The sequence below is a fragment of the Coregonus lavaretus genome (assembly GCF_964263955.1).
Source record: "Coregonus lavaretus genome assembly, contig: SUPER_35_unloc_2, whole genome shotgun sequence".
Classification (NCBI taxonomy): domain Eukaryota; kingdom Metazoa; phylum Chordata; class Actinopteri; order Salmoniformes; family Salmonidae; genus Coregonus; species Coregonus lavaretus.
Window position 1 is genome coordinate 2,049,944 of NW_028167180.1, and position 72,089 is coordinate 2,122,032.

At 42.5% G+C, this 72,089-nt stretch overlaps 1 protein-coding gene across 1 annotated transcript; it reads left to right on the top strand.

Annotated features, from left to right (window-relative positions):
- Window positions 1-940: 940 nt before the first annotated feature.
- LOC311110164 (C-type lectin domain family 4 member E-like) lies at window positions 941-57,397 on the top strand (the record flags this gene model as incomplete). Its single annotated transcript, XM_084188719.1, has 6 exons — window positions 941-1,043; window positions 26,948-27,043; window positions 55,692-55,829; window positions 55,942-56,084; window positions 56,214-56,317; window positions 57,238-57,397. The coding sequence occupies 6 exons, from the start codon at window positions 941-943 to the stop codon at window positions 57,395-57,397; spliced, it is 744 nt and encodes a 247-aa protein (XP_084044845.1).
- Between the last annotated feature and the right edge of the window lie 14,692 nt (window positions 57,398-72,089).

Genomic DNA, 72,089 nt, shown 5'->3' on the forward strand with positions numbered 1-72,089 from the left:
TGTTTACAATTCCATTGTTTATAATTCCATCCGAAAACAAGCTTATATTTTCGGTTCTGATGTGGTTAGATAGTTAAACTTATTTTTTCAAGAATCAATAGGTAAATATCACTAATTTAAATTGATGTAAAAAAAAAATGGATATAGCAATTGCAGATTGCCCCTTTAAATCATGCTACAGCTATATTGTGTATCTTTGGTCCTTTTTTCTTCATTTAGTAGCTTCCTATTTATCAGACTTGCCATGACTACGCTCTTGAGCAAACTGTTGCTGCCAACCCACAATTGGGAGAAAACCAATGACACATTGGAAATGTTAGGTTCTCAGAATTAGTTAAGGATTTGTGGGATGATGTGTGTTCTGTTTTAATCTAAATCATTAGTGATGATGGTGTGTGTGTGTTTGTGTGTGTTTGTGTGTGTGTGTGTGTGTGTGTGTGTGTGTGTTCCTCTGCAGATGGAAAACCAAGACTCTACAGCCTGGTTGCCGTGTGTTTTGGAGTGCAGTGTGTTCTACAAGTCACTCTCAACATCTCCCTGAGGCTGGCTTTCTGTGAGTGAGATTGGGAAAAAGGCCCCTATTTGGCCATCGATGGGCAGTCACAAGTACAAGGCATTACGTCACTTCCTTATGAAAAATGCCACAGACAGGCCTTGCCAAATATTACGTCCTGCTTGAAAGTGATTGGACACTTAAAACATTCTATCAACTGCAGTGCACCACAGACAGACATCAGAGAGGAACCAATAGAGACGCATATCAGAGCAGCTACTCAACTACTGGTCATTGAAGTTAGATTCATACAGTAGATATTACCATTACGAGTCAGTTAGAAAGGTAATCATAAGTAAGTTAACACTATAAGAGGTCAGACAGACTGAATTAGTTGATTTATTGATTGATTGGGGTAATCATTGATATTCGGTACAGTTAGTAAAGATGGCCAACTACGTCAACAAACAGGTGATTGAATTAAACAAAGTTACTGAAGAAAACCGGAACAGAGCAACAAGGAGCGTGAAGACTGAGACCCATCGCTCAGGTACAAAGAATGATCTCTATCTTTCACTCTCTCACACGGGGATGCAGGCAGGTATGAATGCACGCACGCACGCACACACACACACGCACACACACACACACATTATAGTAAAACACATGTTTTTGGTTCTGTCTTCTGTGTGGTTCAGTTGGTACGGAGCGTGGGGTTCAAAACCTGCTGGGGTCACGTACACTAAAATATATGCATTCAAATTTATTTATTTTACTTCTATTTTTGAAACTATTTGGAACTATTTAAAGATGACCAATTGAAAATAACCTTTTTAAACAACAACACAGTGGACACCCCGCCACTGTTTTTGGTAAACAGCTGAGGGACGGGGCTGGAAAAATGTAAAGACTCTCAAATTCATAGAGTGAGATATGTATGCAAGGACTGACCATCCACAAGATCAAAATGATAGTTTTAACCATCTGAGGCTATATGGTGTTTGTTTACAATTCCATCGTGAAACAAGCTGACATTTTGGTTCGTGATGGGGTTAGACGGTTCAACTAAGCTCATGAGGCATTTACAGTAAAAGTTACATTTTCAAGTATCAATGGGGAAATATCATTAATTTAGAAATCACAGATTGCACATTTTAAGTCATGCTGCAGCTATATTGTGTAACTTTGGCAATTTAATCATACATTAGCTTCCTGTTTATCATATTTGAGATGACTGCAAGCTTGAGCAAACATTTGCTTCCAACCCTCAATCTCAATATAGTCCCAAATGCTTCCCTGTTAGCACAGTTGCCTTTACCAGGGCCCATAGGGCTCTGTTCAAACGTAGTGCACCATATATGGAATAGGGGGCCATTTGGGACTACCCCTTTTCTAATGCACTACTTTTGCCTAGGGCCCATGGAGCCGATATACTGTATATCTTTTATTATTTACATTTTAGTCATTTAGCAGACGCTCTTATCCAGAGCGACTTACAGTTAGTGAGTGCATACATTTTTTATTTTATTTTTTCATACTGGCCCCTCGTGGGAAATGAACCCACAACCCTGGCGTTGCAAACACCATGCTCTACCAACTGAGCTACACGGGACTATTATTATCACAATGTAGTTAAGTGATGACAAAGCAAGTATCACAATTCCAGAAATGTTTCAATATTTCTCAACACACAAAAACACACCCATTGTAATTATGTAGTACAAAGAAATGTGCACCCTGTTCACAACGGTCTATTATTTTGTGGCGCGTGAGTTTCAAGTTTGGGGAAGTTTACCCTAGCATTTCTACTGATCTGTGAGCCAGTTATGATTTTCATGTTTATTTTCGTGGAAGAGTTTAATTTCAATAACGTTTTGGTTTCTCAATATCAACCAGCCTCTGCCATATGGACACATTGATACACCTTGATTGGCTTAATAAATCAGCGCATGGAACTAAGCAAAATAGCCTATAGGCCAATGTAGCAGTAGGCCTATTGACAACTAAGTAAAAATGCATAAACCCCACAAATAAAAACAGAAAACATCCTGTTGAAAATGCAGGTTCTTTCAATCTCATTCATCTCTCTACTCAGCCTGCCTGCCTCCCTTTCGGTCTTGACTTGCGCTATCACAAATGAAGTGCAATGTTGTATCAAATCAATCAGTTAGTGAAGGGCAACAATGTATCAAATCAATCAGTTAGTGAAGTGCAACATTGTATCAAATCAATCAGTTAGTGAAGTGCAACATTGTATCAAATCAATCAGTTAGTGAAGAGCAACGTTATATCAAATCAATCAGTTAGTGAAGGGCAACATTGTATCAAATCAATCAACTGGGTCCGGCCCAATGACTGTAAATATGAAGGTCCGCCCGGAAGCTGACGCTAGCGAACTTGCAACATTTAATCAACTAGCCTATTCCGGGCCCTCAGAGTTTTTGTGCCAGTGAGCTCGGGACAGACACAGCTGTTTTCACGCAAAGGGAGATCAGGTATTTTATGACATTTCCACTGGATATATGCTGACTTCAGAACATGACATTTTGCTGTTTCACACCGTGGACTGGTGTTTATCAAAAGGGAGAGTGTTGTAAAGGTCTCTGACCTACTCGCTGTAAGCCGTCTCATCGTCGTTGGTGATCAGGCCTACCACCGTCGTGTCATCGGCAAACTTAATGATGGTGTTGGAGTTGTTCGCGGCCACACAGTCATGGGTGAACAAAGAGTACAGGAAGGGACTAGGCATGCACCCCTGAGGGACCCCATGTTGAGGGTCAGTGTGGCGGATATGTTGTTGCCTACCCTCACCACCTGGGGGCGGCCCATCAGGAAGTCCAGGATCCAGCTGCAGAGGGAGTTGTTTAATCCCAGGGTCCTTAGTTTAGTGATGAGCTTGGACGGCACTATGGTGTTGAACGCTGAGCTGTAGTCAATGAACAGTATGGAGATTGCATCATCTGTGGATCTGTGGGGAGGTATGCGAATTGGAGTGGGTCCAGGGTGTCTGTGATGATGGTGTTGATATGAGCCATGACCAGCCTTTCAAAGCATGTCATGGCTACAGGTGTGAGTGCTACGGGGCGATAGTCATTTAGACAGGTTAACTTGGCATTCTTGGGCACAGGGACTATGGTGGTCTGCTTGAAACATGTAGGTATTACAGACTGGGTCAGGGAGAGGTTGAAAATGTTGTTGAAGACACTTGCCAGTTGCTCATCGCATGCTCTGAGTATGCGTCCTGGTAATTTGTCTGTGAATGCTAACCTGTTTAAAGGTCTTAGTCACGGAGAGCGTGATCACACAGTCGTTCGGAACAGCTGGTGCTCTCCTGCATGGTTCAGTGTTGCTAGCCTCAAAGCAAGCATAGAAGGTACACTACATGACCAATTGTATGTGGACACCTGCTCGTCGAACATCTCATTCCAAAATCATGGGCATTAATATGGAGTTGGTCCCCCCTTTGCTGCTAGAACAGCCTCCACTCTTCTGGGAAGACTTTCCACTAGATGTTGGAACATTGCTGCGGGGACTTGCTTCCATTCAGCCACAAGAGCATTAGTGAGGTGAGGCACTGATGTTAGGCGATTAGGCCTGGCTCGCAATCGGCGTTCCAATTCATCCCAAAGGTTTTCAATAGGGTTGAGGTCAAGGCTCTGTGCAGGCCAGTCAAGTTCTTCCACACCGATCTCGACAAACCATTTCTGTATGGACCTCGCTTTGTGCACAGGGGCAATGTTATGCTAAAACAGCAAAAGGCCTTCCCCAAACTTTTGCCACAAAGTTGGAAGCACAGAATCATGAAGATTTCCCTTCACTGGAACTAAGGGGCCTAGCCCGAACCATAAAAAACCGTCCCAGACCATTATTCCTCCTCCACCCAACTTTACAGTTGGCACTATGCATTCGGGCAGGTAGCGTTCTCCTGTTATCCGACAAACCCAGATTCGTCAGTCAGACTGCTAGATGGTGAAGCGTGATTCATCACTCCAGAGAACACGTTTCCACTGCTCCTGAGTCCAATGACGGCGAGCTTTACACCACTCTAGCCGACGCTTGGCATTGCACATGGTGATCTTAGGCTTCTGTGCGGCTGCTCGGCCATGGAAACCCATTTCATGAAGCTCCCAAAGAACAGTTATTGTACTGATGTTGCTTCCAAAGGCAGTTTGGAACTCAGCAGACGATTTGTACACGCTTCAGCACTTGGCGGACCCGTTCTGTGAGCTTGTGTGGCCTACCACTTCACAGCTGAGCTGTTGTTGCTCCTATACATTTTCACTTCAAAATAACAGCTCTCACAGTTGACCGGGTCAGCTCTAGCAGGGCAGAAATTTGACAGAATCCACTCATTTGAAGGGGTGTCCACATACTTTTGTACATAAAGTGTAACTAGCTTGTCTGGTATGCTCGCGTCACTGGACAGATCGCTGCTGGGTTTCCCTTTGTAATAGTTTTCAAGCCCTGCAACAACGAGTGTCAGAACCTGTGTAGTAGGATTCGATTTTGGTCCTGTATTGAAGCTTTGCCTGTTTGATGTTTCATTGGAGGAGGTAGCGGGATTTCTTATAAGGGTCTGGATTAGTGTCCCGCTCCTTAAAAGTGGCAGCTCTAGCCTTTAGCTCACTGCCGATGTTCCCTGTAATCCATGGCTTCTGGTTGGGATATGTACGTATGGTCACTGTGGGGAAGATGTTGGCGATGCACTCATTAATGAAGCCGGTGACTGATAAGGTAAATTCTTCAATGCCATTGGATGAATCCCAGAACATATTCCAGTCCGTTGTAGAGAAACAGTCCTGTAGCTTAACATTCACTTCATTGCACCACTTCTGTATTGAGCGCGTCATTGGTACTTCCTGTTTTAGTTTTTGCTTGTAGGCAAGAATCAGGAGGATATAATTATGGTCAGATTTGCCAAATGGAGGGCAAGGGAGAGCTTTGTATGTGTCTCTGTGTGTGGAGTAAAGGTTATTTAGAGTTTTTTTCACTTCCAGTTGCACAGGTGACGTGCTGGTAGAAATGAGGTAAAACAGATTTCAGTTTTCCGCCACCACCGTTCTGTCCAACCGGTGTATAGAAAAAACAGCTAGATTCATATTTACCATGTCCTTGTTCAGCCACGACTCGGGGCATACTTCTATTTCACTGTACAGCCTTACCTATGGATTGTGGATCAATGAAAGGGGGTGTCAGTCTACTCAGTTACACACACGGAACACAACTGTGAAGAGTTTACACAAATATTAGGATTGTGGGTTAGTTAGATCACAAACATGTCTAAACTACAGTTATTGAGTGAAAACAGAAAAAAGACAAAGAGATCTGTCAGAAGATGGGAACAACAAGCAGGATCATGTGGATCAACACTGTTAGGAAATCAAAGCATCTCTGAATCATCCATGCTGTGGGTTTCAGATAAATAGAAGCATGATTTACTTTTTTTAAATGTTCACTGTAGGAGGAAATGGACTTGTGGAAGTGACTCAATTCTGTGGAAGAGCCACAACTAATGTTTACTCATAGTGACGCAAGAAAACACACCGATTTCCTTTCCTCACCAAGTTAAAGTGTGCAGAGGGGGTCTTCATAAGGTGATCATGTAAAGGTTGTGATGTTGCAGTTTCTGTGTATGTGTGTATAATTTTATTTCCACTTCAGAGCAAGATGCCCCTTGACACTGATCCTAGCTTGAAAATTACAAAGGTTAAGACAACAGCGTCACAATAATGCAGGTTTGCTAAACACAGAAGCACAACATCGCAAGACTTCCTTGAACACTTGCGAAACAGACCAAACAGACAAGGCCGGCGTTTGTGGAAGTCAATGAGAGATGTGAAAAATTCTTCCTTAGTTGTTAATTTTCTCAAAATCTAAAGGCACAACCTAGATTCAAGCCATGTCTTAAATAGTTCTACATGTTATTACTCCAACCTCATAAATTTGACAAAAACAACTTTATTTGGCCTGTACATGCGCACGTCGCCGCAAGATGACCGTTAGACCCAATGACCTGTTTTTGCTCATGAGCTTCTCTAGCCAATGTCGCCATGACATCGCCTACAAATGTGATCAGGGATTTCTATTGGAGTAGCAGTTTTAGCATCTCTTCATACTGCACTGTCTTCGCAACCGCTCTGAATCAAGCATTGTAGCAATGCTGCCTAGGCAGAAGGGAAGCGGTCCGAGCAATTTTGACAAAAACAATGGATATATTTTTGTTGTGCAAAATTGGTAGAATCTTAATTCGAATGATTCACAGCTGTAATTGCAGCAAAAGGTGCTTCCACCAAGTATTAACTCAGGGGGGTAGAGACTTATCCAATTATGATATTTCAGTTTTCTTTGTTCTATAACTTTGTTTCACTTTGAAAATGTGGAGTACGTTGTGTAGATCTGTAGAAAATAAATAAAATTAAACCCTTTTAAGATCAAGGGGGTGTAGACTTTCTATAAGCACTGTAATGTAGCATAGTAGGTCTGTAAAAACCTACCACGACACCGACGTCTCGCTTCCAGACAAGCTAAACACCTTCTTCGCCCGCTTTGAGGATAACACAGTGCCACTGACGAGGCCCACTAACAAGGACTGTGGCCTCTCCTTCTCCGTGGCCGACGTGATTAAGACATTTAAGCTGTTAACCCCCACAAGGCTGCCGGCCCAGACGGCATCCCTAGCCGCGTCCTCAGAGCATGTGCAGACCAGCTGCCTGGTGTGTTTACGGACATATTCAATCTCTCCCTTTCCCAGTCTGCTGTTCCCACATGCTTCAAGATGGCCACCATTGTTCCTGTACCCGAGAAAGCAAAGGTAACTGAACTAAATGACTATCGCCCTGTAGCACTCACCTCTGTCATCATGAAGTGCTTTGAGAGACTAGTCAAGGATCATATCACCTCTACCTTACCTGTCACCCGAGACCTACTCCAATTTGCTTACCGCCCCAATAGATCCACAGACGATGCAATCGCCATCACACTGCACACTGCCCTATCCCATCTGGACAAGAGGAATACCTATGTAAGAATGCTGTTCATTGACTATAGCTCAGCATTCAACACCATAGTACCCTCCAAGCTCATCATTAAGCTCGAGGCCCTGGGTCTGAACCCTGCCCTGTGCAACTGGGTCCTGGACTTCCTGACGGGCCGCCCCCAGGTGGTGAAGGTAGGAAACAACATCTCCACTTCGCTGATCCTCAACACTGGGGCCCCACAAGGGTGCGTGCTCAGCCCCCTCCTGTACTCCCTGTTCACCCATGACTGCGTGGCCAAGCACGCCTCCAACTCAATCATCAAGTTTGCAAACGACACAACAGTAGTAGGCTTGATTACCAACAATGACGAGACCGCCTACAGGGAGGAGGTGAGGTCTCTGGGAGTGTGGTGCCAGGAAAATAACCTCTCACTCAACATTAACAAAACAAAGGAGATAATAATATAATAATAATCATATGCCATTTAGCAGACGCTTTTATCCAAAGCGACTTACAGTCATATGATTGTGGACTTCAGGAAACAGCAGAGGGTGCACCCCCCTATCCTCATCGACGGGACCGCAGTGGAGAGGGTGGAAAGCTTCAAGTTCCTTGGCGTACACATCACTGACAAACTTAAATGGTCCACCCACGCAGACAGTGTGGTGAAGAAGGAGAAACAGAGCCTCTTCAACCTCAGGAGGCTGAAGAAATTCGGCTTAGCACCTAAAACCCTAACAAACTTTTACAGATGCAAAATTGAGAGCATCCTGTCAGGCTGTATCACCGCCTGGTACGGCAACTGCACCGCCCACAACCGCAGGGCTGTCTAGAGGGTGGTGCGGTCTGCCGAACGCATTACCGGGGGCAAACTACCCGCCCTCCAAGACACATACAGCACCCGATGTCACAGGAAGGCCAAAAAGATAATCAAGGACATCAACCACCCGAGCCACTGCCTGTTCACCACGCTATCATCCAGAAGGCGAGGTCAGTACAGGTGCATCAAAGCTGGGACCGAGAGAATGAAAAACAGCTTCTATCTCAAGTCCATCAGACTACCTCTTTAAGGAATTCCTGGAATAGTATAAAGTAATCCTTCTTCCCCCACCCCTCATTAAAATAAAATATTTTAAAATATATTTTTAAAAAGGAGGTTGTCCTACTGGCTATCATAAGTTGAATGCACCAATTTGTAAGACGCTCTGGATAAGAGCGTCTGCTAAATGATGTAAATGTAAATGTTAAATAGCCATCGCTAGCACATTAGGGGCTACTGCTGCCTATTGAAATCACTGGCCACTTTAAGAAATTGAACACTAGTCACTTTAATAATGTTTACATATCTTGCACTACTCATCTCATATGTATATACTGTATTCTATTCTATAATATTCTACAGTATCTTAGTCTGTCATTGCTTGTCCATATATGTATATATTCTTAAATCCCATTCCTTACTAGTTTTGTGTGTTTTAGGTATATGTTGTGAAATTGTTAGATATTACTTATTAGATATTACTGCACTGTCGGAGCTAGAAGCACAAGCATTTCACTACACCCGCTTTAACATCTGCTAAACACGTTTATGTGACGAATACAATTTGATTTGATTTGATTTGATTTAATATGTTACACCAAAAACACCTCCTCAGTCATTTCTTATCTGAAGAACTCAACAGCACTGTAGGCAGGATATATGCTTTGATTGAAACAAAATAGGCCTACAAGAAAGGCTAATAGTTATGTTAACACCATCTGGGTTGATTACCTCACAAAACAGTAATTCAAGAAGATCTAAATGCATATTCCCATGAAAATGATTGAGATGATTGGCATGACGTTTGGACATTTCACCAGTAAAATGTGAAGAATTATCATTCAAGATTGACAGTGATGTTTGCCTATTTTGAAATTAGGTATGCCTTACTTGGTGTTTTGAGGTTATTAAAACATACGTTTTTCTTGAGACAAACTTTGAGAAATTATGACATCATTCTTTTTTTTTTGCGCTCCATCACCTAAACAAAATATCACTACACCACTAGTTACAGTGGCTCCTAAAGACATGATTGACATCAGGAAAAGAGGGTAGACTATCAGCTAATCATTGATTTTGAAGATTGATGTTAATCTGCTAGTTAGCTAGCATTTTATTATTTACTGATTGTGATTAGTCTTCAATGCTCTTAAATAATAACTTCATAATATAGCCTAATGTTCATAATCTTCTAACTCATGATATATGGCTGGCTTGTGGCTTGTGTGGATATTTTAGTGGGCTATATAGTGGTTAGCTAGAGTCTAGACTACCTGTGTTCTTAATATGTAAAATCGGGATTTTGCCGCAACAAAAAGTGAGCATGAGAGGGGGGTGACCCGGGGAGAGAGGGGAGCTCCCCCCTCCTGGTCAATACCTTTTAGTTTTAAAGTTAATTTCCTGAAATGTTACACATTTTGCCATAAGGAGTAGAGAAAATGTTGCCGTGTAAAGCAAGCTTTCTGCTACTCTAACCATTTTACCATGGACTAGAGAGACATTTTTGCATTTTTAAAGCACATTTCCTGCAATTCTACACATTTTGTCAAGACTTATGACATGTTAATGATATATGAGTGAGAGTGACAAAATAAGTAAATGGGGAACCACGGGAAGCCAGGGCCCCTGGGCAGATATCCTATGTGACCGATTGGTATTCGGCCAAGATTACAAAGAGTTTAGATAGCTGGCTAGACTAACTGACAATCTAAAAATTGTTAGCTGACAAGGAGTGACTGACAAGGAGGGACTGACATAACAAGAGAAAAACTGCTGCCAAATTGCCCATTGTGTATTCCCATTGTGTATTCCCATTGTGTATTCACATTGTGTATTCTCTACTAAGTTGAGAACTCGACTGAGTGGTTGCTTTCTCCGATCTGTATTCAAACAGTTTTAAAGAGTTGTCATTTTTGGGATCTGTATTCAAAAAGTTGTAGTGACCTCCAAAGAAACTATTTCTTCCCCCGGAAAAATAGTTACTTTCCACAAAGTATAAGTAGTAAATCTAAAGATACAGTGGGGGAAAAAAGTATTTAGTCAGCCACCAATTGTGCAAGTTCTCCCACTTAAAAAGAAGAGAGAGGCCTGTAATTTTCATCATAGGTACACGTCAACTATGACAGACAAATTGAGAGAAAAAAATTCCAGAAAATCACATTGTAGGAATTTTTATGATTTTACTTGCAAATTATGGTGGAAAATAAGTATTTGGTCACCTACAAACAAGCAAGATTTCTGGCTCTCACAGACCTCTAACTTCTTATTTAAGAGGCTCCTCTGTCCTCCACTCGTTACCTGTATTAATGGCACCTGTTAGAAGTTGTTATCAGTATAAAAGACACCTGTCCAGAACCTCAAATAGTCACACTCTAAACTCCACTATGGCCAAGACCAAAGAGCTGTCAAAGGACACCAGAAACAAAATTGTAGACCTGCACCAGGCTGGGAAGACTGAATCTGCAATAGGTAAGCAGCTTGGTTTGAAGAAATCAACTGTGGGAGCAATTATTAGGAAATGGAAGACATACAAGACCACTGATAATCTCCCTCGATCTGGGGCTCCACGCAAGATCTCACCCCGTGGGGTCAAAATGATCACAAGAACGGTGAGCAAAAATCCCAGAACCACACGGGGGGACCTAGTGAATGACCTGCAGAGAGCTGGGACCAAAGTAACAAAGCCTACCATCAGTAACACACTACGCCGCCAGGGACTCAAATCCTGCAGTGCCAGACGTGTCCCCCTGCTTAAGCCAGTACATGTCCAGGCCCGTCTGAAGTTTGCTAGAGTGCATTTGGATGATACAGAAGAGGATTGGGAGAACGTCATATGGTCAGATGAAACCAAAATAGAACATTTTGGTAAAAACTCAACTCGTCGTGTTTGGAGGACAAAGAATTTTGAGTTTCATCCAAAGAACACCATACCTACTGTGAAGCATGGGGGTTTTTCTGGAAAGGGACCAGGACGACTGATCCGTGTAAAGGAAATAATTAATGGGGCCATGTATCGTGAGATTTTGAGTGAAAACCTCCTTCCATCAGCAAGGGCATTGAAGATGAAACGTGGCTGGGTCTTTCAGCATAACAATGATCCCAAACACACTGCCCGGGCAACGAAGGAGTGGCTTCGTAAGAAGCATTTCAAGGTCCTGGAGTGGCCTAGCCAGTCTCCAGATCTCAACCCCATAGAAAATCTTTGGAGGGAGTTGAAAGTCCGTGTTGCCCAGCGACAGCCCCAAAACATCACTGCTCTAGAGGAGATCTGCATAGAGGAATGGGCCAAAATACCAGCAACAGTGTGTGAAAACCTTGTAAAGACTTACAGAAAACGTTTGACCTGTGTCATTGCCAACAAAGGGTATATAACAAAGTATTGAGAAACTTTTGTTATTGACCAAATACTTATTTTCCACCATAATTTGCAAATAAATTCATTAAAAATCATACAATGTGATTTTCTGGATTTTTTTTCCTCATTTTGTCTGTCATAGTTGACGTGTACCTATGATGACAAATACAGGCCTCTCTCATCTTTTTAAGTGGGAGAACTTGCACAATTGGTGGCTGACTCAATACTTTTTTTCTCCACTGTATCTCAGGTCTGACACGCACACAGACACACACAAAGACAAATACTTACACATGACACAAAAGCACTGAAAAATGCTAATTAATAGTAAGTCCCAGTGGAAGTTTTTTATAATGATTTTACCTTGAATGTAAATATGCAAATAGGTGTATGTTTTCAGTGTATTTAGATGTATGAATGTAATTTTGTGCTTCTAACATGTTATACTGATATGGTAACCTCCTCTAAAACAGAATGGAGAAACAGTCCTCTTGTATATGGTCATGTACCAACCCCACCCCCTTCTTCGTGTGTTTGTGTGTTTTTGTGTGAGTGTGCGTGTGTGGGTATGTGTGCATGGTTACGTTGTGTATGTGTGTTCTCACATCAGAGTGTATCTCCTCAGGACCTGAGGATTCAGGGAGAAGACTCTACAGGATGGTTGCTGTGAGCTTTGGGATGCTGTGTGTTCTACAAGTCACTCTCAACATCTCCCTGAGACCAGTCTGTGAGTGTATTGTTATCTAATCCTTACACTATATCAGACTTTCACAAGGTCCCAAATTCAGATGAATGTTGTTATCTCAAATCAAATCAAATTTTAATTGGCCACATGCGCCGAATACAACAGGAGCAGACATCACAGTGAAATGCTTACTTACAGCCCTTAACCAACAGTGAATTTATTTGTAATAAAAAAAGTAAAATAAAACAACAACAAACAAGTGTTGAGAAAAAAAGAGCAGAAGTAAAATAAAATAACAGTAGGGAGGCTATATATACAGTGGGGTACATTTACATTACATTTTAGTCATTTAGCAGACGCTCTTATCCAGAGCGACTTACAGTTAGTGAATACATATATATATATATATATATATATATTTTTTTTTTTATACTGGCCCCCCGTGGGAATCGAACCCACAACCCTGGCGTTGCAAACGCCATGCTCTATCAACTGAGCTACATCCCTGCCGGCCATTCCCTCCCCTACCCTGGACAACGCTGGGCCAATTGTGCGCCGCCCATGAGTCTCCCGGTCGCGGCCGGCTGCGACAGAGCCTGGATTCGAACCAGGATCTCTAGTGGCACAGTTAGCACTGCGATGCAATGCCTTAGACCACTGCGCCACTCAGGTACCGGTGCAGAGTCAATGTGCGGGGGCACCGGCTAGTTGAGGTAGTTGAAGTAATATGTACATGTGGGTAGAGTTAAAGTGACTATGAATAAATAATTAACAGAGTAGCAGCAGCGTAAACAGATGGGGCGGGGTTTGGGGGTGCAAATAGTCCGGGTAGCCATGATTAGCTGTTCAGGAGTCTTATGGCTTGGGGGTAGAAGTTGTTGTGAAGTCTTTTGGACCTAGACTTGGCACTCCGGTACCGCATCCCGTGCGGTAGCAGAGAAAACAGTCTATGAGTAGGGTGGCAGGAGTCTTTGACAATTTTGAGGGCCTTCCTCTGACACCGCCTGGTATAGAGGTCCTGGATGGCAGGAAGCTTGGCCCCAGTGATGTACTGGGCTGTACGCACTACCCTCTGTAGTGCCTTGCGGTCGGAGGCCAAGCAGTTGCCATACTAGGCGGTGACGCAACCAGTCAGGATGCTCTCGATGGTGCAGCTGTATAATTTTTTGAGGATCTGAGGATCCATGCCAAATCTTTTCAGTCTCCTGAGGGGGAATAGGCTTTGTCGTGCCCTCTTCACGACTGTCTTGGCGTGTTTGGACCATGATAGTTCATTGGTGATGTGAACACCAAGGAACTTGAAGCTCTCAACCTGTTCCACTACAGCCCTGTCGATGAGAATGGGGGCGTGCTCAGTCCTCTTTTTATCCCTGTAGTCCACAATCATCTCCTTTGTCTTGGTCACGTTGAGGGAGAGGTTGTATTTCTGGCACCACACAGCCAGGTCTCTGACCTCCTCCCTATAGGCTATTTCATCATTGTCGGTGATCAGGCCTACCACTGTTGTGTCATCGGCAAACTTAATGATGGTGTTGGAGTCGTGCCTGGCCATGCAGTCATGGGTGAACAGGGAGAACAGGAGGGGACTGAGCACGCACCCCTGAGGGCCCCCCGTGTTGAGGATCAGTGTGGCAGATGTGTTGTTACCTACCCTTACCACCAGGGGGTGGCCCATCAGGAAGTCCAGGAACCAGATGCTGAGGGAGGTGTTTAGTCCCAGGATCCTTAACTTAGTGATGAGCTTTGAGGGCACTATGGTGTTGAATGCTGAGCTGTAGTCAATGAATAGCATTCTCACGTAGGTGTTCCTTTTGTCCAGGTGGGAAAGGGCAGTGTGGAGTGCAATAGAGATTGCATCATCTGTGGATGTGTTGGGGCGGTATGCAAATTGATGTGGGTCTAGGGTTTCTGGGATAATGGTGTTGATGTGAGCCATGACCACCCTTTCAAAGCACTTCATGGCTACAGACGTCAGTGCTACGGGTCCTTGGGCATGGGGACTATGGTGGTCTGCTTGAAATATGTTGGTATTACAGACTCAGTCAGGGACATGTTGAAAATGTCAGTGAAGACACATGCCAGTTGGTCAGCACATGCTCGGAGTACACGTCCTGGTAATCCGTCTGGCCCTGCGGCCTTGTGAATGTTGACCTGCTTAAAAGTCTTACTCACATCGGCTACGGAGAGCGTGATCACATAGTCATCCGGAACAGCTGGTGCTCTCATGCATGCTTCAGTGTTGCTTGCACAGTCCCTGTGTAACTAAATTCCTCCTCTGTTAGACATGTTCAAGGAACTAGCAAACCACATCCAAGATATTCTGTCCACTTTTAGCAGACTGTGTAGACCTTCAGTTTTTAACGCCTGTCACTTACAGTAGCAGTAAGAAATGACCTTTTCAACAGTAGCTATATGTATCAATCCTTTCTAGATAACAGAGGCATAGAAGATAAAACCAATGTGACTGCAGAGAGAGACCAGCTACAAACCAGTTACAGCACACTGACTAAAGAGAGAGACCAGCTACAGACCAGTTACAACACACTGAATAAAGAGAGAGACCAGCTACAGACGGGGTTACAACACACTGACTAAAGAGAGAGACCAGCTACAGAAGGAGAGAGATGATCTCATGAGAAAGTTCTCTATTCTGAGCATGGACGGCTTGTTCAATAGGGCGATATGGGCGACGCACTGCCAAACGGGAAAAGGAAGGGATTTTTTTTCTAATCAATTATATCACGGCAACAGCAGTTATCAGTGTTCACGTCTGATCTGCCAGCCACTAAATGTCAAATCAGGCTAAAGTCGTGCTTCAAATGGCCCCGCCCGTTTTTTGGGCGATTTCAGTCAGGTTGAAAATCGCCCAGAAGTCTCTCATAGCCTGTCATGTAAAATCTATTTTTTTCACATTTCAAAGCTTTCAATACATTCTCTATGGGTGTCTGTGTGCATGCACTTACGCGCTTTCGTCATACGTGACGTAACGTTGAACGTAACTAAGACAATGGCGGCTACCAGCGTCTATGTTGCGACCTGCAGTGTGGCGTTATTTTATGTTTTTAATTTGTAGACTTAGTTTACAAACATTCTGCAAACATTCTGCTTTGGACTGATCTTCGGTTTTGGACTGATCTTGTTGATCGTGTACATACCCGCTACGAACGGACTAAATAATGAAAACGCTGCTGGCAGCAATATCCCAATACAGCTGGGAGACTTGACTGGATGACAGAGTCCCGGACAGAGAGGTGGAGCCGGCCACCTTCACCCTGGTCAGAGCGGACCGCGATCCTGGTAAGAGAGCGACTCTGTACCCCGACATTGAACTGCTTTCTGTGTCATTGAACCTTACTATTGTTGATAAAACAAGTTTACTGGAGAACGGAGAAAAAGTAGAGACTTTTGGACAAGGTGGATAATTGTATAATATAAGGCAGTTTATTCAGAGGTAAAGATATCTGGAATCGCGTTCACGGACCCGTTCGTCAAACTCGTAGGGAGTTTATCAGAAGAGCCCCTAAACATTGTGTGCTGACATTTTATACAATAAAATGAAGTAGGTTGAATCTAGTAGTTCTGATCTTCTGATTGGTCCTGATGAGTTGGGCGATGTCACCTCCAGGCTAGTGTCACTGTTGCATTGGCTCTGAGTCGGGTTCTCTGTCTTCAGATGTTCAGCCTAAGAGAAGAGGATTTGTGTGTGTGTGTGTGTGTTTGTTATCAGTGTGTGTGTGTGTGTGTGTGTGTGTGTGTGTTTGTTATCAGTGATGATGTGTGTGTGTGTGTGTGTGTGTGTTTATCAGTGATGATGTGTGTGTGTGTGTGTGTGTGTGTGTGTGTGTGTGTGTGTGTGTGGGTGTGTGTGTGTGTGTCCTCAGGGCAAGAACTCGTGAGTTGGAAGAACTGAGAGACCTATGGCGTGGGTGTTATCCTTAGCCACCTGCTGACAAGGCTGACAAGATAGGACTCTTGTTCATTGTATTGAATACAAAGGCCCAACACAAAATGGGTCATGCACAAGATTTTAGTCAGACCAAGCTATAACATTATATATTTACTACGACAGTACATTCAACCAAAAGCTAATATAACAAAGGCATCAGAGATTATTTATAATCTGTCACAGAAACTGGAATCCATCTCCCCAGATCAGTCAATAAATGCTTCTGGTATTGACTTATATGCTGCCCCTGTCTTCATGTTGTTGCTGGACATATCTTTTTTTAAATGTGTGTAGGTCACCTAAATCATCAGAAAAATTGCCCCTCCTGAGAATTTTTTCAGGAGCCGCCACTGATTCTGAGTGAATTCAGCTAATCAATGATCATAACATCACATGCCTAATATGCAGTCAACTTGTGTTTGTATTCTTCAATAATAGGTGCAGATCATGAAGATCATACCTGTCCTGAAGGCTGGCAGAAGTTTGAATCCAGTTGTTACTTCATATCTACTGAGAAGAAATGCTGGAGGGAGAGCAGACAGGACTGTCTGGAGAGAGGAGCAGACCTGTTCATCGTAAACAGTGATAAGGAACAGGTGAGTGAATGAGTGAGTGAGTGAGTGAGTGTGTGAGAGCGAGAGAGAGAGAGAGAGAGAGAGAGAGAGAGAGAGAGAGAGAGAGAGAGAGAGAGAGAGAGAGAGAGAGAGAGAGAGAGAGAGAGAGAGAGAGAGAGAGAGAGAGAGAGACTGTATTAATAATGTTGTTTTCTGTCACAACAACAGACATTCATCAATAGGCTTCAAACAGTCAGTTATGTCTGGATTGGTCTGACTGACTCTGTTACTGAGGGGACCTGGAAATGGGTGGACGGCACACCACTGACCATCCCAAGGTAAGAGACTACTGCTCTATAATAACACTGACCACCCCAAGGTAAGAGACTACTGCTCTAATTACACTGACCAGAGTGTAAGGAGTAGGACTGATTCTCTGTGTTGTTCATACTCTAGGTTCTGAGAGAGTGGCCAGTCTAACTCTGTTGTTTCTACTGCAGCTATTGGGGGAGTGGAGAGCCTAATGGTGGTGTACGGGAGAATTGTGTGCTGTCCGCTCACAGGTCATCAGGCCAAGGAACATGGATGGACTATCCATGTTTATCTAACAGATACTGGATCTGTGAGATATAGTTATCTCTCGCTCTCTCGTAGTTATCATGTTGATGGTCGTGCTGAACGTCATGATGTCACCTACAGTGCCTTCAGAATGTATTCATACCCCTTGACTTTTTCCACATTTTGTTGTTTTACAGCATGAATTTAAAATGGATTAAATAGAGATTTTATTGTCACTGGCCTACACACAATAACCCATAATGTCAAAGTGGAAATATGTTTTTCTTTTTTTTATTACAAATTAATAAAAGATTTCAAGCTGAAATGTATTGAGTCAGTAAGTATTCAACCCCTTTGTTATGGCAAGCCTAAATAAGTTCAGGAGAAAACATTTGCTTAACCTTGACACATAATAAGTTGCATAGACTAACTCTGTGTTAAAAACTAGTGTTTAATTAACATGAACATCTTTGAATGAATACCTCATCTCTGTACCCCACATGTACGATTATCTGTAAGGTCCCTCTGTCGAGCAGTGAATTTCAAACACATATTCAACCACAAAGACCAGGGAGGTTATCCAATGCCTCACAAAGAAGGGCATTGATTGGTAGATGGGTAAGAAAATAAAATAAAGCAGGTATTAAATATCCCTTTGAGCATGGTGAAGTTATTAATTACACTTTGGGTGGTGTATCAATACCCACAGTCACTACAAAGATATAGGTGTCCTTCCTAACTCAGTTGCCGGAGAGAAAGAAAACCATGAGGCCAATGGTGACATTAAAACAGTTACAGAGTTGAATGTCTGTGAAAGGAGAAAACTGAGGATGAATCAACAACATTGTAGTTACTAAACTGATTGACAGAGTGAAAAGAAGGAAGCCTGTAGTGGCTAATAACAAATATTTCAAAACATGCATCCTGTTTGTAACACTAAAGTAATACTGCAAAAACTGTGGCAAAGCAATTAACTTTTGGTCCTGAATACAAAGTGTTATGTTTGTTATGTTTGGGGCAAATCCAATACAACACATTACAGAGTACCACTCTCCATATTTTCAAGCATAGTGGTGGCTGCATCATGTTATGGGTATGCTTGTAATCGTTAAGGAGTGGGGAGTTTTTCAGGATAAAAAAGAAACGGAATAGAGCTAAGCACAGGAAAAATCCTAGAGGAAAACCTCGTTCAGTCTGCGTTCCACAAGACACTGGGAGATGAATTCACCTATCAGCAAGACAATAACCTAAAACACAAGGCCAAATCTACACTGGAGTTGCTTACCAAGAAGACAGTCCATGAGTGGCCGAGTTACAGTTTTGACTTAAATCTACTTGAACATCTATGGCAAGACCTGAAAATGGTTGTCTAGCAATGATCAACCACCGATTTGACAGAGCTTGAAGAATTTTTAAAAGAATAATGGACAAATGTTGCACAATCCAGGTGGGGAAAGACTAACAGCTGTAATCACTGCCAAAAGTCCTTCTACAAAGTATTAACTCAGGGGTGTGAAAACTTATGTAAATTAGATATACGTATATTTCATTTTCAAAAAATTTGCTCAAATTTCTAAAAACATGATTTCACTTAGTCACTGTGGGGTACTGTGGGTAGAAGGGTGAGAGAAAAAAAATCTATTTATTCAATTTTAAATTCAGACTGTAACACAACAGCATTTTTTAGAAGTCAAGGTGTATGAATATTTTCAGAAGTCAGTGTTGTGGTTAAAGTGAGCTATGAACTCACCATAGTGGTTAAATAGGGTTATTAAAGACTCGCCAATGGTCTCTTTCTCAATTCATCTTTCCTCAATTCCTCCTCGCATCCTCTCTCTCTCTTCGCCTCCTTCTCAAAATACATTGGAGAATACAAGCCTTGAATACCCCTTTCCATAGTGGGGTCATAATAGTTTGTCGGTCAAACCGTTCGGACCCTACAGACGTTTTCGTGGGAAGACCGATTTTCGGGATGTCTCATGGTCTGACAAACACCGCTGTAGCTCTGCCACCTTCCACCGCAGATGCGGAAGGCTAACATAAGCGGATGCGGTGGATTGAGCCGCAGCCAATCTCTAAGTTAAACTGATGGATTTTGATGGGGATTTTTGTATTACGTTACTTAGATTGACGCACGGGTGCATAAGACTCTCAAGCTTTCTCTCTGTCACCCAGCATAAGTTGGAGGTAGCTGGAGTTGGATACATGGAATATCTAGTCCAGCCGAATGGGCCAGACAGCTCTCCCTCAGACACTTGCCTGGAAGCCACCAGCTCCATCACACTTCAGTAGCTTCTCTTTGTATGTTTGACATGGAGATTGGAGGAAACATTCCAGAGTGTACTAAGAAGCCAACATTAGAACTGAATATAGCAGGTCTGTTAGTGACCTCTACTGGTCAGGTCCTAACTTCCCAATAATGCTGGGCTCAACAGGCTTTCTGTCGGTCACCCACAGTGGTATAAAGTACTTAAGAAAAAATACTTTAAAATACTACTTAAGTAGATTTGGGGGGGGGGTTTGTACTTTACTATTTATATTTTTGACAACTTTTACTTCACTACATTCCTAAAGAAAATCATGTAATTTTTGCTCCATACATTTTCCCTGACTCCCAAAAGTACTTGTTTGGTTCAGGTCCATACTTCCCCATAATGCTGCCATTAACAGGCTTTCTGTCTGTCACCCAGCATAAGTTGGAGGTAGCTGGATTTGGATACATGGCATTTCTACGGCAGAATCACATCAGTATGCAAATACACCCAAACTCTGGATAGATTGGCTAGACCAATGAGGCCACACCTCTGAACTCACCTTAACACAGCTCACCTTTGCTACCATATCAACTGTGCAGAGTGACATGTCCTAAAATAATTATAAAATCATCATGAAAATTAATATTTATTTTCCATTATGTGATTGATCACTTCAATACCAGCAATAACTTGAACCAGATTGTTCTGGACCAGCTACAGACCAGTTAAAACACCCTGACTAAAGAGAGAGACCAGCTACAGACAGAGAGATTTTCTTAGTGGGAGTCTTACAAATCTCAGTGAGTAAAGCTACAGGAATAAATGATAATGTCATTAATCACACACACCTGATCATAAATCTGTATTCTTTCTTTAAGTGTACAGTGTGATAAGTTGAAGGCAATTAATGTGTTCATCTTGCAGAACAACCTTGTCCTAACAGCTGGCAGAACTTTACTGCAGCTGTTACTTCCCCACTACTGAGACTAAAACCTGGGAGGAGAGCAGACAGACTACTAAGCTATATGGAATTTCTTAAAGAAGGTCATACCAAAAATCATTTTGCTATTTGATTTTGAATTTTAAGACCCCTTGAAGTATAAAAAAAATATATGTAAAAAATATTTAATAAAAAATGTGTTTTGGCCTTACTGCTATTAGCCTATACAGTGGGGGGGGGGGAGTATTTAGTCAGGCACCAATTGTGCAACTTCTCCCACTTAAAAAGATGAGAGAGGCCTGTAATTTTCATCATAGGTACACAGACAAATTGAGAATTTTTTTTCCAGAAAATCACATTGTAGGATTTTTAATGAATTTATTTGCAAATTATGGTGGAAAATAAGTATATGGTCACCTACAAACAAGCAAGATTTCCGTCTCTCACAGACCTGTAACCTCTTCTTTAAGAGGCTCCTCTGTCCTCCACTCGTTACCTGTATTAATGACAACTGTTTGAACTTTTTATCAGTATAAAAGACACCTGTCCACAACCTCAAACAGTCACACTCCAAACTCCACTATGGCCAAGACCAAAGAGCTGTCAAAGGACACCAGAAACAAAATTGTAGACCTGCACCAGGCTGGGGAGACTGAATCTGCAATAGATAAGCAGCTTGGTTTGAAGAAATCAACTGTGGGAGCAATTATTAGGAAATGGAAGACATACAAGACCACTGATAATCTCCCTCGATCTGGGGCTCCATGCAAGATCTCACCCTGTGGGGTCAAAATGATCACAAGAACGTTGAGCAAAAATCCCAGAACCACACGGGGGACCTAGTGAATGACCTGCAGAGAGCTGGGACCAAAGTAACAAAGTCTACCATCAGTAACACACTACGCCGCCAGGGACTCAAATCCTGCAGTGCCAGACATGTCCCCCTGCTTAAGCCAGTACATGTCCAGGCCCGTCTGAAGTTTGCTAGAGTGCATTTGGATGATCCAGAAGACGATTGGGAGAATGTCATATGGTCAGATGAAACCAAAATAGCACTTTTTGGTAAAAACTCAACTCGTCGTGTTTGGATGACAAAGAATGCTGAGTTGCATCCAAAGAACACCATACCTACTGTGAAGCATGGGGGTGGAAACATCATGCTTTGGGGCTGTTTTTCTTTAAAGGGACCAGGACGACTGATCCGTGTAAAGGAAATAATTAATGGGGCCATGTATCGTGAGATTTTGAGTGAAAACCTCCTTCCATCAGCAAGGGCATTGAAGATGAAACGTGGCTGGGTCTTTCAGCATGACAATGATCCCAAACACACCGCCCGGGCAACGAAGGAGTGGCTTCGTAAGAAGCATTTGAAGGTCCTGGAGTGGGCTAGCCAGTCTCCAGATCTCAACCCCATAGAAAATCTTGGAGGGAGTTGAAAGTCTGTGTTGCCCAGCGACAGCCCCAAAACATCACTAATCTAGAGAAGATCTGCATGGAGGAATGGGCCAAAATACCAGCAACAGTGTGTGAAAACCTTGGGAAGACTTACAGAAAACGTTTGACCTTTGTCATTGCCAACAAAGGGTATATAACAAAGTATTGAGAAACTTTTGTTATTGACCGAATACTTATTTTCCACCATAATTTGCAAATAAATTCATTAAAAATCCTACAATGTGATTTTCTGAATTTTTTTCCCTCATTTTGTCTGTCATAGTTGACGTGTACCTATGATGAAAATTACAGGCCTCTCACATCTTTTTAAGTGGGAGAACTTGCACAATTGGTGGCTGACTAAATATTTATTTTCCCCCACTGTACATTGAATAACAGATTCACTACATGGAACAATACATAGTCCCCAAATCTAAAGTTTTTTCTGAAGTGTCTGAGAGATATCAGAAAGATCAGGAGTTATATTGTTGATGTATTTTTTGTACAGTCTAAGCCCTGTCTAAGCCGGTGGGAGGAGCTATAGGAGGACAGGATCATTGTAATGGCTGGAATGGTATTAAAGGCACGGAGTCAAACATGTGGTTTCCATATGTTTGATGCGTTTGATACTATACCATTAATTCCATTGCAGCCATTACAATGAGCCCAACCTCCTATCGCTCTTCCCACCAGCCCCCACTGGTGATGTTGTACTAAAAGATAGGGTGGAAATATGAACTTGTTGTCATAATACATGTGAAGGGTTTTAATTCTTCTTTCTATTCTCTTAAATCTGTCAAACTGAAACTATGGCGATCTTGTCACAACTTCTGCTTTTGGTGAAATTCCCCTGTAAACCAAGTTTAAATACAGCATAAATACAAAAAAAAAAACTGTGGTCATCGGTGGCCGGTCACACTGTGTGGTGACGTTTCCCCTAGGTACAGATCTAGGATCAGCTTTCCCTCCCCCAATCTTAACCTTAACTATTTGTGGTGGAAATGCAAAATTGACCCAAGACAAAGAAAAATTGTGTCACTACAGTAAGTCACATAGACGCAAGGCTGGGGGTGCTGTAAACTCAGTAAGGATATATGTAGTTTATATGTCAATTAACAGGATCCCAATTTATGTTAGCAGATCTAAAATTGGGACCCTGTGAATTCAGATATACATCATATAGCATGTTATAGAGTCATATCATGTATTATATTATCAAACTAAGGCTGGTGGGAGTCACGTGGTGGCCAGTGTTTCCAATCCACTGTGGTTGACTGATAAATAGTTTCACTACCATAAGTCACACAGAGGCAGTACAGTCCAGGGAGAAAACAGGTACAGACGTACATTAGAGCTGAGGTTAGAAGTAGAAGTTACTGTATTTGACCACAAGTGTGTTAAGATGTCAGAGGGAGTCTATGAAATCCCAGATGGATTTGAAGACAACAAACCTAATGCAATGAAGAACACGGACATTGCTGGCCAATTATATGGCAACGTAAGAGCCTTCAAGCCCAGTCCAAGAGATAGCGTTGTTGCTCAACATTCAGATAAGATTGCACACTCACACAGACACACTGTGCGAGCTCCGACACAATTTTGCTGTTTTGTGATTCTTTATTTTCATTAAATGTATCCACTATCATTTCTTATGATAGACAACTTTTGAACATCAGATCGGGAGTTAGTACCCTCAATTCCAGCTTCAACGTTGACTCATCTGCCCTGGGCTCTTTATGGAATTCCGACCCAATTTTCAGGGAATCCAAGAGGAAACGCCGGTGATACAGAGGCAAGAGAGGGGGAGTCCTGGAGGGATTAAGGCAAAGGGAAAACCGGCCACCTCTTCCCTCCATTCAGTCACTTTATAATAAGATGGATGACCACCAATGGCGGATTTGCTCCCAACGGGTCTCAGGTAACTGCAATATTCTCTGCTTTTTCTGAAACATGGCTTTCAGACAAGATACCCCTCTTAAGGAGTTTTCAGCCGTTGTCGTAACTGTTGTATACATTCAAGATTGACAGAGGTGAAGCTGAGGAGAGGATTGTGGATATCTACATAAGTGCAGACACCCTGAGAGACGGTGAGACCATCACCAAGACACACACACACAAGCACATAGACTCACGTAAACGTATATTTGATGTGTCCACAGAGCCTGATAGCTCAGGGTAGAAATGTCCTTTAGGGAAGAGATCCTCCAGAGTTGCTGCAGTGTGTCTGGTGCTGCTCTGTGTTCTCCTACTGGCTGGGATCATAAGCCTGTCTGTCTACTGTGAGTTTCTGTCCAGGTTCATGGCTTATCACCTAGTTGTGAGAAGTGCTGGTTACTAGGCCTATTTACCTGGTGTTTTAGCTAGTAACTATGTGTAGAGAATCAGCTATTAAAGACTACCAGAACCCACTCGATTCTCCAATTACATTGAATGAACTACAGGACAAAATACAAACCCTCCAACCCAAAAAGGCCTGTGGTCTTGATGGTATCCTAAATAAAATGATAAAATATACAGACAACAAATTCCAATTGGCTATACTTAAACTCTTAAACATCATTCTCAGCTCTGGCATCTTTCCCAATATTTGGAGCAAAGGACTGATCACCCCAATCCACAAAAGTGGAGACAAATTTGACCCCAATAAATACCGTGGGATATGTGACAACAGCAACCTTGGGAAAATCCTCTCCATTATCATTAACAACAGACTCGTACATTTCCTCAGTGAAAACAATGTACTGAGTAAATGTCAAATTGGCTTTTTACCAAATTGCCGTACGACAGACCACAACTCAGAGAATCCGTCCTACTCCTTACACTGTGGTCAGTGTTATTAGAGCAGTAGTCTCTTACCTTGGGGTGGTCAGTGGGGTGCCGTCCACCCATTTCCAGGTCCCCTCAGTAACAAAGTCAATCAGATCAATCCAGACATAACTGACTGATTCAATCCCATTGATAAATGTCTGTTTTGACAGAAAACGACATTGTTAATATAGTCTCCACTTCTATTCTCTCTCTCTATCTCTCTCTCTAACCAATAGGTGACAACATCACTTAACAACTCAGCAGAGAGAGAGAGAGAGAGATAATATATAATATTTATTGTTCATTTCACTTGTGTTTACTATCTGCTTCACTTGCTTTGGCAATGTTAACATACGTTTCCCATGAGAGATGCAATGCTACATTATGAATTATAAATCTTAACATAAAAAAAAAAAAAATAACTTTATAAAGAGGAAAAAATAAACCACAGAACAGAATGAACAAGGGGGATGAACAGGGTGTTACCAAAAACTGTCTGGTCTAAAATATGTGTCCCAAATGGTACCCTATTTCCCTATGTAGTGCACTGTATAGAGATTAGGGTGCCATTTGAGACACATCTCAAGAGTCTCCTTCTTATTGGTGGAAGAGCCTTGAAACATCCTGACACCTACAGCCTTCTTATTGGTGGATAGAGCCTTGAAACATCCAGCTGTTGGACACAGACAGAGAACAGAGAAGTACAGAGTTTAGACACATCAGACTAACTACTGCTCAGTCAGTTAGAAAGGTAATCATACAGTAAGTTAATACTATAAGTAAAAGTATGTTAGAATCATAGATATTACAATAAGAGGTCAGACATACTGAATTAGTTGTTTAATTGATTGATTGGGGTAATCATTGATATATTCGGTACAGTTAGTTAAGGTGGCCAACTATGTCAACAAACAAGTTATTGAATTAAACAAGAGGAATGAAGAAAACCGGAACAGAGCAATGAGGAGCTTGAAGACTGAGACCCTTCGCTCAGGTATGAACTAAGAATTATCTATCGTGTAAGCACTCTCAAATTCATAGACAGAGCTATGTATGCTCAGTGTAAGCTTGTTTTACTCTGGAATTGTAAATAATGGAATTGTACAAACTTTATATTGCCTTAAAGCTACAGTACATTTTTTGGGCGACCCAACCAAATTCACATACATGTTATATAGATCTTTCATCCCCATCCAAAGCAAGTCTAAGAAGTGGTAGATCTGTTCTATGTGTGCTATTTCTATGCTTCCCTTTATGAAGTTTCATTTTTGCGTCTTTTACTTTAGGTTTTGTACAGCAACTTCAAACAGCTGAATATACAATATTTATTTTACACAATGACTGCTTGTTTTTTCACATAACATATTAGAATTTTAGCAACCAGGAAATGGCGGAGCAATTTCTGCATAGAGCATCTTTAAATGGTTAAAACAATCATTTTGAGCTCATGGATGGGCAGTCCTTGCATACATAGCTCTGTCTATGAATTTGAGAGTGATGACTTTTCTCCACTCAGTGTGTATTTTGGGTCCTGATGGGGTTATTTATAAGTTACATACTTCAAGAATGAATGGGTAAATATCATACATTTCAAAATCCTAAAAATGTATGCAGCAATCGCAGATAGCCTCTTTAAATCATGAGACAGCTATATTGTGTAATTTTGGTAATGTCATCATACAGTAGCTTCCTGTTTATCAGATTTGAGATGACCACACTCTTGAGCAAACTGGTGCTGCCAACCCACATTTGGGGTAAAACCAATGAGACATTGGAAATGTTAGGTTATCAGAATTAGTTAAGGTTTTGTGGGATGATGTGTGTTCTGTTTTAATCTAAATCATTATTGATGATGGTGTGTGTGTGTGTGTGTGTGTGTGTGTGTGTGTGTGTTCCTCTGCAGATGGAAAACCAAGACTCTACAACCTGGCTGCCGTGTGTTTTGGAGTCCTGTGTGTTCTACAAGTCACTCTCAACATCTCCCTGAGGCTGGCTTTCTGTGAGTGAGTCTGAGTCCCAAATGAGACCCTATTAGCGCAGTACTTTTGACAGTGCACTATATAGGGAATAGGGTGCCATTTGGGACCCTATTCCATTTGGGACCTTATTCCATTTGGGACCCTGTTACGTGTGACGTATTTTTCTTTCTCCCCATTTTTCCTTTGTAGTGTGTTTGTGTGTTCTGGGCATTACAGGTGTGCTGAGTTGCGGCTGACGATGGTGGGCATGGCTTCGGTCCGGAGTCCTGGCAGCTGTCGCTGATTGACGAGAGTATACCTGTTTGCCATGTGAGCTCGAAGAAAAGAGGGGAGAGGACACTTGTTGTTTGGCTGTTTGGTGGTGTTAATTTATCTTTGTTTGTGTTCCAGCCTGTCCTCCTGATGTACTCCACCCTACCTGGGTCCTGGAGAAGGGAAAGGTAGATCTGCCCATGGGTGTACATTCCCACGTAGATAACCCATTGTTTTATACACTAGGTTAGCCGGGCGGGTGTCACCCTTGTATTTTTTTGGTAAACAGTTTAAATTATACAGTACAAAGAAATGTGCGCTCTGTTTACAATGGTCTATTCCTAGACTGTGCATGAGTTTCAGTAAAAATACTTTACAGTATTACTTAAGTTGTTTTTTTGCGTATCTGTACTTTACTGTTTATATTTTTTACAAATAACTTTTTCTTCACTACATTCCTAAAGAACATAATGTACTCGTTACATTTTGAATGCTTTGCAGGACAGAAAAATGGTCCAATTCACGCACTTATCAAGAGAACTTCCATTCCTGGTCATCCCTACTGCCTCTGATCTGGCAGTAGTGTTGGAGTGTGCCCATGGCTATCCATAAATATATTTTATAAACAAGAAAATGGTGCCGTCTTGTTTGCTTAATATAAGATATTTGAAATGATTTATAATTTTGATACTTATATACAGTACCAGTCAAAGTTTGGACACACCTACTAATTCCAGGGTCTTTCTCTATTTTTACTATTTTCTACATTGTAGAATAATAGTGAAGACATCAAAACTATGAAATAACACATATAGAATCATGTAGTAACCAAAAAAGTGTTAAACAAATGAAAATATATTTTATATTTGAGATTCTTCAAAGTAGCCACCCTTTGCCTTGATGACAGCTTTGCACTGTGCACCAAGTCAGAACCGTAGGATAAATAAAGGGGGCATATACAGAGGGGAAAAAAAGTATTTAGTCAGCCACCAATTGTGCAAGTTCTCCCACTTAAAAAGATGAGAGAGGCCTGTAATTTTCATCATAGGTACACGTCAACTATGAAAGACAAATTGAGAAAAAAATTTCCAGAAAATCACATTGTAGGATTTTTTATGAATTTATTTGCAAATTATGGTGGAAAATAAGTATTTGGTCACCTACAAACAAGCAAGTTTTCTGGCTCTCACAGACCTGTAACTTCTTATTTAAAAGGCTCCTCTGTCCTCCACTTGTTACCTGCATTAATGGCACCTGTTTCAACTTGTTATCAGTATAAAAGACACCTGTCCACAACCTCAAACAGTCAAACTCCAAACTCCACTATGGCCAAGACCAAAGAGCTGTCAAAGGACACCAGAAACAAAATTGTAGAGCTGCACCAGGCTGGGAAGACTGAATCTGCAATAGGTAAGCAGCTTGGTTTGAAGAAATCAACTGTGGGAGCAATTATTAGGAAATGGAAGACATACAAGACCACTGATAATCTCCCTCGATCTGGGGCTCCACGCAAGATCTCACCCCGTAGGGTCAAAATGATCACAAGAACGGTGAGCAAAAATCCCAGAACCACACGGGGGGACCTAGTGAATGACCTGCAGAGAGCTGGGACCAAAGTAACAAAGCCTACCATCAGTAACACACTACGCCGCCAGGGACTCAAATCCTGCAGTGCCAGACGTGTCCCCCTGCTTAAGCCAGTACATGTCCAGGCCTGTCTGAAGTTTGCTAGAGTGCATTTGGATGATCCAGAAGAGGATTGGGAGAATGTCATATGGTCAGATGAAACCAAAATATAACTTTTTGGTAAAAACTCAACTCGTCGTGTTTGGAGGACAAAGAATGCTGAGTTGCATCCAAAGAACACCATACCTACTGTGAAGCAAGGGGGTGGAAACATCATGCTTTGGGGCTGTTTTTCTGCAAAGGGACCAGGACGACTGATCCGTGTAAAGGAAAGAATGAATGGGGCCATGTATCGTGAGATTTTGAGTGAAACCCTCCTTCCATCAGCAAGGGCATTGAAGATGAAACATGGCTGGGTCTTTCAGCATGACAATGATCCCAAACACACCGCCCGGGCAACAAAGGAGTGGCTTCGTAAGAAGCATTTCAAGGTCCTGGAGTGGCCTAGCCAGTCTCCAGATCTCAACCCCATAGAAAATCTTTGGAGGGAGTTGAAAGTCCGTGTTTCCCAGCGACAGCCCCAAAACATCACTGCTCTAGAGGAGATATGCATGGAGGAATGGGCCAAAATACCAGCAACAGTGTGTGAAAACCTTGTGAAGACTTACAGAAAACGTTTGACCTGTGTCATTGCCAACAAAGGGTATATAACAAAGTATTGAGAAACTTTTGTTATTGACCAAATACTTATTTTCCACCATAATTTGCAAATAAATTCATTAAAAATCCTACAATGTGATTTTCTGAATTTTTTTCCCTCATTTTGTCTGTCATAGTTGACGTGTACCTATGATGAAAATTACAGGCCTCTCTCATCTTTTTAAGTGGGAGAACTTGCACAATTGGTGGCTGACTAAATACTTTTTTTCCCCACTGTAAGCAGACAATGACAGCTCTTACAATATTTGATGATGACATTTCTCTAAAACAGGCTATAGGCTACATGTGCACCACCAAGTCAGAACATTTGCCTAAGTTCTGAGAGGGAAAGGGACCAAATTATTAGGGTGAAGCATATGGGTTACAAACAGCTTACTACACAACATATACTTAGTATTACTTTTTTAGCTACGGTATACATATCTCCCTGGCATATTACATCATTTATGCAGCAGCATAGAATACATTTTTGGACTCACCTTGTTGTGCTGTGTTCACTTGAACAGGAAGGTGGCGTGGAGGTCCTTCTTGTGGGCAAATTTTGTCATCAAACTTTGTCATCAAAGTCTTGCATTCTCTGGAGTTATAATAATAATAATATGCCATTTAGCAGACGCTTTTATCCAAAGCGACTTACAGTCATGCATGCATACATTTTTTTTGTGTATGGGTGGTCCCGGGGATCGAACCCACTACCTTGGCGTTACAAGCGCCGTGCTCTACCAGCTGAGCTACAGAGGACCATTATGGTTATGTTGGTTTCCAGACAACTGGGAACTTTGAAAAAAACAAGGTCGAATCATGACGTCAGTGATCTTCAGGTCGGAGCTCTAGAAAGAGGCCAGACTTCCCGACTTGGAATTCTGAGTTGGATGACCATTCAAAATGTATTTTTCCAGTCGGAGCTAGTTTATTTCAGTTCCCAGTTCTCTTGAACTCACTGAAGTCTGAGATTTCCCAGTTCAGAGTTTCCAGTTGTTTTGAACGCGGAAGAAGTCATGCTGGATTTACAGCATGGCCAATGTATTCAACCCTTTCTTGCCCATGGTGTTGCATGGGAATGTTTATCCTTTTAAGCTTGGAAAAAAGAGACCCTTAACCCCAGACTTGGACCACATACCGTCTCCACTGAATAGCAGGCTAGTATTGCTTTGCAACGCTTGCAGTTAGCCACTGATTCCTTCCAAACCACTCATTGTTGAATTTGCGATTTCCAACTTGTTGTGTAATGTTTATGTCCAATGGCCGATGAGCACCGATATGTTTTATCTGTAATTTCTCTTCATATGACAAGGATTGAAAAGGATTTGCCAGTAGATTGTCGACTTGATTGATGATGACTGCTTGTCTAGCTTGCTAGCTAAGATTTTGAAAGTATGATGTTGACATGATCAGTCCAATCAATGCTATGGTAGATTTAACGTGATTTGACTTTATTTTATCTGTTAGCTCCCCTTGTAGATTTTGCAGGGACGTAGTGTCCCCATGAGTGACAGAACACTGAGCCAATCACAGCACAACTAGAGAACATTACCAACCCCTACGCGCTGTGTTTTGTCTGGCTGTCCCACCACCACACAAAGCACTAAGCTAGGCTGAAACACCTGCATGTTGGAGCTGCCTTAGTCAATAAAGCAAAAAAGAGACCATGTTTGTATGCGGATTTATTAAGTCAAAGAGTATTTTTTTTACATTGTTTGCAAACTGATATGTGACACGTATTAATGCCAAAATAACATACTAAACAGGTGGGGCTTTAAACAGGTGGGGCTTTACCCAACCTGCCCTGAATGATGGGTCTCCACTGAACACAGTTAGTGTAGACTCTAGCTAACCACCATATAGCCTACTAAAATATCCACACAAGCCACTAGCCAGCCAGCCATATATCAAGAGTTAGAAGATTATAAATATGGTCCTGCTTTAAATGACGTGCAGCTTATAAAGCCTTTATAAAGCCTTCATAAACACTACATAAATGTGTGACAAATCATCTAGAACCATACATCCTGCTTTATAAAGGGTTCATAAATGTGGCATTACCATGTGACATAACCACCAATGTCAAAAGTGACCTAACCCTAAAATATGACACAAACCTGTGCTTTATAAAGTGTGTTATAAGCATTGTTTAATAAAGGCTTTATAAATCATATTAAATTGAGGCGTCACAAAGCATGTACATTTTATATATTGTTTTACTCTAAAACATATCTAGGATGGCCCAACTTCTTTCCCTCTTGTGTGCATAGTCAATATTGGACCTGACTTCAACTTCCCCCAAAATGCTCTGCTGCAGGATGGCACACTCTCTAAAGTGCAGTCATGCACCCAAAATTCAGTTTCCTCTGTTTTGTTTTTCCAGGTTTCAGATTTCTCCAAAATTGTTTCAGATTTTCCCCCAGTTTTCACACTTATTTAATAGAAAAACAACAACATTTGATTTTCTGTGTTAACAATTATGCTTAAACAACGTCAGGGGACGACTTTTGAGTTCTGGGAAAAATCGAAGAAACTTAGATCTTTGACTGTTGTTTTCCATTAATTCAGTGCACATGCCCTGCACTGTTGTTTGGTTAGCAGTGATTCTTTAGTGCTGTAAGCGCACATGTGATGAGTTTGCAAATCAAACGCCCACTTGTGGTGCCACTGGAGAGTGAGAAAACTAGTAAGTTAACCTTAAATTAATTTGTAGTAGTTTAGTGTGAAGTTAGATTACATAGCTACATCAATCGTTATTTCAAATAATTTTGGTGACTTCACAGCAATTGCTAGCAAGCAGACTCAGCTATATAAAAATCCCCCTAGATACAGCCACGTCTTATAGTCACGTCATGAGATTTGTAATTGAAAGAGGAATATAATAATACGGATCTAATGGAGTTTCCCATGTCCCCATTTAGAGTATTTCTGGCGCAGCACAGAAATGACCTTATCCAGATGGTGTGACAAAGGCATTTCCTAACAGACCTGCTAACTTTCTTTGTTGTTACTTTGAAGGTTGGAACCAACATGCAGTACCTCCAGCAGCCAGAGAGGCAAGAACCATTCATCCGCCAGCTCAGGAACAAGCTACCCTATTCACAGCCATGTGTAATGTTCAATGTAACTGCATTGCTGGACTTTTTGAAACTTAATGTATTGATAATGTTTTATAAATGTACAAATAAAATAAAATGTATGGTTTAATCATTTCTTTAATGTTTATTTGTTTTAGCTGTGGTGCTTGCCTACGGAGCTGTGAGGGGAACGGCACCTCCGTACCTTCAGGCTCTGATCAGTCCCTACACCAAAACGAGGGCATTGCGTTCATCCACCTCTGGCCTGCTGGCTCCCCTACCTCTGCTGAAGCACAGTTCCCGCTCAGCCCAGTCAAAACTGTTCGCTGCTCTGGCACCCCAATGGTGGAACAAGCTCCCTCACGACGGCAGGACAGCAGAGTCACTCACCACCTTCCGGAGACATTTGAAACCCCACCTCTTTAAGGAACACATGGGATAGGATAAAGTTATCCTTCTACCCCCCTCCCCCCTTACCCCAACCCACCCCCCCAAATAAATAAATAATAATAATAATAATAATTGTAAAGTGGTTATCCCACTGGCTATAAGGTGAATGCACCAATTTGTAAGTCGCTCTGGATAAGAGCATCTGCTAAATGACGTAAATGTAATGTAAAATTTGATAATTCTTTAAGTATTAATACATTTGTGTTCACATCATTCAGCCTTTATGTATGTGTTATGAATGACAAATGGGGTCTGACTTGATAATAAGTACAGCGTCATATGATACATGGCATTTGCGTATGTTATAAATGACCTAAGGGGTTTGACTTTAAATTAAGTACAGCATCATGCGATATAGAGACTTTATGGATGTGTTATGAATGACCGAAGGTGTCTCACTCCAAACTAAGTATTGGAGCGAAAACCTACAGGAGGGTAGCTCTCCAGGAACAGGCTTGGGCAACCCTGCAGTAGGGTGTGAGAGGTATTTAAATGGCTTGATGGACCTGCAAAGCTTGTGTTTGTGTGTTTGTGTTTGTGTTTGTGTTTGTGTGTGTGTGTGTGTGTGTGTGTGTGTGTGTGTGTGTGTGTGTGTGTGTGTGTGTGTGTGTGTGTGTGTGTGTGTGTGTGTGTGTGTGTGTGTGTGTGTGTGTGTGTGTGTGTGTGTGTGAGAACCAAACTGATTTGGAGTAGGGCTGAGCTCCTGTGTAGCTCAGTTGGTAGAGCATGGCGTTTGCAACGCCAGGGTTTTGGGTTTGATTCCCACGGGGGGCCAGTATGAAAATGTATGCATTAACTTACTGAAAGTCGCTCTGGATAAGAGCGTCTGCTAAATGACTAAAATGTAAACAAAATGTAATAGTGGTAACATTTCAGCGGGGGAGTGGATGAATGTGTCAAAGAGCTGAATGGGCCCAGCACTGCGTGGTATGGCTTGTTGTATTGTTAAAATGTGATTTTAAAATGAACACTAACTAATGTGTCACGATCGTCTAGAACAGGAGACCAAGGCGCAGCGTTGCGAGTGAACATAGTATATTTATTAAATGCTCACACGAGCAAAACAAATAGACAACGAATCCGTGACGTCTGTGGTACAACACGCACACACACGAACAAAATCCCACAACCCGAAAGGAAAACAGATAGATTAAATATGGCTCCCAATCAGAGACAAACAGCCGACAGCTGACACTCGTTTGCCTCTGATTGGGAGTCACACCGGCAAACATAGAAAATAAACCACCTAGAACACCCACCAGAGAAACAGAAAACATAGAATGCACACACCCTGGTTCAACATAATGAGTCCCCGAACCAGGGTGTGACATAATGAAGCCAAGTTTCATGCGTTGGTCCACCAAAACTGTCAAGCATTTGGGCGGAAGTGTCTGGGAACGAGATTAGATGTAATGTGAAAACATATCACCCTTTATAAAGCACATATTTATATCATATTTGACAGTGGGTTATGTCACATTTGACTTGGGTGATTATGTCACACAGTTATGCCACGTTTATGAACCCTTTGTAAAGCATGACATATGCTTATAGATGCTTATAACACATTTATGTAGTGCTTATGAAGGCACTATGAAGGGTTTATGAAGCCTTTATAAGCTGAACGTTTATGAAAGCAAGGTCAGGCTATATTATGAAGTTATTATTTAAGAGCGTTGAAGATTAATCACAATCAGTGAAAACAATATTGTTTTAGCTGACTAGCATATTTACTTCATCAACATTAATGATCAACTGATAGTCCATCCTCTTTTGCCAATGTCAATCATGTATTTTGGAGGCACTGTAACCAGTGGTGTAGTGATATTTGTTTAGGCAAGGGAGCACACTTTTTTTTTTTATGGACGTCATCATTTCTCAATCAAAGTTTGTACTGGCAGATGTCACCTATTGAATATCATTATAGAATATGCACAAATTGCATCCTCCGATTGCAAAATCTGCCTCTATCCATATTGTCTCAAGAAAGTGTTCTGTTTTTTATACCTTCCTACACCGAGTTAGGCATACCTAATTTAAATATAGGCAAACATCAATGGCAATCTTGAATGATAATTCTTCACGTTTTACTGGTGAAATGTCCAAACATCATGCCAATCATCTCAATCATTTTCATGGGAATAGGCATTTAGATCTTGTCAAATAGTTTTTCTGTTTATAAGACCAACACAACTGCAGAGCTAGACCAGCTACAGACCAGCTATAACAACCTGACTAAAGAGAGAGGCCAGCTCAAACCAGTTACAACACCCTGACTAAAGAGAGAAACCAGCCACAGACCAGATATAACACCCTGACAAGGGGCGGTGTGTTCATTAGGGCGATATGGGCGACGCACTGCCAAACGGGAAAAGGAAGGCATTTTTTTTCTAATCAATTATATCAAGGCAACAGTAGTTATCAGTGTTCTAATCTAGACGTCTGATCTGCCACTAAATGTCCAATCAGGCTAAAGTCGTGCTTCAAATGGCCCCGCACCTTTTGGGGCGATTTCAGTCAGGTTGAAAATCGCCCCAGAAGTCTCTCATAGACTCTCATGTAAAATATTTTTTTTTCAAATATCAGAGCTTTCCATACAATCTCTATGGGTTCCGGGAGGGCTTGCACTTACGCGCTTTCGTCATACGTAACATAACCATGAACGTAACTAAGAAAAGAGCGGGTAGCAGCGTCAATCAATTCACGTACTACTGTCAAGATGGCTAGCGTTCAGTGCAACTCGATTGTCTCTTTGAAATAAGTTCCTTTTTGTCGGCGAACAAATCAAGATAAATTGGCAACGAAACAATTAGGACCTCCCAGACCAAATTTAATAATTCAACAGGTTTCTACTAAAGGGGGAAAGTCCTACACCCGAAGATTTTCCAAAAATTGGTACGAACGAAAAACCTGGCTTGCAGGCTGCGATGTAGCTAATGCAGTCTTCTGCTACCCCTGCTTACTCTTTCACCCTGAAGGCGGCACGGCAGACAGCACCGCTTGGACAGCGACTGGTGTAACGGACATGCACCATCTTTCAGAAAAGATTAAGAAACATGAGCTGTCAAAGACCCACATGGATAGCTGTTTGAGATTGTCTGCTTTGGGGAGAGTGAACATTGCCACTCAACTGGATGAGGGATACAGGCTAGCTGTCCGCCGCCACAACGATGAGGTTAGCAAGAACCGCCACATCCTCAGCCGGCTAATCCAGTGTGTGAAGTTTTGCGGAGTGTTTGAGTTAGCTTTGCGAGGTAAAGATGAAACTGAGGGCTCCACCAACCCTGGTATTTTTCTTGGACTTGTCAACTTTGTGGCACAATTAGATGAGGTGTTTTATGGAAATGCATATTGTTTATGCAGTGTTGAGGAATGTGAAAGAACACCCTTGATTATTTTTACTGTGATAACTTATTTTGCTTTTGTAAGCCAACACTTTTGAGATCAGTCAATAAATGCTTCTGGTATTGACTTATATGATGCCCCTGTCTTCATGTTGTTGCTGGACATATCTTTTTTTAAATGTGTGTAGGTCACCTAAATCATCAGAAAAATTGTACCCCCCTGAGAATTTTTTCAGGAGCCGCCACTGACCCTGACTAAAAAGAGAGACCAGATACAGACCAGATATAACACCCTGACTGAAGAGAGAGACCAGCTACAGAATGAGAGAGATGATCTCAAGAGAAAGTTCTCTAATCTGAGTGAGTTCACCTAATAAATTATGAACATCACATGCCTAATATGCAGTCAACTTGTGTTTGTATTCTTCAATAATAGGTGCAGTATAATAATTCATGTTTTTGTCTTGTAGAACAAACCTGTCCTAAAGGCTGGCAGAAGTTTGAATCCAGTTGGTACTTCCTGTCTACTGAGACTAAAACCTGCAGGGAGAGCAGACAGGACTGTCTGGAGAGAGGAGCAGACCTGGTCATCGTAAACAGTGATAAGGAACAGGTGAGAGAGAGAGAGAGAGAAGTGGAGACTGTATTAATAACGTTGTTTTCTGTCACAACAACAGACATTTATCAATGGGCATAAAACAGTCAGTCCTGTCTGGATTGGTCTGACTGTTACTGAGGGGACCTGGAAATGGGTGGACAGCACCACACTGACCACCACAAGGTAATATACTACTGCTTTAATAACACTGACCACAGTGTAAGGAGTAGGACTGATTCTCTGCCTTGTTCATGCTCTAGGTTCTGAGAGAGTGGCCAGTCTAACTGTCGTTTCTACTGCAGGTATTGGAGGAGTGGAGAGCCTAATGGTGGTGGAGTGGAGAACTGTGTGGTGGTACATTTTGTGAGTTCATCAGGCGATAGATATTGGTGGGACAATGGGAGATCATCAGGATATTCGTGGGTCTATGGGTGTTCCACTCCACAGTACTGGATCTGTGAAAAATACTCTTTGTAGTCACTGCTGTTTAAGGAACTCTGAAGACTGATGATATATTTTGGTAGAATGGCACTCTGAACTAGACGTAGGAGAGAAAGGCTCACACACACACACACACGGAAGAATGCACTTACACATGCACGCACACAAATCAAATTAGGTATATATCACTCAATAGCTGTTGTCAATGTTAAGATGTACAGTTCATTATGTAACATTGCATGTAGGCTCTACAAAAATATCTCTCTCTACCTCACTCTCTCCCTCTACCTCTTTTAATTAGCAACATGTCATGTGATTTGCCATGTGGGTTTCTGATAAGTTGATTCATTATTTTCATAAATCACTTTTATAATAAGAAGAACAAAAGCACAGATTAATAAATAAAGGAACAATGTCCTTTAAAACCTCTGACAAAGATGCAGACAGATTTCTTACACACACTTCTGAATATTTCCTCACACTGACGTCACACACAGACAGCACAGATAGAAAAGAAGCCCCCTATTTGGCCATCGATGGCCAGTCACGGAGTGCAAGACATAACGTGACTTCCTTATGAACAATGCCACAGACAGGCCTTGCGAAATATGACATCCTGCTTGAAAGTGATTGGATACTTAAAACATTCTATCAACTGCAGTGCACCACAGACAGACATCAGAGAGGAACCAATAGAGACTCATATCAGAATAGCTACTCAACTACTGCTCATTGAAGTTAGAATCATTCAGTAGATATTACCATTACGAGTCAATTAGAAAGGTAATCATAAGTAAGTTAACACTATAAGAGGTCAGACAGACTGAATTAGTTGATTAATTGATTGATTGGGGTAATCATTGATATTCGGTACAGTTCTTTAAGATGGCCAGCTACATCAACAAACAGGTGATTGAATTAAACAAAGTTACTGAAGAAAACCGGAACAGAGCAACAAGGAGCGTGAAGACTGAGACCCATCTCTCAGGTACAAAGAATGATCTCTATCTTTCTCTCTCTCACACGCGGAGGCAGGCAGTTATGAACGCACTAACTGAACGCATGCACGCACGCACACACACACACACACACACACACACACACACACACACACACACACACACACACACACACACTCACTCACTCACTAACACCACGTAATAGAAAAAACACATTTTTTTGGTTCTGTCTTCTGTGTGGTTCAGTTGATACAGAGCGTGTGGTTCAAAACCAGCTGGGGTCACGTACACTAAGATGTATCAATTCAATGTATTTTTTTACTTCACTTATCCAAACTATTTGGAACTATTTAAAGACGATCAATTGAAAATAACCTTTTTAAACAACAACACAGGGGACACCCCGCCACTGTATTTGGTAAACAGCTGAGGGACGGGGCTGGAAAAATGTAACCACTCTCAAATTCATAGAGAGATATATGTATGCAAGGACTGGCCATCCACGAGATCAAAATGATAGTTTTAACCATCTGAAGCTATATGGTGTTTGTTTACAATTTCATCGTGAAACAAGCTTATATTTTGGGTCGTGATGGGGTTAGACGGTTAAATTAAGCTCATGAGGTATTTACAGTAAAAGTTACATTTTCAAGTATCAATGGGGAAATATCATTAATTTAGAAATCACAGATTGCACATTTTAAGTCATGCTGCAGCTATATTGTGTAATTTGGGCAATTTAATCATACAGTAGCTTCCTGTTTACCATATTTGAGATGACTGCAAGCTTGAGCAAACATTTGCTGCCAACCCTCAATCTCAATATAGTCCCAAATGCTACCCTATTAGCACAGTTGCTTTGACCAGGGCCCATAGTGCTCTGTTCAAACGTAGTGCACCATATATGGAATAGGGGGCCATTTGGGACTTCACCTTTTCTAATGCACAATTTTTTACCAGGGCCCATGGAGCAGATATACAGTATAGATTTTATTATCACAATGTAGTTAAGTAATGACAAAGCAAGTATCACAATTCCAGAAATGTTTAAATATTTTTGACACAAAAAAACACACCCGTTGTAATTATGTAGTACAAAGAAATGTGCACCCTGTTCACAATGGTCTATTCTTTTGTGGCGCGTGAGTTTCAAGTTTAAGGAAGTTTACCCTAGCATTTCTACTGATCTGCGTGCCAGTTCTGATTTTCATGTGTATTTTAGTGGAACAGTTTAATTTCAATAACGTTTTTGTTTCTCAAAATCAACCAGCCTCTGCCATATGGACACATTGATACACCTTGATTGGCTTAATAAATTAGCGTATGGAACTAAGCAATATAGCCTATAGGCCAATGTAGCAGTAGTATAACTTCCATTGTCAACTAAGTAAAAATGCATAAACCACACAAATAAAAACAGAAAATATCCTGATGAAAATGCAGGTTCTTTCAATCTCATTCATCTCTTTACTCTGCCTGTCTGCCTCCCTTTCAGTCTTGACTTGCGCTGTCACTAGTGAAGTGCAACGTTGTATCAAATCAATCAGTTAGTGAAGGGCAACATTGTATCAAATCAATCAACTGGGTCCGGCCCAATGACTGTATATATGGAGGTCCGGCCGGAAGCGAACTTGCAACATTTAATCAACTAGCCTATTCCGGGCCCTCATAGTTTTTTGTGCCAGTAAGCTCGGGAGAGACGCAGCTGTTTTCACGCAAAGGGAGATGTGTTCAGGTATTTTATGACATTTCTACTGGATATATGCTATCTTCAGAACATGACATTTTGCTGTTTCACAAGGTGGACTGGTGTTTATCGAAAGGGAGAGTGTTGGAAAGATTTTTTAAATACTTTGAGGAACTAACATTCACAACTGAAATTCAATAATACTGACTTCTTTGACTTACTGTGTGCGGAGAGAAACAAAAATACTGAGAAGCTCAGCTTATTAGTGATGGTGAGTTAAAGCAATCAGAAATCAGACATCCCCAAATGGCACTTACCTACACTTGCACGCAGCAGGCCAGTTAGCCTACATCTATGCATGCTCTGGCACAAACTCTCCGTCAATGTTAAGAGGACAGAGAAACCAGAAACATGCTCATTGCTGACACGGAGCACTCTAAACAAAACACAATGAAAACATTTACAAAACTCGTAACTGATCGTATGAAATAAAACAAAACTAATCTTGGCACCACACTGCCAGGTCTCTGACCTCCTCGCTGTAGGCCGTCTCATCGTCATAGGTGATCAGGCCTACCACCGTTGTGTCGTCGGCAAACTTAATGATGGTGTTGGAGTTGGTCGCGGCCACCCAGTCATGGGTGAACAAAGAGTACAGAAAGGGACTAAGCATGCACCCCTGAGGGACCCCATGTTGAGGGTCAGTGTGGCGGATATGTTGTTGCCTACCCTCACCACCTGGGGGCAGCCCGTCAGGAAGTCTAGGATCCAGTTGCAGAGGGAGTTGTTTAATCCCAGGGTCCTTAGTTTAGTGTTGAGCTTGGAGAGCACTATGGTGTTGAACTCTGAGCTGAAGTCAATGATGAGCATAGAGATTGTATCATCTTTGGATCTGTGGGGAGGTATGCGAATTGGAGTGGGTCCAAGGTGTTTAGGATGATGGTGTTGAACTGAGCCATGACCAGCCTTTCACAGCATTTCATGGCTACAGGTGTGAGTGCTACAGGGCGATAGTCATTTAGACAGTTTAATTAGGCATTCTTGGGCGCAGGGACTATGGTGGTCTGCTTGAAACATGTAGGTATTACAGACTGGGTCAGGGAGAGGTTGAAAATGTCATTGAAACATTTTCCAGTTGCTCAGCGCATGCTCTGACTATGCGTCCTTGTAATTTGTCTGTGAATGCTAAGCTGTTTAAAGGTCTTTTTCATGGAGAGCGTGATCACACAGTAGTCCGGAACAGCTGGTGCTCTCCTGCATGGTTTAGTGTTGCTAGCCTCAAAGCAAGCATAGAAGGTATACTACATTACCAAAACTATGTTGACACCTGCTTGTCGAACATCTCATTCTAAAATCATGGGCATTAATATGGAGTTTGTCCCACCTTTGCTGATATAACAGCCTCCACTCTTCTGGGAAGGCTTTCCACTAGATGTTGGAACATTGCTGCGGGGACTTGCTTCCATTCAGCCACAAGAGCATTAGTGAGATCAGGCACGGATGTTAGGCGATTAGGCCTGGATTGCAGTCGGCATTCCAATTCATCCCAAAGGTGTTCATTTGGGTTGAGTTCAGGACTCTGTGCAGGTCAGTCAAGTTCTTCCACACCGATCTCGACAAACCATTTCTGTATGGACATCGCTTTGTGCACAGGGTCATTGTCATGCTAAAACAGCAAAGGGCCTTCCCCAAACTTTTGCCCCAAAGTTGGAAGCACAGAATCGTCTAGAATGTCATAGTATGCTGTGGCGTTAAGATTTCCCTTCACTGGAACTAATGGGCCTAGCCCGAACCATAAAAAAACGTCCCAGACCATTATTCTTCCTCCACCCAACTTTACAGTTGGCACTTTGTATTCGGGCAGGTAGCGTTCTCTTGTTATCCGCCAAACCCAGATTTGTCCGTCGGACTGCCAGATGGTGAAGCGTGATTCATCACTCCAGAGAACACGTTTCCACTGCTCCATAGTCCAATGACGGCGAGCTTTACAGCACTTTAGCCGACACTTGGCATTACACATGGTGATCCTAGGCTTCTGTGCGGCTTCTATTGTACTGATGTTGCTTCCAGAGGCAGTTTGGACCGAGGATAGACAATTTTTACGCACTTCAGCACTCGGCAGTCCCGTTCTGTGAGCTTGTGTGGCCTACCACTTCACAGCTGAGACGTTGTTGCTCCTATACATTTCCACTTTACAATAATAGCACTCACAGTTGACCGGGGCAGCTCTAGCCGGGCAGAAATTTGACTGACTTGTTGGAAAGGTGGCATCCTATGATGGTGCCACATTGAAAGTCACTGAGCTCTTCGGTAAGGCCTTTCTACTGCCAGTGTTTTTCTATGGAGATTGCATGGCTGTGTGCTCAATTTTATACACCTGTCAGCAACGGGTGTGTCTGAAATAGCCAAATCTACTGATTTGAAGGGGAATTCACATACTTTTGTATATATAGTGTAACTAGCTTGTCTGGTAGGCTCGCGTCACTGGACAAATCACTGCTGGGTTTCCCTTTGTAATAGTTTGCAAGTCCTGCCTCATCCAACGAGCGTCAGAACCTGTGTAGTAGGATTCGATTTTGGTCCTGTATTGAAGCTTTGCCTGTTTGATGGTTCATCGTAGGAGGTAGCGGGATTTCTTATAAGGGTCTGGATTAGTGTCCCACTCCTTGAAAGTGGCAGCTCTAGCCTTTAGCCCAATGCCGATATTGCCTGTAATCCATAGCTTCTGGTTGGGATATGTACGTCTGGTCAATGTGGGGAAGATGTCATCGATGCACTTACTAATGAAGCTGGTCACTGATGTGGTAAATTCTTCAATGCCATAGGATGAATCCCAGAACATATTCCAGTCTGTCGTAGAGAAACAGTCCTGTAGCTTAACATTCGCTTCATTGCACCACTTCTGTATTGAGCGTGTGATTGGTACTTCCTGTTTTAGTTATTGCTTGTAGGCAAGAATCAGGAGGATAGAGTTATGGTCAGATTTGCCAAATGGAGGGCAAGGGAGAGCTTTGTATGTGTCTCGGTGTGTGGAGTAAAGGTGATTTAGAGATTTTTCAGTTCCAGTTGCACAGGTGACGTGCAAGTAGAAATTAGGTAAAACAGATTAAGTTTTCCTGCATTAAAGTCAACGGCCACTAGGAGTGCCACCTCTGGGTGAGCATTTTCTTGTTTGCTAATGGCCATATACAGCTCCTTGAGTGAGGTCTTAGTGCCAGCATCGGTTTGTGGTGGTAAATACACAGCTACAAAAAAATATAGATGAAAACTCTCTTGGTAAATATTATGGTCTACAGATTATCATGAGGTATTCTAACTCAGGTGAGCAGAATCTTGAGACTTCCTTGATAACACCAGATGTTGTTAACAAAGAGACACACACCACCTCCCTGCCACCACCGTTCTGTCCTGCCGGTTTACAGAAAAAACAGCTAGATTAATATTTACCATGTCCTTGTTCAGCCACGACTCTGGGCATACTTGTATTTCACTGTACAGCCTTACCTATGGATTGTGGATCAATGAAAGGGGGTATCAGTCTACTCAGTTACACACACAGAACACAACTGTGAAGAGTTTACACAAATATTAGGATTGTGGGTTAGTTAGATCACAAACATGTCTAAACTACAGTTGTTGAGTGAAAATGTGATCGAGATGTACAGTGGGGGAAAAAAGTATTTAGTCAGCCACCAATTGTGCAAGTTCTCCCACTTAAAAGATGAGAGAGGCCTGTAATTTTCATCATAGGTACACGTCAACTATGGCAGACAAATTGAGAATGGTGGAAAATAAGTATTTGGTCACCTACAAACAAGCAAGATTTCTGGCTCTCACAGACCTGTAACTTCTTCTTTAAGAGGCTCCTCTGTCCTCCACTCGTTACCTGTATTAATGGCACCTGTTTGAACTTGTTATCAGTATAAAAGACACCTGTCCACAACCTCAAACAGTAACACTCCAAACTCCACTATGGCCAAGACCAAAGAGCTGTCAAAGGACACCAGAAACAAAATTGTAGACCTGCACCAGGCTGGGAAGACTGATTCTGCAATAGGTAAGCAGCTTGGTTTGAAGAAATCAACTGTGGGAGCAATTATTAGAAAATGGAAGACATACAAGACCACTGATAATCTCCCTCGATCTGGGGCTCCACGCAAGATCTCACCCCGTGGGGTCAAAATGATCACAAGAACGGTGAGCAAAAATCCCAGAACCACACGGGGGGACCTAGCGAATGACCTGCAGAGAGCTGGGACCAAAGTAAAAAAGCCTACCATCAGTAACACACTACGCCGCCAGGGACTCAAATCCTGCAGTGCAAGACGTGTCCCCCTGCTTAAGCCAGTACATGTCCAGGCCCGTCTGAAGTTTGCTAGAGTGCATTTGGATGATCCAGAAGAGGATTGGGAGAATGTCATATGGTCAGATGAAACCAAAATATAACTTTTTGGAAAAATCTCAATTTGTCGTGTTTGGAGGACAAAGAATGCTGAGTTGCATCCAAAGAACACCATACCTACTGTGAAGCATGGGGGTGGAAACATCATGCTTTGGGGCTGTTTTTCTGCAAAGGGACCAGGACGACTGATCCGTGTAAAGGAAAGAATGAATGGGGCCATGTATTTCGAGATTTTGAGTGAAAGCCTCCTTCCATCAGCAAGGGCATTGAAGATGAAACGTGGCTGGGTCTTTCAGCAAGACAATGATCCCAAACACACCGCCCGGGCAACGAAGGAGTGGCTTCGTAAGAAGCATTTCAAGGTCCTGGAGTGGGCTAGCCAGTCTCCAGATCTCAACCCCATAGAAAATCTTTGGAGGGAGTTGAAAGTCCATGTTGCCCAGCGACAGCCCCAAAACATCACTGCTCTAGAGGAGATCTGCATGGAGGAATGGGCCAAAATACCAGCAACAGTGTGTGAAAACCTTGTGAAGACTTACAGAAAACGTTTGACCTGTGGCATTGCCAACAAAGGGTATATAACAAAGTATTGAGAAACTTTTGTTATTGACCAAATACTTATATTCCACCATAATTTGCAAATAAATTCATAAAAAATCCTACAATGTGATTTTCTGAATTTTTTTTCTTCTCATTTTGTCTGTCATAGTTGACGTGTACCTATGATGAAAATTACAGGTCTCTCTCATCTTTTTAAGTGGGAGAACTTGCACAATTGGTGGCTGACTAAATACCTTTTTTCCCCCACTGTAGTTGTTCCTTATTGCACTGACTTTGCTCACAGCTGCTTGTTTGAAGAAGTGTACTTACTGTGATCAAGATGTAGTTGTCCCACTGGCTATCCTAAGTTGAACGCACCAATTTGTAAGTCGCTCTGGATAAGAGTGTCTGATAAATGACTTCAATGTAAGATGTAAATGTAAAACTGGAAGAAGACAAAGGACAAAGAGATCTGTCAGAAGATGGGAACCACAAGCAGGATCATGTGGATCAACACTGTTAGGAAATCAAAGCATCTCTGAATCATTCAGGCTGTGGGTTTCAGATAAATAGAACCATGATTTCCTTTTTTTAAATGTTCAGTGGAGGAGGAAATGGACTTGTGGAAGTGAATCAATACTGTGGAAGAGCCACAACTGTTTCCTCATAGTGACGCAAGAAAACATACCGATTTCCTCTCCTCACCAAGTTCAATTGCGCAGAGGGGGTCTTCATAAGGTGATGCTGTAAAGGTTGTGATGTTGCATTTTCTGTGTATGTATGTGTAACTTTATTTCCACTTGAGAGCAAGATGCTGTCGTATCGAGTAAATGCTGGCAATTATTGCTGATAAACAAAGGAGTCTGCTCATACTGAACTTGGATCATAAGGTTTATTCATATCACAAGCTTCAGCATAAGTGACAGATGTCATGACATCCGGAGAGCGACGGCCCGGATTGCAATGGTCGCTCTGCCCTCTCTTTGTCTAGCCCCTACTTATAAACAATGCAAAAAGATGGGTGGCTCCCTCTGCTGTCCAATCACCCGTCTCCCCTGGGGCATCACCCCACAAACGCCACATTTGACCTAACATAAACAACATTCCATTTCTTCATGAAAAACATTTAACAAAGGCATAATCCTAATACACGACATTTCCCCACTTCGAGACTAACTAAAAGTCTCGAAAACAAAACAGAATAGGATTATGACCAGTAACAATTTATCTTATTGAGTATCTTTAACATTAAACCAAAAACATTCTCCTCTAGAGTGTAAATACCTTTCTATGAAATATGAATAACTGTTTATGAAGTGTGAATACATTACTATGAAATATGAACAAATCTTTATGGAGTGTGAGAGCGAAAAACTGTCCGGCAACCTTCGTTCCAAATCCATCCATCAATCCAGACAGTAAAATTCTCTCACGGTCCCTCTGCCCCAGGCAACCACCTAGGTACTCCCGATAAACTCATAAACAATGTAAATGCATTTGAAACTATGATGCAAATAAATACACATGTAAGCCCCTGCAAACAAAATCCTATCCAAAAAATGTCCACTCTCAGGCTGGTCAACCCATTGGACCCTACAGTGGACCTCTCCCTGCCTAGACTCCCTGTCCCTAAGCATCAATGAAATAAACAAAAACATCTAAGATCCCCACATGTATCCAATAACATCAAATATCATTCTACAAAAATTAATACGTAAGAGTATGACACAAATTATGTATTACACATGAAATATGTCTATATTTCATTGCAGACACTGGAATGTAGTCCACTACACTTCATCTCCCCGTAGTCTCGACTTCCAATGGATTGTTGATGATGGAATCGGAATCTTTCCACACCCTCTTTGTTTCATCTCCTCCAGTCATTGTCCTTTCACATTGTCCCTTCATATTGTCCTTGTTTGAGTATTTCAATCTCCACATATTCCCCCAAATGCTTCTGGAAGAAAAGAAAAGACCAAACAGTATATTTTGCAAAACAACACTTTCAAATTAAACATCAATATCAACTAAGAATATAAAAATGATATAAGGATTACTATTTTGTACTATATCAACCGGTGTAATCACCTTCATAGCCTTGTTGTCCTTTCTCCCCCATTGTAACAACCCTTTTATATTCCTTTATTGTGAATTATTTTATTTTAGACTATATAGCCTATGGCTTCCCCCCTTTAATTATTAATATAAACTAAACAACCCCCCCAAAAAAAAAATCAACCAATAAAAATATGAATATGAAAAAATTCAATTAACATTTTTATTCAAAAACCATTTCTAATTAAAATAAAAAATCAATTAAAAAATCAATTAAAAATTATGAATAATTAAAACCAATTTTTATTTCTATATCCTATCTTACCCATTTATCAATTAGTGGCTATCTTACCACAACCCATCAGGAAAGTAAATGTAAGTTAGTCAACTTCAAAGCAATCCCAAAAACAAAGCCTTCTAACCTTACAACACTACAATTCCCATAAACCCCCTTGCTCTATAAGCACCTAATTATTAAAATTTTACAGAATAATGTCAGTCCTTGATTCCCAACACAACTGTAATTAAACCCAGTGATGCACAGAGCCTCCCAAATGCAAATTTTATTCAAATGATCAGTCTGTTGCCAAGCCTCTGTGAAATTGTCATTACTTCAGATATCCTGTAGGGGAAGATTTTGTAACCAGACCAGTACCAAACCCTTTTTGACTTGATCCTCTGTCGCGTCACGTGACGTGTACGTCAGCACCCCCTCTCTTTCTCTCTCCATTGTTCCTCTCATATGACAAAAACAAAGACACAGGAAAAGATTTTAGTAGTTAATGCAATACTGAGTTACTTCAACCATATTCAATATTCCCCCACTCACATTCGCTTTAAGACTTAATTCAGGACTAAATAGATCGCTCAAAAACATTTTTATTTTATTTTAATCCGTCATTTAATTTAATTAATTATACTCCGTCAATATATATTTAATTTATAAATTCACTACATCTCAACAAATAGTTTCATTTTCGAACAACAGTCACTTTAACGATTAGAAGATTCGTGTCCAAATCTCTCCTCTTTGTGGCTATTTCTCTGTCTCCCCCTGAGCACGCAACCCCACAGAAATATGACCCTTTACCCACAATCCCGTGTTGTAGTTTAACCAATCTCCTCGTGTTGTAGTTTTAGCGGCATAAAATCAAGCGCATGCGCAAATCCCTTTAACCATATGATTGCCACACAATAGAACGCCAGCATTCCACTACAACCTCACTATTTTATACCTTATAATCAAACAATTACACATAACAGAGCTCACATTTGCGTAGAACTCTGAATTCCACACACACCGACATATTTTAAGAGGCTTAGTCCATCGCAATGACACCTCTAAGGACACCCGTTAGCATGTAGCACGCAACACAATTAGCATTTAGCCTTAGCATTTAGCATTAGCCTTTAGCTAACTGTGGCCTACCACGCCCTAAGTAACCTTGCATTGTGCCTAAATCATTGTCCATTTATCCCCGTCTAACTTTATGCTGCCGTAAGTTATGGATATTATATGAGTGGCTACCCCATGCAAATACTCCGTCGACTACAAGATGAGAATAATTTACAATATAACCGTCCACCTCATAGTTCCTAGAACTAACCTGACAACACCTAGCGCGTTGCAAGGATTTATGGCCCACTCCTAAGGAGTGGCCCCATTTCGAGGTCTTCCACAGTTTCACAATGCCCTAATGTATACGTATCTTGGCCCCGATTGTTCTTGACTTACTATTCAAGCAACACATCTCTATAAACAATCCACTTTTGCGCTGTTTAAAATTTCTTGTAATGATTAGCCAGACCCCCGTTCTCAGCAATAATGCCACACGAGGCACATTTCGGTCCTAATGGTACATCCCTCCAGTGTACAATCACATAGCATCCAAACTAACAACTTCCAAAGCTGTGAGGAAAACTCACCCTTGTCTGGCTGACTTCAGATCGAGTTAGCTTGGCGGCAACGATTGCAACAAAGAAGATTTGCAGACCAGCCCCACGTTGGGCGCCATTTGTCGTATCGAGTAAATGCTGGCAATTATTGCTGATAAACAAAGGAGTCTGCTCATACTGAACTTGGATCATAAGGTTTATTCATATCACAAGCTTCAGCATAAGTGACAGATGTCATGACATCCGGAGAGCGACGGCCCGGATTGCAATGGTCGCTCTGCCCTCTCTTTGTCTAGCCCCTACTTATAAACAATGCAAAAAGATGGGTGGCTCCCTCTGCTGTCCAATCACCCGTCTCCCCTGGGGCGTCACCCCACAAACGCCACATTTGACCTAAAATAAACAACATTCCATTTCTTCATGAAAAACATTTAACAAAGGCATAATCCTAATACACGACAATGCCCCTTGACACTGATCCTAGCTTGAAAATTACAAAGGTTAAGACAACAGCGTCACAATAATGCAGGGTTGCTAAACCCAGAAGCACAACATTGCAAGACTTCCTGGAACACTTGCAAAACAGACCAAACACACCAGGCCGGCGTTTGGGGAAGTCAATGAGAGATGTGAAAAATTCTTCCTTAGTTGTTAATTTTCTCAAAATCTAAAGGCACAACCTAGATTCAAGCCAATGTCTTAATTAGTTCTACATGTTATTACTCCATCCTCATGAATGTGACAAAAGCAACTTTATATGTCCTGTACATGGGCACGTCGGCGCAAGATGACTATTAGACCCAATGACGTGTTTCTGCGCATGAGCTTCTCTAGCCAACGTCGCCATGACATCGCCTACAAATGTGATCAGGGATTTCTATTGGAGTAGCAGTTATAGCATATCTTCATACTGCACTGTCTTTGCTACCGCTCTGAATCAACCATGGGACCAGCTCAAGCATTGTAGCAATGCTGCCTAGGCAGAAGGCAAGCGATCCAAGCAATTTTGACAAAAACAATGGATATATTTTTGTTGTGCAAAATTTGGTAGAATCTTAATTCAAATGATTCACAGCTGTAATTGCAGCAAAAAGGTGCTTCCACCAAGTATTAACTCAGGGGGGTGGAGACGTATCCAATTATGATATTTCAGTTTTCTTTGTTCTATAACTGTCTTTCACTTTGAAAATGGGGAGTAGGTTGTGTAGATCTGTAGAAAATATATCGAATTAAACCCATTTAAGATGTAATTTTAAGGCAGCAAAATGTGATAAAAGATCAAGGGGGTGTAGACTTTCTATAAGCACTGTCCTGTAGCATAGTAGGTCTATAATATTTTACACCAGAAACACCTCCTCAGTCATTTCTTATCTGAAGAACTCAACAGCACTGTAGGCAGGATATATGCTTTGATTGAAACAAAATAGGCCTACAAGAAAGGCTAATAGTTATGTTAACACCATCTGGGTTGATTACCTCACAAAACAGTAATTCAAGAAGATCTAAATGCATATTCCCATGAAAATGATTGAAATGATTGGAATGCAGTTTGGACATTTCATCAGTAAAACGTGAGGAATTATCATTCAAGATTGACAGTGATGTTTGCCTATTTTGAAATTAGGTATGCCTAACTTGATGTTTTGAGGTTATTAAAACAAAAGTTTTTCTAGAGACAAACGATGACATCATTCTTTTTTTATGCGCTCCCTCACCTAAACAAATATCACTACACCACTAGTTACAGTGGCTCCTAAAGACATGATTGACATCAGGAAAGGAGGGTAGGCTATCAGCTAATCATTGATTTTGATTATTGATGTTAATCTGCATTATTTTATTTACTGATTGTGATTAGTCTTCAATGCTCTTAAATAATAACTTCATAATATAACCTAATGTTCATAATCTTCTAACTCATGATATATGGCTGGCTAGTGGCTTCAAATCAAATCAAATCAAATGTTATTGTCCTCATGCGCCGAATACAACAGGTGCAGACATTACAATGAAATGTTTACTTACAGCCCCTAACCAACAGTGCATTTATTTTAATAAAAAAGTAAAATAAAACAACATAAAAAAAGTGTTGAGAAAAAAAGAGCAGAAGTAAAATAAAATAACAGTAGGGAGGCTATATATACAGGGGGGTACCGGTGCAGAGTCAATGTGCGGGGGCACCGGCTAGTTGAGGTAGTTGAAGTAATATGTACATGTGGGTAGAGTTAAAGTGACTATGCATAAATAATTACCAGAGTAGCAGCAGCGTAAAAAGGTGGAGTGGGGGTGGGAGGGAAGTGCAAATAGTCCGGGTAGCCATGATTAGCTGTTCAGGAGTCTTATGGCTTGGGGGTAGAAGCTGTTGAGAAGTCTTTTGGACCTAGACTTGGCACTCCTGTACCGCTTGCCGTGCGGTAGCAGAGAGAACAGTCTATGACTAGGGTGGCTGGAGTCTTTGACAATTTTGAGGGCCTTCCTCTGACATCGCCTGGTATAGAGGTCCTGGATGGCAGGAAGCTTGGCCCCAGTGATGTACTGGGAAGTACACACTACCCTCTGTAGTGCCTTGCGGTCGGAGGCCAAGCAGTTGCCATACCAGGTGGTGATGCAACCAGTCAGGATGCTCTCGATGGTGCAGCTGTAGAATGTTTTGAGGATCTGAGGACCCATGCCAAATCTTTTCAGTCTCCTGAGGGGGAATAGGCTTTGTCGTGCCCTCTTCACGACTGTCTTGGTGTGTTTGGACCATGATAGTTCGTTGGTGATGTGGACACCAAGGAACTTGAAGCTCTCAACCTGTTCCACTACAGCCCCGTCGATGAGAATGGGGGCGTGCTCAGTCCTCTTTGTTTTCCTGTAGTCCACAATCATCTCCTTTGTCTTGGTCATGTTGAGGGAGAGAGGTTGTTATCCTGGCACCACACGGCCAGGTCTCTGACCTCCTCTCTATAGGCTGTCTCATCGTTGTCGGTGATCAGGCCTACCACTGTTGTGTCGTCTGCAAACTTAATGACGGTTTTGGAGTAATGCCTGGCCATGCAGTCATGGGTGAACAGGGAGTACACGAGGGGACCCCTGAAGGGCCCCCGTGTTGAGGATCAGTGTGGCAGATGTGTTGTTACCTACCCTTACCACCTGGGGGCGGCCCGTCAGGAAGTCCAGGATCCATTTGCAGAGGGAGGTGTTTAGTCCCAGGATCCTTAGCTTAGTGATGAGCTTTGAGGGCACTATGGTGTTGAATGCTGAGCTGTAGTCAATGAATAGCATTCTCACGTAGGTGTTCCTCTTGTCCAGGTGGGAAAGGGCAGTGTGGAGTGCAATAGAGATTACATCATCTGTGGATCTGTTGGGGCGGTATGCAAATTGGAGTGGGTCTAGGGTTTCTGGGATAATGGTGTTGATGTGAGCCATGACCAGCCTTTCAAAGCACTTCATGGCTACAGACGTCAGTGCTACGGGTCGGTAGTCATTTAGGCAGGTTATCTTAGTGTCCTTGGGCACGGGGACTATGGTGGTCTGCTTGAAACATGTTGGTATTACAGACTCAGTCAGGGACATGTTGAAAATGTCAGTGAAGACACTTGCCAGTTGGTCAGCATATGCTCAGAGTACACGTCCTGGTAAGCCATCTGGCCCTGCGGCCTTGTGAATGTTGACCTGCTTAAAAGTCTTACTCACATCGGCTATGGAGAGCGTGATCACATAGTCCTCGGGAACAGCTGGTGCTCTCATGCATGCTTTAGTTTTGCTTGCCTCGAAGCGAGCATAGAAGTGGTTTAGCTCGTCTGGAAGTCTTGTGTCACTGGGCAGCTCATGGCTGTGCTTCCCTTTGTAGTCTGTAATAGTTTTCAAGCCCTGCCACATCCGACGAGCGTCAGAGCCGGTGTAGTATGATTAAATCTTAGCCCTGTATTGACTCTTCACCTGTTTGATGGTTCGTTGGAGGGCATAGCGGGATTTCTTATAAGCGTCCGGGTTAGAGTCCCACTCCTTGAAAGCGGCAGCTCTACCCTTTAGCTCAGTGCGGATGTTTCATGTAATCCATGGCTTCTGGTTGGGGTATGTACGTACGGTCACTGTGGGGACGACATCATCGATGCACTTATTGATGAAGCCAGTGACTGATGTGGTGTACTCGTCAATGCTATCTGAAGAATCCCGGAACATGTTCCAGTCTGTGCTAGCAAAACAGTCCTGTAGCTTAGAATCTGCGTCATCTGACCACTTTTGTATTAACCGAGTCACTGGTGCTTCCTGCTTTAGTTTTTGCTTATAAGCAGGAATCAGGAGGATAGAGTTATGGTCAGATTTGCCAAATGGAGGGCGAGGGAGAGCTTTGTATGCGTCTCTGTGTGTGGAGTAAAGGTGGTCTAGAGTTTTTTTTTCCTCTGGTTGCACATTTAACATGCTGGTAGAAATTAGGTAGAACAGATTTAAGTTTCCCTGCATTAAAGTCCCCGGCCACTAGGAGCACTCCCTCTGGATGAGCGGTTTCCTGTTGATTTATGGCCTTATACAGCTCATTCAGTGCAATCTTAGTGCCAGCATTAGTTTGTGGTGGTAAATAGACAGCTATGAATAATATAGATGAAAACTCTCTTAGTAAATAGTGTGGTCTACAGCTTATCATAAGATACTCTACCTCAGGCGAGCAAAACCTCGAGACTTCCTTAGTATTTGATTTTGTGCACCAGCTGTTGTTTACAAATATACACAGACTGCAACCCCTTGTCTTACCGGAGTCAGCCATTCTATCCTGCCGATGTAGCGTATAGCCCGCTAGCTGTATGTTGTCCATTTCGTCGTTCATTCACGACTCCGTGAAACATAAGATGTTACAGTTTTTAATGTCCTGTTGGTAGGATAACCGTAATCTTAAATCATCCAATTTGTTCTCTAATGATTGAAGATTGGCTAATAGGATTGATGGCAGAGGCAGTTTACTCGCTCGCCGTCGGATCCTTACAAGGCACCCCGACCTACGTCCACGATATTTCAGTCTCTTCCACATGCGAATGATGGGGATTTGGGCCTTGTCGGGTATCTGTGGGATATCTTTCGCGGCCGCCTTGTTGAAGAAAAAATCTTCGTCCAATACGAGGTGAGTAATCGCTGTCCTGATATCCAGAAGCTCTTTTTGATTATAAGAGACGATGTAAGAAATATTATGTACAAAATAAATTACAAATAACGCGGAAAAACAAATAGTCAATACCTTTTACTTTTAAAGTTAATTTCCTGACATTTTACACATTTTGCCATAAGGAGTAGAGAAAATGTTGCTGTTTTAAAGCCAGCTTTCTGCTATTCTAATCATTTTGCCATGGACTGGAGAGACATTTTTGCATTTTTAAAGCATATTTCCTGCAATTCTACACATTTTGTCAAGACTTATGACATGTTAATGATATATGAGTGAGAGTGACAAAATAAGTAAATGGGGAACCCCTGGAGGCCAGGGCCCCTGGGAACACATCCTATGTGCCCCGACCGGTATTCGGCCATGAGTACAAAGAGTTTAGATAGCTGGCTAGACTAACTGACAATCTAAAAATTGTTAGCTGACAAGGCTAGTAGAGTGACTGACGTAACAAGAGAAAAACTGCTGATGCAAAACCTAATTTCCAAATTGCATATTGTGTATTCACATTGTGTATTCTCTACAAAGTTGAGACCCCGACTGAGTGGTTGCTTTCTCAGATCTGTATTCAAACAGTTTTAAAGAGTTGTAATTTTTTGGGATCTGTATTCAAAAAGTTATAGTGACCTCCAAAGAAACTATTTCTTCCCCCGGAAAAATTGTTACTTGCCACAAAGTATAATTAAAACTATAGAAATCTCAAGTCACATACACACACACACACACACACACACACACACACACAGACACACACACAAAGACAAAGACTTACACATGACACAAAAACACTGAAAAATGCTAATTGATAGCAAGTCCCAGTGGAAGTTTTTTATAATGATTTTACCTTGAATGTAAATATGCAAATAGCTGTATGTTTTCAGTGTATTTAGATGTATTAATGTAATTATGTGCTTCTAACATGTCATACTGATATGGTAACCTCCTCTAAAACAACATTGAGAAACAGTCCTCTTGTAGCTGGTCATGGACCAACACCACCCTCGTCTACGTGTGTTTGTTTGTGTGTACGTGTGCGTGTATGTGTGCATGGGAACGTTGTGTATGTGGGTGTGTGTGTGTGTGGGTATGTGTGCATGGGAACGTTGTGTATGTGTGTTCTCACATCAGTGTGTATCTCCTCAGGACCTGAGGATTCAGGGAGAAGACTCTACAGGATGGTTGCTGTGAGCTTTGGGATGCTGTGTGTTCTACAAGTCACGCTCAACATCTCCCTGAGACTTGTCTGTGAGTGTATTGTTATCTAATCATTAATCCGTTTTTCACAAGGTCCCAAATTCAGATGAATGTTGTTATCTGTGTAACTAAATTCCTCCTCTGTTAGACATGTTCAAGGAACTAACAAAACACATCCAAAATATTCTGTCCACTTTTAGCAGACTGTATAGACCTTCCGTTTTTAACACCTGCCAATTACAGTAGAAGTAAGAAATTGTGTTTTCACCAGTAGCTACAGTATATGTATCAATCCTTTCTAGATAACAGAGGCATGGGAGATAAAACCAATGTGACTGCAGAGAGAGACCAGCTACAGACCAGTTACAACAACCTGACTAAAGAGAGAGACCAGCTACAGAAGGAGAGAGATGATCTCAAAAGAAAGTTCTCTAATCTGAGTGAGTTCACCTAATAAATGATCATAACATCACATGCCTAATATGCAGTCAACTTGTGTTTGTATTCTTCAATAATAGGTGCAGTATAATAATTCATGTTTTTGTCTTGTAGAACAAACCTGTCCTAAAGGCTGGCAGAAGTTTGAATCCAGTTGGTACTTCCTGTCTACTGAGACTAAAACCTGGATGGAGAGCAGAGAGGACTGTCTGGAGAGAGGAGCTGACCTAGTCATCGTAAACAGTGATAAGGAACAGGTGAGAGAACAGAGAGAGAGAGAGATATGGGGGGGTTATGATCAAACATCCCTTGGTCAGTAATGTATCTTCCAATATTTAACACATGTAGTCTATTGCAGTTGACAATATCAGTATCTTTATCAACAGGAGTTTCTCTTTGGCCTCGATAAGAGAGCCTGGATTGGTCTGAATGACTCTGTTACTGAGGGGACCTGGAGATGGGTGGACCGCACACCACTGACCACCCCAAGGTAAGAGACTACTGCTCTAATAACACTGACCACAGTGTAAGGGGTAGGTCTGATTCTCTGTGTTGTTCATAATCCAATGACTACGAGGTGAGATTTGATCCTCCTGGTGTAATATGGAGACTTGACAAATTACATATTGCTTCAAATCTTGTTTTCACTCATAGATGTCATTCCACAAGCACTAAAGATATAGCATAGAAACCAAGTACTATTTGCATTTGAAAATGGCATTCAAAAAATACAACTAAAGTTTTGGTTGTTTGTCCATGCTTGGTGAGGTATCTTCATTTTAAAGCTAAAAAAACTTGTCTATAATTTAGGATGATGTTTTCTACCACAGTGTCTGACTATTTACTTTGACCCCTTTTTGTTGTTGATTTTTGTACTGGCTCTCTTCCACTGGCTCTATGCACCCTCACTAGACTCTACCCACACACACACACACACACACACACACACATACTACACTGACACACCAACACACACTCACACACACACACACACACACTACCTACGCTCACACACACACACACACACTCATACATAGACACACCTTGACACTTTTCTCATGCACTGCTGCTACTCTGTTTATTATCTAACCTGATTGCCTTGACACTTTTACCCCTACCTACATGTACATAGTACCTAAATTACCTCAACTACCTCGTACCCCTGCACATTGACTCGGTACCGGTATTCCTTGTATAAAGCCTCGTTATTGTTATTTTATTGTGTTACTATTTTCCTTTTTTTTATTTAGAAAATGTAGTATTTCTTTTTTTCTAACATTTTAACTCTGCATTGTTGGGAAAGGACCCGTAAGTAAGCATTTCATGGTAAAGTGTAAGCCTGTTGTATTTGGCGCATGTGACAAATCAAATGTTTATTATTTAATTTTCTCTGTCTTGTTTACCCTGTAGTTACTGGTACCAACAGCAGCCTGACAATGGTAATGACGACCCAGCAAATGGGGAGGAGGACTGTGTTGAGCTGAACACAGAAACATGGCTTCCTGTAAAGGCATGGAATGACCAGTCATGTGAAGACAATCGGCACTGGATTTGTGAAAAACGGGTTTAACAAAACCATGACAACAGAGGAGGCTGGTGGGAGGGTGGGCGGGCTCATTGTAATGACTGGAATGGAATCTATGGAACGGTATCAAACACATCAAGCATATAGAAAACACGTTCGACTCCGTTCCATTAATTCCATTCCAGCCATTACAATGAGCCTGTTCTCCTATAGCTCCTCCCACCAGCCTCCTCTTCATGACATCATACTGTAACACAGATACCTGAGCGACGGAAATGAAGCGCCTTGCACGCTTGGCCTACACGCTAGCAGTGAACATTTTTGCCGAAACATAACACCATGTTCCATATCCCACTGCTTTCTTCCACATGCTGTGCTCTCCTGACGCCAATTAATCAACACTTTTTAATATTATTTCAATGGATTGTGGTCGGTAAACCCATGGAATATGGTGTTAGGTAATTGCGTACCTACTATTAATAATATATTTATTGAGATCTATTAGCATATAGGGTAATGTGGAGCAACTAGCCCCCCACTCCCTAATTCTCACAGCAACCACTTTATGTCACCAATTTATTTTCCAACACTTTCCCTGACTGCCACTAATCTTGATCAACTTAAACTTTATGTCTCATGCATTTTTAAGTCACTAGCAAAACGATGCTGAGGTAAGTTGATCTAATATTTTGTCATTTAGAAAACGTTGTATAGATAATTTAATTAAGTTAGATCTATAAACGTTTTATATATAAACACCATTATGGGAGCCTAAAGATACATAATCCACTTGTTTGAAGATAAAAATTGTAATCATATTTTAATAAAGCAGTCAAATGTAAGAGGGTACAAGTCAATGGTACCTAAAGTATTATTTTCCAAATCATCTACAAGTAACTTTGAGTTACATATAATTGTTTTTGATACTTTAGGATGATTTGGCGTGGAAACCTCATGATAGTGGGCCTCCACATATTGATGTTGGTCACATTACTGTTAACTAATGTGAGTTTATGCTGCGTGCACGGTGCAGTTCCAAATTGTTACAAAGGGTGGCAGCCTAGACCAAAAAATAATTTTTGCAGTAAATATTATTCTGGTTATGTGCACTGTAGCCGGATTGGGATTTTAGGCTGCCATCCTTTGGATTATGTTGGAACTGCGTAAACTCACATTAGCAGTTGGCTTGTGTTATATCTGTAGAATGGGGGGACACAGCACTTTTAAAGATAATATGTACAAACTCGGGCACCAAACACACTTGAAAATCATAATTGTATATTTATTTGTGGTAATAAATCACAGATTCCAATGTCAATTAGCCACAGGACAATATTTCAACTTATTTAATTACACAAAAACAAATACACCACCTCCTCCCCCTGAGAACATTTTTGTGGGTTTTACTGTATTGACACATCACAATTTTACACATATGTACACACCAGCATACAATCCTTTCTCCAACTAAATATTCACAATGTTTGTAAGTTATTATACACAGTAATAGGATGTTAGTACATCCATGCAGATCTCTGTTCTCCTGAACGCTCCTCTGTCTGTCTTGTGTAGGCCTCCTCTCTCTCTCTCTCTCTCTCTATATATATATATATATATATATATATATATATATATATATATATATTTAAATATATATTGTCCTGTGTTCTCCTCTCTCTGTCCTGTCTGCTCCTCACTCCCCTCTGTTCCATGCTGTCTGATGTTCTACTTTCCTAGATCCTTTATATTATTACTTTATATTATTACAAAGATGGAATAGTATCAGCATTCTGAACACACACGCACACACACACACACACACACACACACACACACAAATAAGCAATGTGAAGAACAGGAAAACTGGCAAATTATGTTTAATTTAATTGAGCTAAAGGTAAAATCTGAGATAATTTATATTCCTTAATGATAATAGCAGTTCAACTCAATCTTAAAGCTGATGAGCATTGAACTGTCAACCTATCACTAACCACAATACCTTTGTTCTCTCTCTGTTCTCCTGTACTCTCCTCTGTCTGTCCTGTGGGCCTCTGTCTCTCTATGTAGATGTAGAATAATATCAGTGCATTTGCAATTGTATTGTAAACACACATACACACAAAATCACTTACTCCTGCAAATAGAATGACCGTCTCAGTGTTTGCTGAGCTCCATCTCTCGAGCTCGAGCTCCCTCTTTCTCATGAAGAAATTCTGTAAGTCCATCTTCTACAAGTTGGAAAAACAATGTTAACGCAGCCATCCAGCTTTGATCTTTCAACAGTTAATTGAGCTCAGGTTACCAAAAGTAGCTAACGTCATGTTGGTCTTTGATGCCCTTCAAGTTAGCAAGCTAAATAGCTTTATTGGCATATTTTTTGCATATTTGGACAGTAATTGATTAGACAGTAATTGGTTAGTTAGTGATACTTTTCGTGTGGTGAACAGAGCTCCAGCAGTTGGATTTAGTGTCCAGTGTCCAGATAGCTAATAATCTACTGTCATAATATTTGCTAGACTGGGTAGTCCCTAGCGTTAGTTAGCTAGCTTAACGTTATCTGTCAGTGCAGCTTTTGAGTCAACATGTTGAAACGTAGCTAAATTACTTGAATCTGGCTTACTGTGAGGTCAATAACTATGAATATCTCATCATGGGCTAACAAAAGTAGCTAGCTATAGTAGCAGCAAGCTAACGAAGTTTACCTCCGGTTCTCCTTCTCATCTTTGTTCTCTCAAGAGAATGAACAGTAACTCGCGCGCGCCGAAATTTAAAGTGCCACCGTACACAGAAATGCTGGTTTTAGGCAGTGTCACCTGCAGTTGAACACAGACAGAGGGCAGAACAGTAGTGAGAGGACAGACACACGGCACACAGGCAGACACGGACCCACGTGAAGTTCCCCTTTAAAACCTCTGAGAAAAACACAGACCAATTTCCTACACACACAAACCTCTGAATAATGTATTTTTAGTCATTTAGCAGACGCTCTTATCCAGAGCGACTTACAGTTAGTGAGTGCATACATTATTTTTAAATTTTTTCATACTGGCCCCCTGTGGGAATCGAACCCACAACCCTGGCGTTGCAAACGCCATGCTCTACCAACTGAGCTACATCCCTGCCGGCCATTCCCTCCCCTACCCTGGACGACGCTGGGCCAATTGTGCGCCGCCCCATTGGTCTCCCATTAATAACTCCTCACACTGATGTCACACACAGACAGCATAGATAAAAGTAAAGGGCCCCTATATGGCCATCGGTGGCTGGCATAGAGAGATTAAGAGCCATAATGTGAACTCCATTTGAAGGCTGGGGATGCCACAAACAGGCCTTATGAAGTGATAGGATGAAAGGCTGCACTCGTCACTACTTCTTGTCATGCAGCTATCATGTTATATCACTGTGTTTAGAATATCCTGTCATGTTTAACTTCCTGATTGAAGATGATTGGATACTTACAACATTATATCAACTGTAGTGGACCACAGACAGAGATCAGAGGTACCAGGTAGAGATGCAGATCAGACCAACTACTCAACTACTTGTCAGTGAAGTTACAATCATACAGTAGATATTACCATTAGGAGTCAGTTAGAAAGGTAATCATACAGTAGATATTACCATTAGGAGTCAGTTGGAAAGGTAATCATACAGTAGATATTACCATTAGGAGTCAGTTAGAAAGGTAATCATACAGTACATATTACCATTAGGAGTCAGTTAGAAAGGTAATCATACAGTAGATATTACCATTAGGAGTCAGTTAGAAAGGTAATCATACAGTACATATTACCATTAGGAGTCAGTTAGAAAGGTAATCATACAGTAGTTATTACCATTAGGAGTCAGTTAGAAAGGTAATCATAAAGTTAGTTAAGATGGATGACTGAGTCAACAAACAGGTTATTGCATTAAACTGGATTGTTGAAGAAAACAAGGTTATTGAAGAAATTTCAGAACACAGCAATGAGTAGAGTGAAGACTGAGACCCATCGCTCACGTAAGAACTAAGAAAACTATCACACACTGACAAAGACTTACACAAATACATGACACAAAAACACTGCAAAAAAACGGATAATAAGTCTCTGGTTTTTTTTATTGATTTTACCTTTAAAAGGACAATCAGCAGTTGAAACTAAAAGTAAGGGACTCCCCACACCTTTTTTGGTAAAAAGCTGGGGGATGGGGCTGAATAAATGTAACCACTCTCAAATTCATAAACAGCGCTATGGATGCAAGGAATGACCATCCATTATATAAAAATGATAGCTGTAACCGTCTTTTCAGGCTATATAGGGTTTGTATACACTTAATTTGTTTGCAAACATTGTAGAAAAACAAGTGTATATTTTGGGTTCTATTGGGTTACAACAGTTAAAGAAGCCCATGAGGCATTTATAGATTATATTGTTCAAGAATCAAATCGGTACATATCATAAATGTATAAGTCAAAAAAATGTATGTTGCAACTGCAGATTGCACTTTAAATATGCAAATAGATGTATGTTTTGTATTTGTATTTATTAGGGTCGCCATTAGTTCCTGCCAAGGCAGCAGCTACTCTTCCTATGCTCCAAAAAGGATCAAAAACAATTACTCAAAACAATTACATCACAACAAAACATAACAACAGTATACATCATAAATAAAACAATACATCATACAAGACATTATTACATAAGTACTCTAATACTACAAATGTACAATAGAAAATGTACAATACTACAATACTACAATGTGTGTATGTGTGTAGAGTGCCTGTGTTAGAATGTGTGCGTGTCTCTTCACTGTCTGCGTTGTGCCGTGAGGTGTTGTTTTTTAAAATCTGATATTACTGCTCGCTTGAGTTACTTGATGTGGAAGAGAGTTCCATGTCGCCATGGCTCTATGTAGTACTGTGCGTTTCCCAGAGTAAGTTCTGGACTTGGGGACTGTGAAGAGACCCCTGGTGCCAGGTCTTGTGGGGTATGTATGGGTGTCTGAGCTGTGTGTTAGCTGTTTGAACAGACAGTTTGGTGCTTTCAGCACGTCAATACCTCTCACAACAACAGGTAGTAGTGATAAAGTCAATCTCTCCTCTACTTTGAACCAGGAGAGATCAACATGCATGTCATTGATGTTAGCCTTGCTGCTCTGTTCTGGGCCAACTGTAATTTGCCCATGTCCTTCTTTGCTGCACTTGACACTATAACTGGGTAGTAGTGCAGTTGTCATAAAACTAGGGCTTGTATGATTTGTTTGGTTGATTGTGAAGTCAAGAAAACAGAACAGCGCTTTATCACAGACAGACCTCTCTCCATCTTAGCTACCATTGCATCAATATGTTTTGACCATGTCACATTACAATTTAGGGTTACAACAAGCAGTTTAGTCTCCTTAACTTGCTCAATTTCCACATTATTCATTAAAATATTTAGTTGAGGTTTAGGGTTTAGCGAATGATTGGTCCCAAATACAATGCTTTTCGTTTTTTGATATATTTAGGATTAGCTACATGCCAGCCATTCTTAAACTGGCTATAGCTCTTTGTTAAGTGTTGCAGTGATTTCCCTTGCTGTGGTAGCTGCCTCGTAAATGTTGAGTCATCAGCATACATAGACACACAGGCTTTACTCAGTGCTAGTGGTAGGTCATTAGTAAAAATATTTTTTAAAGTAAGGGGCCTAGACAGCTGCTCTGAGGTATGCCAGACTCTACCTGGTTTACTTTAGAGATAAACAGAAGGTAAATTAAGTCCCATTAATACGTCCAATATGTTAATCAGTGATATAGAGCAGTCGGAGACCATATAAGAGGGTGTTTGTACCTGGTGTATGTGGGTGGAACTTCCCTCAGTAGACCAGGAAGTCACCCAGAAATCAGATAAAAAGGTGAAAGAAGAAGAAGAAAGTGTCCCAACTATAACCAGCCAGGACATGTTTCTGTTCCACAAATCCATGTAAACGTTGTTTTTATCTTCAACTTTTGATATTTTATCATTGTGCAGGGGATAACCCCCACCTAAAACAGGTTCAAAAGCAGACACTGACACAGGGCAGAGATACCCTCTTGAACCAGTGAAATTGTCTTGCATACTTTAACATGCTGACTACACCGGGCACGCGTGTGTCCGCGTGCGCCATCGCATGCATGTTGATTTTGTCCATCCACACCAAACGTGATCAGGACACACAGGTTGAAATATCAAAATGAACTCTGCACCAACTATATTAATTTGGGGACAGGTCGAAACACATGAAATATTCATGGCTGTTGCTAGCTAATTTGTCCTGGGATATAAACATTGGGTTGTTATTTTAACTGAAATGCAGGTCCTTTTTTTCCTGGATCTTTGTAGAATTTTGACCCATTTTGACTCACACAAAATGGTGTGTTCTTTACTTCGACAATTAATCCACAGATAAAAGGGGAAATATAGTTAGTTTCTAGTGATCTCTCCTCCTTCAGTCTTCTTCTTCTTCTTCTTCTTCTTCTTCTTCTTCTTCTTCTTCTTCTTCTTTTTCTTCTTCTTCTTCTGTGGACTTTATATGGCGATTGGCAACCAACTTTAAAGGTGCATAACCACCACCAACTGAACTGGAGTGTGGACCTCAGTTCATCTTTCAATCACCCACATGGGTATATGCTCCTAAAAACCAATGAGGAGATGGGAGAGGCGGGACTTGCACCAAGTCAAGAGTCAAAAATAGAACCAAGCCTGGCTACACAGATGCTCATTGATGGGCTCGAGCAGTTTGGATGAAATGATTGAATAACATGTAAATGTATTTTGCAACGTTTGAGCAGGTAACGCAAGCGGTTTGGTCAGCATGTAAGGCACCGTAACTATAGTCAGAAAACATTGTTGAGGCTGTCTATACCAAGCCAGATATTACCAAGAAGGTCAAGTTTAACAGAGATGAGATGGAGGAGAGGATTGTGGATATCTACGTCAGTACAGACACCCTGAGAGACGGTGAGACCAACACCAAGAGAGAAGAGGCAGCAGACTCTGTTACCACGCCAACGAGCCAACCAGGAAATCAGCCCACAGGTTACACACACAAATACCATTTCTCATTCTCTTTTGTTCTTGTTATCTTAAAATGTTTGTACAAATACATATATTTTATGTTTCCACAGAGAGTGATAGCACAAGGAAGAGATCCTTCAGAGTTGCTGCAGCGTTTCTGGGGCTGCTGTGTGTTCATATTCCATTCACCCAGCTCTATGTATCATGGATAGTTTTAGGCTATTACATGACACTGACATTTTCCCTATACCTACAGTATCATGAGGTTGCTACAACCTAGCCTATGAATTAAAGTTTACAACGTAGGTGCACAGGTCAAGAGACAAAATGGAGTAATTGTCACAAGAATTTGTTATCTCAATGGTTGAAGTCAACTACTTCTTAAATCTTTGAATATTTCCCAAGAGGTTGTAAATGTCTTAGTTTAAATAAAATAAGCAAAGACCCAACTCTGCAATGGTCAGCCTTTATTCATTGAGAGCGCTCTGAAAATCATACAATGCACAATGTTTTTATACCTTTACTACGCCCCTAAATGGGCCAATGAAAAAGTTCCTAGCCCATATTTAGGCAACTATCACATTTCTCTATAAGCTTGAAGAAGCACACTTCTTTTTTTAAGACCCAAATAGTCTGTTGCTGAGCAAACATGCATCCTACACAGACACCTAAGATGGGGACATGTTCTTCAGTGTCTAGTTTCACATCCTGTTTCATGCTAGCATTGATATGAAAATAAGCCAAAGCCCTCGTTTTTCTTCTAACTAAACTTATTGTAGTTTTATGATTCTATCACATTCCTATAATTTTCAGGGTGTAATACTTTTAGTCACATTAACAAATTCCTCTATCAGTAATCAAGGTGACAGACGGTGACACTCTTCCCACCTTGCACACTCTTGCCTGTATCTAGCTGGTCTAGGGCGTAATCGTTAGTCCAACAGTTGCAAACAAGAGTTTCTATTAGACACAATCAGGTATGTTTATTCCTGTTTCGTTCTGTTTTCTTCCATTTATGAAACGTTTTTCAACAGAATCGGCAGAATGAATACACCCCTGATCACACGCAAACAATGTTCACTTTCATAGCAGCCACATACAAACAGCATGATGTATGATTCCTTCTCGCATCATCTTCACGCGCCCTCCTCCTCTTACTTTCACTTGTGGACTTCAGTGCGCAACACATCAGCTGTCTGTGACCAGACTAAAAAATCAAATTGTATTGGTCACATACACATATTTAACAGACGTTATTGCAGGTGTAGCGAAATGCTTGTGTTACTAGCTCCAACAATACACACAAATCTAAAAATAAAATAATGGAATTAAGAAATATATAAATATTAGGACAAGCAAAGCAGTGGCTTTGACTAAAATACAGTAGAATAGAATACAGTATATACATATGAAATGAGTAAAGCAGTATTAAACATTATTAAAGTGACTAGTGTTCCATTATTAAAGTGACCAGTTATTCTATGTCTATGTGTATAAGGCAGCAGCCTCTAAGGGGCAGGGTTGAGTAACCGGGTTGTAGCCGCCTAGTGATGGCTATTTAACAGTCTGATGTGGAGGTGTTGTTTCCTACCTTCACCATCTGGGGGCGGCCCGTCAGGAAGTCCAGGACCAAGTTGCACAGTGCAGGGTTCAGACTCAGGGCCCAGAGCTTGATGATGAGCTTGGAGGATAGAAGCTGTTTTTCAGTCTCCCGGTCCCAGCTTTGATGCACCTGTACTGACCTCGCCTTCTGGATGATAACGGGGTGAACAGGCAGTTGCTCGGGTGGTTGATTGCTCGGGTGGGGTGAACAGGCAGTTGCCTTGGTGATATTTTTGGCCTTCCTGTGACATCGGGTGCTGTAGGTGTACTGGAGGGCAGGCAGTGTTCCCCCGGTGATGCGTTGGGCAGACCACACCAAGTTTGTGAGGGTCTTAGGGGCCAAGCCAAATTCCTTCAGCCTCCTGGGGTTGAAGAGGTACTGTTGCGCCTTCTTCACTACATTGTCTGTGTGGGTGGACCATTTCAGATTATCAGTGAAACTTGAAGCTATCCATCTTCTCCACTGCGATCTCGTCGATGTGGATAGGGGGGTGCTCCCTCTGCTGATTCCTGAAGTCCACGATCAGCTCCTTCGATTTGTTGACGTTGAGGGAGAGGTTATTTCCTGGCACCACTCCGCCAGAGCCCTCACCTCCTCCCTGTAGGCTGTTTCGTCATTGTTGGTAAACATGCCTACAACTGTTGTGTCGTCTGCAAACTTGGTGATTGAGTTGGAGGCATGTGTGGCCACGCAGTCATGGGTGAACAGGAAGTACAGGAGGGGGCTGAGCACGCACCCTTGTGTGGCCCCTGTGTTGAGGATCAGTGAAGTGGAGGTGGTGTTTCCTACCTTCACCATCTGGGGGCGGCCCGTCAGGAAGTCCAGGACCAAGTTGCACAGGGCAGGGTTCAGACCCAGGGCCCCAAGCTTGATGATGAGCTTGGAGGGTACTATGGTGTTGAAGGCTGAGCTATAGTCAATGAACAGCATTCTTACATAGGTATTCCTCTTGTCCAGATGGGATAGTTCAGTGTGCAGTGCAATGGCGATTGCATCGTCTGTGGATCTATTGGGGCGGTAAGCAAATTGAAGTGGGTCAAGGGTGTCAGTTAAGGTAGAAGTGATATGATCCTTAACTAGCCTCTCAAAGCACTTCATGAGGACAGAAGTGCTACGGGGCGATAGTCATTTAGTTCAGTTACCTTTGCTTTCTTGGATACAGGAACAATGGGGGCCATCTTTAAACAAGTGGGGATAGCAGAAAGGGATAGTGAGAGATTGAATATGTCCGTAAACACTCCAGCAAGCTGGTCAGCGCATGCTCTGAGGAAGCGGCTAGGGATGCTGTCTGGGCCGGCAGCCTTGCAAGGGTTAACATGCTTAAATGTCTTATTCACGTCGGCCGCGGAAAATGAGAGCCCACAGTCCTTGGCAGCGGGCCGCGTCGATGGGACTGTGTTATCCTCAAAGCGGGCAAAGAAAGTGTTTAGCTTTTCCGGGAGCAAGACGTTGGTGTCCGCGACGTGGCTGGTTTTCCCTTTGTAATCTGTGATTGTCTGTAGACCCTGCTACATACGTCTTGTGTCTGAGCCGTTTAATTGCAACTCCACTTTGTCTCTGTACTGACGTTTTGCCTGTTTGATTGCCTTACGGAGGGAATAACTACACTGTTTGGGTTAGACCATATTCCCAGTCACCTTGCAATGGTTAAATGCTGTGGTTCGCGCTTTCAGTTTAACGGGAATGCTGCCATCTATCCACGGTTTCTGGTTTGGGTAGGTTTTAATAGTCACAATGGGAACAACATCCCCTATACACTTCCTGATGAACTCAGTCACCGTGTCCATGTGTACATCAATGTTATTCTACAAGGCTACCCAGAACATATCCCAGCCCGCGTGATCAAAACAACCTTGAAGCATGGATTCCGATTGGTCAGACCAGCGTTGAATAAACCTTTGCATGGGTACTTCCTGTTTTAAGATTTCCAGTGTTGGATAGCCATAGCCAGCTAGCTAACATGTCATCCCTCTCTATTTGAATCTGGTGTTTGAGTAGGATAAACTAGAAGGCTGCATTCGCTAGCTAAGTGAAAGTGGAAAAAAATATAACAAAATATTGCTAGCTCTCTCTCTCTTACTTCTCCTTCCTTTTAAAATAAATGAATTTGTTCAAAACTGTTCAACTATTGTCTTTCTCTCTCTTTAACTCAACTACTCACCACATTTTATGCAATGCAGTGCTAGCCAGCTGTAGCTTATGCTTTAAGTACTAGATTCATTCTCTGATCCTGTCACGAATTCTGCCGAGACTGCTCCTCCTCCTTGCTCGGGCAGGCTTCGGCGTTCGTCGTCCCCGAAGTATTAGCTGCCACCGTTGAATGTTTCGATGTTCGTTTGGTTGGGTCTGTCCGTTACACCTGTGTCCGTTTGGGTCTGATTATGTGCCCTATAAGTTTCCTATGTTGTTTTCGTTAGTTTGTGTGTTATTTTCCGCCTGTCCGTTGGTGTCACCTGTGCAGTACTCTGGACTTTGTTTATTTGTGACGCACTGTGTTACGTTGTCGCTCGCCTCCTTGTTTTGAGGTCCTTTATTTTGTATTGTTTATACAGTTAGTAAAGTCTTGTTTGACTCAGCCTATGCGTCCTGCGTCTGACTCCTCAACCGCATCCACATCAACACTGACAGAATAACACACCCGCTATGGAGTCAGCAGGAGCGGCGGCGGCACCCAAGTCGCTGGAGGAACGGATCAGCAATCAAGACACCATGATCCGGCAACTTGGGAACGCCATGAACGAGGTGTCCAACACTCTGCGCCGTTTGGTCACCGTAGAGGTGCCCACACCTTCGAACACCTTACCATCACCATCGGCCAGTCCTCCTCTCCCAGCACTGGAACCCAGTGGCATTTGGCTCTCGCTCCCGAGGGCATATGATGGTACCGCAGCCGGGTGTCAGGGGTTCCTCCTGCAGGTGGAACTCTACCTGGCCACCATACACCCGGCGCCCTCGGGATACGAGAGCGTCTCCGCCCTCATCTCCTGTCTCTCCGGCAAGGCGTTGGGGTGGGCCAACGCCGAATGGAGGGGAATAGACGCCGCCACCATCACCTACGCGGAGTTCTCCCGCCGCTTCAGGGCAGTGTTTGATCATCCACCTGAGGGGAAGGCGGCGGGGGAGCGTCTGTTCCACCTCCGACAGGGGAAGAGGAGTGCACAGGAGTTCGCCCTGGAGTTCCGGACTCTAGCGGCGGATGCGGGGTGGAATGAGAGGGCCCTCATCGACCACTATCGATGAAGCCTACGAGAGGACGTTCGTCGTGAGCTGGCCTGCAGGGACACCAACCTATCCTTCGACCAGTTGGTGGACATTTCCATCCGTCTCGACACCCTGCTGGCTACCCGCGGACGTCCCGAATGGGGGTCGTCCATTCCATCCTCCAGCACCTCCGAGCCGATTCCCATGGAGCTCGGGGGCGCTGGCGCTAGGGAGAGGAGGAGAGAGAACCCAAGGGGGGCCGTCCCCTGCACCAACTGTGGCCGTGGAGGGCACACTGTGGCTAGGTGCTGGGGAGGGTCTCCTGGGAGAGGGGACAACAGGTCACGCACTGGGGAGTCATTTCAGGTGAGTAGGCGCCCCACTTACCCTGAGCTCTCTGTTGGTCACCTGTGTATACCTGTGAGATTTCCACAGGTGGTACCTCATTCCCAGCATAAGGCGCTAGTAGATTCAGGCGCAGCTGGGAATTGTGTTGATCGTGAATTTTTTTTTCTAGGTTAGGAATTCCCCTTCGGCCGGTGGAAGCCCCCTTCCCTGTTCATGCCCTAGACAGCCGGCCGCTGGGGTCGGGGTTGATTAGAGAAGTCACAGCACCACTTAAGATGATTACGCAGGGGGGTCATGAGGAGTTCATTCAGTTTTATCTGATCGACTCTCCTGCGTATCCCGTGGTGCTGGGGCTTCCCTGGTTAAGCGCCCATGATCCTACCATTGCGTGGCAACAGAGGGCTCTTATGGAGTGGTCTGCCCAGTGTGTAGGGAGATGTCTCGGTGTCTCCATAGGGGCGACCTCGGTGGAGAGTCCGAACCAAGTGCCCGCAATGCGCATTCCCCCTGAATATGAGGATTTAGCACTTGTGTTCAGCAAGACTAGGGCAACACGGTTGCCACCTCATAGACAGGGGGATTGTGCGATAGGTCTCCAAACAGGAGCGGCACTTCCGCGGAGCCGTGTGTATCCCCTGTCTCAAGAGGAGACAGCGGCTATGGAGACTTACATAGCCGAGTCCTTGGAACAGGGATACATACGGTCCTCCACTTCCCCGGTTTCCTCGAGTTTCTTCTTTGTGAAGAAGAAGGACGGGGGTTTGCGCCCGTGTATTGATTACCGTAGTCTCAATCAGATCACGGTTAAGTACAGTTATCCTCTTCCTCTGATTGCGACTATGACTGAATCATTACGCGGAGCGCGGTTCTTCACAAAGTTGGATCTCAGGAGCGCGTACAGTCTGGTGCGCATTAGGGAGGCAGATGAATGGAAAACAGCATTTAGCACCACCTCGGGTCATTACGAGTATCTCGTCATGCCATACGGGTTAATGAATGCTCCTTCAGTCTTCCAATCCTTTGTGGACGAGATTTTCCGGGACATGCATGGGCAGGGTGTGGTAGTGTACATCGACGACATCCTAGTGTACTCTTCTACACGAGCCGAGCATGTAGCCCTGGTGCGCCGAGTGTTGAGGAGGCTGTTGGAGCATGACTTGTATGTCCAGGCAGAGAAATGCTTGTTTTTCCAGGAGTCCATCTCCTTTTTGGGTTATCGATTGTCCGCGTCTGGTGTGAAGATAGAGGTTGACCGTGTGTCTGCCGTGCGTAATTGGCAAACTCCAACCACTGTAAAAGAGGTGCAGCAGTTTTTGGGTTTTGCTAATTACTACCGGAGGTTTTTCCGGGGCTTTGGACAGGTGGCAGCTCCCATTATGTCCCTGCTGAAGGGGGGCCCGGTGCGTTTGCAGCGGTCAGCTGAAGCGGACAGGGCATTTGTTAAACTGAAGAACCTGTTCACTTCGGCTCCGGTGCTGGCGCATCCGGACCCCGCTTTACCATTCCAAGTTGAGGTAGACGCGTCAGAGGCCGGTATTGGGGCAGTTCTGTCGCAACGGTTCGGCACGCCACCTAAACTCCGCCCCTGTGCGTTCTATTCTAAGAAGCTCAGCCCGGCGGAGCGTAATTATGACGTAGGGGACAGGGAGCTGTTAGCCATGGTTCAGGCCCTAAAGGTGTGGAGGCATTGGCTTGAGGGGGCTCAACACCCTTTCCTCATTCTGACTGACCACCGTAACCTGGAGTACATCCGGGCAGCTAGGAGATTAAACCCTCGTCAGGCTAGGTGGAACATGTTCCTGACCCGGTTTGTTTTTAAGATCACGTACATCCCAGGGTCCCAGAACGGTAAGGCAGACGCCCTGTCCCGGCGGTATGACACAGAGGAGAGGTCCATTGAGCCTACTGCCCATACTGCCAGAGTCTTGTCTGGTGGCTCCGGTGGTGTGGGAGGTCGATGAGGAGATCGAGCGGGCGTTACGTACCGACCCTACTCCCCCAGATTGTCCTGTGGGGCGGACGTACGTTCCGCTCGAGGTTCGAGATCGCCTTATTTATTGGGCTCATACATCACCCTCCTCTGGACATCCAGGTATTGGCCGGACAGTGCACTGCCTTAGCGTGAAATACTGGTGGCCAACGTTAGCTAGGGATGTGAGGGTTTATGTCTCCTCCTGCACGGTGTGCGCCCAGTGTAAGGCGCCTAGACACCTGCCCAGGGGGAAGTTACATCCCCTGCCCGTTCCACAACGACCATGGTCCCACCTCTCGGTGGATTTTGTGACCGACCTTCCCCCCTCCCAGGGGAATACCACCATTTTGGTCGTTGTGGATCGGTTTTCCAAGGCCTGTCGTCTCCTCCCAATGCTGGGTCTCCCTTCTGCCCTACAGACCGCTGAGGCCCTATTTACCCACGTTTGCCGGCACTATGGGGTTCCCGAGGATATAGTGTCTGACCGAGGTCCCCAGTTCACCTCCAGAGTCTGGGGGGCGTTCATGGAACGCTTGGGGGTCTCGGTGAGCCTTACCTCGGGTTACCACCCGGAGAGCAATGGGCAGGTAGAACGAGT